The sequence below is a fragment of the Nannospalax galili genome, unplaced genomic scaffold (genome assembly GCF_000622305.1).
Source record: "Nannospalax galili isolate Female #2095 unplaced genomic scaffold, S.galili_v1.0 scaffold451, whole genome shotgun sequence".
NCBI lineage: Eukaryota > Metazoa > Chordata > Mammalia > Rodentia > Spalacidae > Nannospalax > Nannospalax galili.
In genome coordinates this window covers 2339051-2403909 of record NW_008331662.1, presented here as the reverse complement: position 1 = coordinate 2403909, position 64859 = coordinate 2339051, and the positions used below count along the sequence as shown (strand labels likewise).

The window sequence follows — 64859 nt, the reverse complement described above, 5'->3', positions numbered from 1 at the left end:
TTTTTAATTGGGTTACTTCTTGTCTTGATTCTCTGTTTGTTGAGTTCATTATACATTCTGGATGTTAAACCTCTGTCAGAAGTGTTGCTGGTGAAGATTTTCTCCCATTCTGTGGGCTTTCTCTTCACTTCCTTGGTTGCTTCTTTTGATGTACAGAAACTTTTTAGTTTAATGAGGTCCCATTTGTTGATTTTTTGACCTTGTTTCCTGAGCAATTGGTGCCTGATTTAGAAAATCCTTTCCTACACCTATATCTTGGAGGTTATTGCCAATGTTTTCTTCTAACAGCTTCAGAGTTTCAGGTTTACATTGAGGTCTTTGATCCATTTGGAGTTGACTTTTGTGCAAGGTGAAAGATAGGGGTTTAGTTTCATTTTTCTACAGGTGGAGATCCAGGTTTGCCAGCACCATTTGCTGAACATGCTCTTTCCTTCAGTGAATGTTCTTGGCCCCTTTGTCAAATATCAGGTGGTGAAATTGCATGTACTCATATTTGGGTCTTTAATTTTTTCCCATTTATCTATAGGTCTATTTTTGTGCCAGTACAATGATTTTATGACTATAGCTCTATAACACAGTTTAAAATCTGGTATAGTAATACCCCCAGCATTGCTCTTAGTGCTCAGGGTTGCTTTGGCTATCTGAGGTCTTTTGTGCTTCCATATGAATCTTAGGATGTTTTTTCCCAATTCTGTGAAGAATATCATGGTGATTTTGATTGGCAATGCATTGAATCTATAAATAGGATGGTAATTTTCACAATATTAATTCTTCCAATCCATGAGCATGGGAGGTCCTTCCATCTTCTGATGTCTTCCTCAATCTCTTTCTTTAAAGATTTAAAATTTTCATTGTAGAGGTCTTTAATGTCTTTGGTCAGGTTTATTCCAAGATATTTTATTTTATTTTATTGCAGCTATTGTGAGGGGAATGTCTCCATGTACTTTCTCTGATTGCTTGTTATTGGTATATAGAAAGGCTACAGGCTTTTGTAAGTTACTTTTGTAACCTGCCACTTTATTGAACGTGTTAATAATTTCTAAGAGTTTTCTGGTGGAATTTTTGGCGTCTCTTAGATATATCATATCATCTACAAAAGGGGTAATTTGATCTCTTCTTTTCCAATTGTTACTCCTTTAATTTCCTAATTTTAAAAAATATTTTTTGTGTATGAATGTATTGCCTGCATGTACGTGAGTGCACCCATGTCGTGCAATGCCATGGAGATCAGAAGAGGGCTTCAGATTCCCCTGGAACTGGAGTTAAGGATGTTTTGTAGTTGCCATGTGGGTACTGGGAATCAAACCTGGGTCCTTTGCAAGAGCAGTCAGTGCTCTTAACTGCTGAGCCATTTCTCCAGCCCCCTATTTCCTAATTTTTAAAAATCAAAATTACCGAAAGCTAGAGTCAAAAGTGACCTCTCTAGAGGAAGAGGTATTGAACTAGGAGTTTTAAGGCAGGTTGAGTCTATAAAAATAATTCCTTCAAAAAGGATTCGTGTACCCAAATGTGACATATTAAAATGCTATTGTTTTTTTTTTTTTAAATTGCAACTGAAGACTGTAAGACCTCAAGTCTGTTTTACAGGTGCTGGAAATGGAACCCTGCCTGTGTGCTTCCACTGAGCTTCCATCAGCAGAAGAGTACTGTGGAAAGATCAGTGGACTGCAGGTCTTGTCAGGATCTGAGAATTGTAGTCAGGAGCCTATACTAGGTAAGCTAGAAAAAAAAAATAGTGAAAGAATAAGATATTTGAGGCTGAGCTGAAAGGATCGTTTTTTAGTCACTAGTAATAGGAAAAGGGTGTAGCTGGAGGTGATCTCATTAATCAAGATCATTAGCAAGCAGAGAACTCTCCATTGGAGGGAAAAAGGAGGCAGGAACTAAAATCTCTGGGAACAGAGTGATGGGAAAAATTAACCTAATGTGGAACTAATGAACTATGACCTTAGTATAACTGTGGTCTTTATGGTGGATGAGTAAGTACTAACAAATGTATTTGACAAGAATCTTATGTAGTACTAATAAGCATGCTTGTTGATACAGAACAGGACTCTGGGAGCTTCCTTGTACTCAAATCATAAAGGCCATTCTGAGCTCAGTCTCAGTCTGAGATAAGACAAGGCAGACAATCTCAGAAACTGCAGGCTGTGAACACCTTAGAAATTGCTGCCTCTTGCAGTGAACTTTCAGGAAGCACCTGCTACCATGTGTCTTGTTTGTTAAAATAGCTAAGATGGTACTGGCATCAGCATATTGCTGGGAAATATCACAACCCCACACTTGTCCAAAATATCTACTGCTTTATAAAATGCTGTTTAAATTTCCTATAATAGCTTAAGGGGCATGTACCCTTCTATGCTGAAAGTCTCAAATCCACCGATATGATTATTGCCAAGGGATGATGGACAAATTCTATAACAACCTGTATGTACTTCTGGTCTGTACCTCAGTTTCCTCAGCAGAAGCTCAGACTGGGCCTGCGTGTAACAAAGATTAACTTCCTCTGCATCCTGAGGATGGTTTGAGTCTTCTCAATGGTCTAAGTCAGTCTTGGGTTAATTCCAGCAACAAAAGGAATGAACTGGGAATGGAAAGTGACTCTGAGTGGCATAGTTTAATGACATAAGAATTAAAAGCTGTGCATTTTTAGAGAGGAAGAAAGGAGAGAATGGTCTGCAAGTGGCACTACAAAAAGCTCTCTAGAAACAAGCTAGTGAATCAATTGCTGGATCCCACCTCCAGAGCTGCTGATTCAGGGAGTCTCAGGACCTGCACAAGACTGGGCCTCAACATTAATCATGGTGCGGGGAGGGGCTTGCTAGACCCCACCCTCTGAGGATCTATAGGCAGTTAATGGTTGCTGAGGGACAGAGAGATGATTCTTCAGTGTAGCCACTAATCTGGGAGGGGTTGAGGGAGGGAGGGAATATGATCAAAATACATTGTATGAAACCAAATAATTAAAAATGCAGAAAGGGGACTAGTTGGGAAAAGGAAAGGGATCAGTGGGAGGGGGCAAGAGATGGCAATAGTGTAGATATGGTGGAAATATATTATAAATATGCATGGAAATATCATAATAAAACTCACTATTGTATATATCTAATCTATGCTAATAAACAACTTAAAAGCAAAACAAAAACTTCCCAGCTGAAGCAGATGTAGCTGGCTGAGGGGGAATCACACTTTCTCAACCACTTAGAACAACACACACACACACACACACACACACACACACACACGGTTGACCTATGTAAAGAAGCCAGGCTTTACCTGAAGACAGTCATGTGTATGAAGATAAGAGAACCAAAATGGTCTGTGTGTGTGTGTGTGTGTGTGTGTGTGCATGTGCCTCTGTGTGTGTGTGTGTGTGTGTGTGTGTGTGTGTGTGTGTACATTTCTATGTATGCAGGCATGTGCATGCCATGGCATACATGCTGGGGTCAGAGAACAATCTCACTGTGTGTCAGTCCTAGCCTTGGACTTTCTTTGAGATAAACTTTCTTTCCTGTTTTCCACTGCATATGTCCAGATTAGCTGGCCCACACAGAAGCACTGGGATTTACAGATGTTGTAAAATGTATGTCTGATGTTTTACATAGGTTTTGGGAATTTGAATTCAAGTTCTTTTTGGCAAGCACTTTTATTCACTGAACCATCTCTCCAAACAATCTTTTATTTTATTTTATTTTTTAAGTATATAGAAAGGATCAGGTATAAACCAGTATTTTTCTTTCTTTAATTTCAACCAATCTACCCAAAGATTTAAATATAGTACATGAAATTGGCCAGGTGTGTAAGGAGGGGTGCAGATAAGGGAGAGGATTTAAATGGGATCAAAATATATTGTATGAAATTCAATAAAAAATACAAGCTGGACATTGTGGTACACACCTTTAACCCCTGCAGTACTTGGGAGCCAGAGGCAGGTGGATCTCTGTGAGCTCAAGGCCAGCCTGGTCTACATTGGGAGTTCCAGGCCAGCTGGGGCTACAGGGAGACCCTGTCTCAAAAACCCAATATAAATAAATAAACAAAAGTAAAAACTCAGCTGGTCGTGGTGGCAGTGGTGGCATACTCCAGGAATCCAGTACCTGGGATATAGAGACAGGAGACTCTGGAGTTCAAGGTCATCCTTGGCTACATAGAGAGTTCAAGGTCAGCCTGAGCTTCGTAGACTTTGTCTCAAACAAACAAGCAAAAACATACAAATAAAAAATAAAAATGACAGAAACTGTTTTTATATATACTTTTACATATTCATTTTTCCAACCATCAGAGACAATCTCTTTTAGATTTGCTTAGATCAGAGCTATAATACATAGCTGAAAATCCTCTGTAGAATACAATTTATTCACTTTTAGAGATCCAAATTGTAAAATTTCTTTAAAATTATTTCACTAAAAATGAACATATATCTATTAAAAATGTAAGTGAAAATTGTTTAATTATTTTAGGGCAGTCAAAATACAATATACAGTTGATATCTTGGTATGTGAAAGCAATCATTTTACCATAAGCATTGTAAACATTTATACCATTCATTTAAAGTTGATAGTTACTTTACAAACTGAGTTTTAATAGAAGTTATTTTCAAACATTGTCATAATGTCTCTTTGAAGAGTGATATCAATGGTACCCGCCATCTGCAGAAAAGAGAAGACTTGAATTAGTTTAAAATGTATGCCTTTATTACAGCTTTACACAAATAATCATGTACATATGGAAAAAATACAAAATATCTATTTAATGTAATGACTTTGTATATGCTTTAAATTTTTTGTTAAAACACCTCTGGTTCTTTTACATATGTTATTTATATGATAAATATCCTCAAGAACATGAAGAATAAGTTAGATTATTTCTGGAAGCCAAGAATCTCTCAATATTGACAGAGTTTGAGTAAGGTAAGAATGTGAACTGAGAGCTCATGGTTTTATTTCTGTATCCAACATAGTGCTAGACACATAACATCATCCTAATAAACCAAGACACTCCCTATGTGGGAGAATTATAACATATGAGAGCTATGAGCTTTCTTTGATTCTATCACTATGTAACCTAAGGCTAATTCTACTTAAGTTCATTCTCTGTGTAACTATGAAGATTGTGTTGGATAGCTTTAGTGTCAACTTAACACACCTGGGTTGAGGGGGCCTCAATCGGGGAATTGCCTCTATTGGACTGGCCTGTGGCCATGTCTGAAGGGCATCTTCTTGATGAGTGATGCGGGAGGGCCCAGCCCACTGTGGGTGGTGCCACCCCTGGGCAGGTGGGCCTGTGTTGTATAGGAAAGCAGGCTGAGTAGGGGCCAAGGGAGCAAGCCAGTAAGCAGCGTTCCTCCATGGCCTGTGCTCCAGCTCCTGCTTCCAGGAGTTCCTACCTTGGGCTCCCTGATGAACTACGACCTGGGAGGTGTAAGCTGAATAAACCCTTTCCTCCCCAAGTTGGTAGTGGTCAGAGTGTTTTGTCATAGCAATGAAGAAACAAACTAGGACAAAGATCAATACTGATTTTTTTTTTAATTTTTGTCTTTTTGAGACAGGGTCTCCCTGTAGCCTCAGCTGGCCTGGAACTCACTATGTAGACCAGGCTGGCCTTGAACTCACAGAGACCCACCTGCCTCTGCCTCCCCAGTGCTGGGATTAAAGGCATGTACCACACACTTGGCTCTAAGTCTTTTTTTACATGCTCCAAATCTTTTAGAAATGAGCTCAATTAGAGGAAAAGCTAAGACAACAGAGACTTGTTTATTCTGAAGCTTTTTAAAACTTTTTATTTTGTGTATGTGTGTATTGCTTTCATGTGCATAAGTGCACCCATGTCATGCAGTGCCCACAGGGGTCAGAAGAAGGTGTCAGATCCCCTGGAACTGGAGTTACAGATGGTTGTTAGCCACCATCTGGGTGCTGGGATTCAAACCTAGGTTTTCTGCACAAACAGCCAGTGTTCTTAACCACTGAGCCATCTCTCCAGCCCCTTGAAGTACTTTTACAAAGCCAAGTTGGAGTTTATCATGAAAGGTTTTAACATTGAATGTTAGCATGATCATTCTGAGAAGGGGTGAGTGGCATGTGTGAGAACAGTGTGCACCTAGAGTGGGCTGAGCTGTAAAGAAAGCCCCCCAAGTTTCCCCCAAAGCTCTTGTTATATATGTTAGCTGTTTCTTGCCATCTGAAATGATAGCAAAACTAAAATTTAAAGGAGTCCCTCCCCCTGGGAACAGCAACAGACAAGTGAAAGTTTTGTAAAAATACCAGTCTGTAGCCAGTTGGCAGTAAACTGGGTTTTTCATGGCTATGTCATACAAACAGAGTTGTGGCCTTCCTACCAAAAGAGTAATAAATATAAGTACAAAAAGAATAGTGAAATTATGTGTTCGAAGGAAAATGGATAGAATTGGAGATGATAATGTCCAGCAAAATAAGCCAGACTCAAAAGAAAAGTAGTGGAATATGTGGAATCTGGATTTTTTTTAAGTTATGAAAATATAAGGGGACTATTTGGGAAAGAGACCAGTGCAGGGGGTGAGGAAGTGTTGGGCAAAAGTGTGTTACAGGGTGTGAATCTGACCAATGCATATTATGTACATTAATGAAGATATAATGAATACATTAGAAGAAAATTTAAAAACACAGAAGGCACAACAGAGTGAATACTAACATAAACTGTGGACTTATTTTTTATGTGTATATGTGTGTGTGTGTGTGTGTGTGTGGTGTGCACACATGTATGTGAAAGCTGGAGGTTGACACTGAGTATCTTCCCTGATTGCCCTCCACCTTATTACTAAGGCCAAGTCTCTCACTTGAACCCAGAACTCACTGATTCAGCTAGTCTAGCAGCCAGCTTGCTCTGGCAATTCCGTCTCTATCTCCTGTCTCCATGCTTGCCTGGTATGCATGTGGAGGGGAAGGGTCTTATTCATCTTATGAGGCCTTTCCCCTTCCAGGAGGGAGTACCTAATCTTGGGGATCTGAACTTTGGTTCTCATCCTTGTACAGCAAGCACTTTACCAACTGAGCCATCTCTCTAACCTCCAACTATGGACTTATTAAACAAAGGCTTATTATGTGTTGATGTTGGTGGCAGGGACAGTGTTGTGAAATTCTGTCCTCTGGATATGACAAGACTATATCACTGTTTGAAATCAGAGCAGCAGTCGTTACACACAAGACCCTGACAAGATTGGGTACTCCCAATCTCGAGCTCATTTCGAGCTTATCTTTGAACATGAAGACAGTGGTGTGTTAACTCATCCCTTTTGTAGTCTCGTTTCGCAAAGGGAATTAATTCACTTACTGCCTCTCTCCTTCTCCGTTCCTGCTCCTTCTCCCTCGCTAGGTTTCGGTCCTGGAGAAGCTGGAGCATGCTTTTATCCTGACCTTCCTGTTCTTTCTGTTCTTCTCCGAGACACTTGCTTTGTATTTTGTTTGAAAGAGATTCAAGAGTCAATCCATTTCTAAGCTCCCTAAAAGAAATAGTAAAGCTTAAAGTAGGTTTCAAGGTCTTTGGAATTTTTTATTACAAAGACACATGATTAAATAACAAATACAAAGTACCAAATACTTGCTTTCCCATGTTGCGACATTATTTTTCAACTTACTTTATTAATTTATTTATAGACAGGATCTTATGTAGGCTGGCCTCAAACTCACTAGGTAACTAAGGATGACCTTGAACTTGTGAAGCTTCTGCTTCTACCTTCCCTGATGCTAAGATGACAGGTGTGCACCACCACACCAGATTTATGTGTGCTGGGGATCAAATCCAGGGCTTCACCCATGATAGGAAATCTCTGTACAAACTGAGACACCCCCGGTCCTTAAACTTTACTTTTGATCTGATACATTTTAAATAGGATAGGCTCTTTTAACAACCTAAAGAAGAAGGGTTTTGGAAAATTGTGACCAAGGCATACACCACTATCTTCCTATGTTAGAATGGAAAAACTTGGAAGACATTTCTAAGAAATAGTATCATTACAATTCAGTAATATTTGTATCTTTGCTAGCTGAATTTCTTGGCTATTTCTATCTTCTTCAAAATAGATTCAATCATTTAAAGAATATTAATAAAAATATACCTTTTATAATTATCATTTGCTGTGTGTTCAACTAGATAAGTGACTCACAGTGACTTAACAGTTAAAACACATTTCTAAACCTCCCAACATCTTCTCTAACCCAATAAGTCACAGACCTCTGACTTTCTTCTGATGCTTTTGGTTCCTTTGAGTTTTGTTCCAGATGTTTCTGTATTTGTTCTTGTGTTCGAGCTTTTACTTCTTTTTCTATTGCAGCTTTTCTAAACTGGTTGAAAAGCTCATCTGAGGACTTTAGTACATTTGATGATTTTACTGGTTTGCCTAAACGTTTCCAAGAGTCTGCATTCTTAATCTTTATATCCTAAAATAAATAAATACATGAATCAGTTTATGCTTACAGATGTCAACTGAAGTTTGGGAGGAAGACAGTGATTCCACTATAGCATTAGATCAAATTAAGACTCGAAAGGCCTTCATATACTTTGACTAAAGTTGAGGAGAAACAAATCATTTACATTCAATTACATATCTAATACCAAACTAAAGTAATATAGTCACAAAATTTCAATTTAAGGCATATATGTTAACTGCATAATTTGTATGAAGTGTAAAAACAAGCAGACCATTCACTGTAATCAAGACATTTATGAACCTATAGGGAAAATAAAGCAAATACACAAATAATTAATAAGACATAACACACCGTTAATCCCAGCACTCAGGAGGCAGAGGCAGGTCGATCTCACAGAGATCAAGCTAGCCTGGTCTGCAAAGTGAGTTCCAGGTCAGCTGGGGCTACAGGGAGACCCTGTCTCAAAAACAAAAAACAAAAATTATAATCCTTCCCCCCACCAAAAAAAAAACAAAAGAAAAAATATATGATTTTACTGAGAGTGAAATGTCATGGAATTTGTTGAGAAGCCTGATATAACTGTGTCTCTCATTTTTGAGGTAAGAACAACTGATGTGATCACCAGGTCTAAGAAACACCATGGCAAAGGTCAATATTGCCCAATAGAAATATATGAAATTTAGCATTTTCTAGTAGACACATCTAAAGTTTCGAATTAAAAATTTAATAATGTCCAATTGTAACTGAGTATGCTTACAACATTGTTATATCAACATGTAATTGATATAAAATATACTTTGCAGTTTTCATATTTGGTCCTCTAATAGTCATGATTATAGTTTAAAAGTATGATTAAAAGCAATTGAGCATTACCATTAATTAAAAAAACTTACAAAGTAGTTATATGTAACCAAGCTGCTCCAAATATATTTGAGCTTTCCAGACACTTAGTTGTGTCAGTTTAAAAATTCAAATTAGTTTTAAATTTTTAATGCTTTGTTTCTTGGGTCTAGCCACATTCCAGTGCTCAGTGACTAGAGCCCACCACATTATATAGGATATTACAATTCTAGATGCCCTAAGAGTTATTCTGATTCTATGGTAGGGAAAGGAGACCATGCAATATTCTATTGAAATTTCTATACTTGTCTCCATAATTATGCTTGGTTGTTCTTTTGATATACTTCTATGAAGTATTAGGGGAAATTTCTGCCTAGGGTACTCTTCTATAAGTCCCCCCCATCAATGATTAGTATATATTTATATCCATAGATCTTCAATTTCTGTCTTAAAGGATCAAGTCAGAGCATCCCTCCTCACACTGGCCACATATACAGAGACCTCTGCAAATGGTTACCCAGCAACCAGATTCAGGTTAGTGGTAAGCACCCCGCAACACCCACACCCTCCTAATGTGTCAATAGTGCTGAGGGTTAGGGTTAGGGTTAGGGTTATAAACAGGTGGTGTGAAAATAAGACAGAAAGGAACTATGGGCAGCACTTATACAGACGGCAGGAGAGTTCACAATACAAGCACTGAATGAGAGAAATTAACGAAGTTGGAAGAGTTAGTTCATGCAAGAAGAGATACATTGTCCCAAGGCAGAAGAAAGAGAAGAAAGGCAAAGCTGTAGATTCTGAGAAGGAAGAAAAGTGAAGAACTTATTGAAATGATTTATTTCATCCCTTCTTTGGGCAATATTTGAACCAGCTGGGGTGTTATTTGTAAAGACTGTTCTAGGGATTTTTATTGAATCATCATTCTGGATCCTCTCTTTTCAATGCATGCTAACACTGCTGGCCCTGAGAAAACAAGACTGGGAGTGAGTGATGTTGACCTGGAAACAGCGTGCTTCAGCATTTCAGGTGAAGAGGCCAGGCTACACAGTCCCATTTCTTCTTAAGCCTTCCTTCCCACACTTCAGTTATTACTGTGAGTGAGGACTTGGGAATTAAAAATAAAAGAGTACACATGCTCTTTCAGCTGTGGCATAAACGTCAATGCTATGACATATTTGGATGCTCTGGTGGTTATTTTTGCTCTAATATCTTCATCCTTTTGAAAATTTTCTTATTCTTTTCAAACTTTATTTTGGATCAAAATTATAGTTTATTAAATTATAAATAAAAATGTTATAGTACATAGAAAACCAAATATTATATTTAATAAACTCTCTAGCACTCTTTTTCTGGATTAGATGACACTCTATTAATTAAAACAAAAAATAAAATAGAAAATTAATGTTGCTTTTTAGATCCACACAAAGTTTTAAAAACCACTTACATTAAATATAGCCCTTAATAACAACTGGTAGAATCCCATTAAACAAATCAAAAATAGGGCTGGAGAGATGGCTCAGCAGTTAAGAGAACTGGATGCTCCTGCAGAAGACCTGGGTTCAATTCCCAGTACCCACATGGCAGCTAACAACCATCTATTACTCCAGTTCCAGGGGAATCCAGCTCCCTCTTCTGATATCTGTGGGCATTGCATGACATAGGTATACTTACACACATGTAGGCAATACACTCATTCACATAAAACAAAAACAATAAAATATTTTAAAATTAAAAAAATCAAAGATAGTAACAAAACACAACAGAAAAATCAGTGCTTTGTTCCTCAAGGTGAAATGTTAGATTTCCTAAGTACTCAGTCAATGACCTTAAACAGTAAGAAACATCAAGACTGAGATTTGTCCCCTGTAGTTCTTGTAAAGAGGGAAAGAATCTCTATATCCCCTTTGTGGTTTGAGAATTCATCCCAGTGTCTAGAATAGTACCTTATATTTTTAATGTATCCTAAATGTCTGGAAGATATGTTGAAAGAATAATGTCAGTGTGTGCTTGAAGACTCTATTAGGAAATCCTCCAGAGATTCCAAAAGACGCTTTTATGACATGTTTTTAAAAACTGGGACAGGGGGTTGGGGGCATATAGCTTAGTGAAAGGCCTAGGGCCCAATTCTTAGTGCACGTGTGTACAGACACTACACATTTAAAAACTAAAGAATAAAAAGTAAAAATAAAAAGGAGCAAGGTGTGGTGACACACACCTTTATTCCCTGCACTCAGGAGACAGAAGCAGGCAGGTCTCTGTGAGATCAAGGCCAGCCAGGTCTACATAGTGAGTTCCAGGCCAGCTGGGGCTACAGGGAGACTCTGTCTCAAAAAGACCCAAAATAAAAGAATAAAAATAAATTAAAATAAAAAGGAAAGAAATGAAAAAAATTTAAAAATGGAGACACCAGCAAATACCAACATTATAGAATTCACAGTTGAACTAGCTATGAGTGCTGATTCTAGTGGGAGGGAGATGGATGTGGCTTACATGACTTTGCTTTTTTTTTCATGACATAAGTGAAAAATTAGGCTCATGGATAAAAAAAGAACTCATTAGAGTTAGTACTCAACATCTTTCACATAATTCGTACTAAGTTTTAAGCCCTTTCAAGATGCATAAGAAAGAACAGCATCAGTTTACCTTCTGCAGAGGAACTTGACACTCAGGTTCCAGCCTTATCATGTCATTGTCCCCAGATGGACACATCACACTGAGGCCATTCAGGCCTTGTTTGGAATCACCTAAAAGCAACATTTTTAGAAAGCTATAATAGAAATATTTCATAGTACTTATCCACACTTTAATTTTCTTTTTTTCTTTCATGTCAGGTACCATGAAAATAAAATGGCCAGATGTGGTGGCACATGCCTATAATCACAGCACTCAAGAGGCTGAGGCAGGAGGGTGATGAGTTCAAGGCCAGCCTATACTACTTAGTAAGATACTGGTTAAGGAGAGATAACCCACCAAAACCCCCACAAAAACAAACACCCACCAAAATAATAAAATGCTGCCATATAAAATCAAATGACTAATTTTTCTATGCATCTTAACTTTGGTGTATTATTCATGGGGGACAGGTTATATTGTAAAAATGGGCATTTCTCACTTAAAGGTAACCGTTGTTTTCTTCTTATTACTTTCTGTTTTTGTTTTGGGGAAGATGAAGGGTAGATGACATCATGGCTGACATACCATGATGTACAACAGCCCTGTTCTCATGCCATGAAGCCCTCCAATTTATAGACAGGCTTCAACTCCAGAAGTGGGTCTTGATTCAGCTAAACTAGTCATGACAATTCTGTGCTCCCCCCAGTAGCTCAGAAAGAGCAGACCAACATAAGTCTTCCAGGAAAAGACACTGCCTGAAAAGCCAATGTGAGAATGAATAAAACACAGCCAACAGGATGCTGTGTGCTATAATACTAACCAATCAAGCACAACATGCCCACTGGTGCAATAGTGGCATGACTATTACAGGGATAAACAACTGCTTTCTGATTGGATTCGGGGCCTCATCCACAGGAGGGAATTCACACCTGGCACCATATACCTGTTCAAAAAGCCCATGGCTGGGAGGTCCTAGGTCCTAGGGAGAGACCCTACTATTGTTTTGCTAAATGGTCATGTTATCAAACTGCTTTCTAAATATTTCTTTATACCTAGACTTGTTCTGCTCTCAACCTTGGCCAGAAAAGCTTCTTTTTGCAGTGGACAGCAAAGCAGAGACTCATAACTGGTCAAAGTGCCGAGGAGTCCTCAGCTCTAAATGGAATATCTCTATCAAACTCTTCTCTCCCCCAGGCTCAGGGAACATAGTAGAAGAGGTGGTTGAAAGAAATATAAGGACCAGAGAGGATGGGAAGGAGTACTGTGAAATGTCTTCTGGAGATGACAAAGGTGTTGCACTCATGAATACACAGTGGCTGCTTGCACAAGATCAAGCCAGTCAACATTCCAGCATGGATGGGAGAGGGGCTCACAGGGCTCCACTCCTAACTGATAAGTGATTGGTAAATGATGGCAGCTAGGGCAGAGTCATTTTTCTTTGGTAATGTGGCCACTGATGGATTGTCCATGCTTTACCTCACACTCATGTGCATATGATCAGCACTAACTGGATTCAGTGGATTATGCACGAGGAGGAGGAAGAGTTGGAGTTGGTAGGAAGACATGTTGGGCAAAGGTCTAGGTGGAGTTGGAGGATAATATTGAGATGGTGGAAGGGTTAGGAATGCTAAAACTTTTACTCTCTCATGTAAAGGGAGCCTGGGGGAGAGAAGAGTTTGATAGAGATATTCCATTTAGAGCTGAGGACTCCTCGGCACTTTGACGAGTTATGAGTCTCTGCTTTGCTGTCCACTGCAAAAAGAAGCTTTTCTGGCCAAGGTTGAGAGCAGAACAAGTCTAGGTATAAAGAAATATTTAGAAAGCAGTTTGATAACATGACCATTTAGCAAAACAATAGTAGGGTCTCTCCCTAGGACCTAGGACCTCCCAGCCATGGGCTTTTTGAACAGATATATGGTGCCTGTTATTTCTTTACCTTCCTGGGTTTTTTCTTTCTTTGCTTTGTTTGTTTTAGGTGCTGGGCACTGCACCTAGGACCTTTCATATTAAAGCTTAAACTTTCATATAAATATTTCACTTATTGTAGGTAAAGATAAATTACAGAAATTTTGAACTCTGATCTAACCAGGCATAAAGAACTGATCTACCATTGGACTTCTGAGTATGTATGCCAGCAAAGTCCTTACTGCTTTCTTCAGTTTGAGTGGAACTTTCTGTAATTTGCAACCAACAACATCCTGATACAGGAGACAAAGCTGGCCACTTCTGTTCCAACTTTCTCTAGTCCATGTCTTAGATCCTAGTTAATGGCAAAAGCATAGAGAAAGAAAAAGAAAAAAAAAAAAAGAACCCTACAAAACTGACTCATTGTTTTTGTTAACTGACTCAAGTTCACAAAATTCCGGCCATTTATATGCTGTGGGTACTTATATCTAGGCTTTTGCTGTGAATCAGTCCCTTGACTAATTCTCTGGCTAAATCACATCTGTCTTCAAGGTGAGGCTAGAAGAGAGCAGGAAACCTGGGCATGGGAAGACTAAAGCATGGGCAAAGCAGGCCTGCACTGAAGAGAGATTTAGATTCGTACCTATTCAGCTCAACAGCTCAGTGAGGAATGGAAAAATAGGGAGAAAAGCTGTAAGTACAGATACATCTCTTCTCTGATTGGGGTCATATATTATCTAGGAAGTAGAGTGTATATGAAAAGTGAAGAAAATTCTAGACCGATTCTCAATTGTTGATAGGCGGCAACAGTACCATAATTATGCATTAAATGGAAAGGATTAAAATCTGGGGATTGAAAAGTGGGAAATTTGTTTTTACATGATATTATATGATATGCAAATAAAGATGCTCCCTGGAGATGTAGAATTGTGCCTGGAGCCAGATACATCTGAGTTGTAAAACTATCACAAATCACAAAGATTACCCAGAAGCAACATACAGTGCACTATCTCTCAACCTTTTTCATGTTCTGATATCTAGAGAATAGTCAAGAGTAATGGAAAAGTTGCTCTAAGCCCATTGTTCTGAGAGCTGAGGGCAATGCTAGTTCAGTCAGGCTGGCTGACTTTGGTAGGAGGATCATGAATTGAAAGCAATGTGGGCTACACACATAGCACACCGTCTCAAAAAAAAGTTAAGGATGCAACTCAGAATGTTGCCAGCATCTAAAGGCAGTCAGATATAAAGATAAGTGTAAAAAAGTTTCAGAGAAATAGTTCAAGAGCTAATAAGGTCACAGAAGTGTAGGAAGGGTGTCAAGGGCCCAACTCTGAGAAATATTTTTATGTAAATGGACACTTCAAAAACCTACAAAACTCACTTTCCTCTAGAAACCCCGTCATCCCTGTTCCAGATCTGCTGCCCTGAACCCACCTCCAGCCCAACCTCATTCATCTCCATGCTACTAACCCGGGTTCCACATTTGTAGAGTTCAGTTTACTTGTGAAGTTTCTTTCAACTTTCTCCTTTTTCTTCTTTCTATTACTTCATTTCTCTCCTATAATTGTAACAGCCCAGCTGTCTCCCTCCTCCTCTGTTCTCCCAACCTACCCCCCATCAGCCTACATAATACTGGCTGTTTGATCACCGGCTCCCCTGACTGTATTCTCATCACTGGCCTCAGTTCCAAGGCTCTTTGTGATGAACACCCCGTCTACCTTTTCATATTTATTTTCCCACATTCCTGATGCTCAAACAAGAGTTTTAATCACATAATCATATTTAATCATATAAAGAATCTTCACACAGATTCTGTTCTTCCATTTGGAATGCCCGTCAGTCCTAGGCACACAGGAAATCTTTTATCTCCAACGCCCAGCTCGAATGACATTTATTTTGTAAAATCCACATCTGCCAAAGCCATCAGGTACTTCTGCCTTCCTCATCCCCTTAAAATTCACTTTTGTTTCTTTTTGGTCATATTACTTTTACCTGATTTGTTTTCTGTTTATAAGTTGTTCACTTTTCTACAAGTTGGCAAAATTCCTGACTCTCCTTATATTTGCCATATGGATTGACACAGATATGACAGTTTAGTACTTTTTTTTTAAAACAATTCAGCACAATTCAGGGAAGATTTTTATGAGAATGGGAAAGGGTTAATCTATAATGATAATTTTATTAATATTTTATGAATAAAAATTTCAACTTAAGGAAAAAAATTCCATTTCATGTAGAGAGAGGGTTGAAAACATTAATTTACCTTTTCAGTAAGAGATTTTGGCATAAAAATGTATTAAGCACTGAAATTTAAGGTTTAACCAAAAATTGGTTTCCATTGAAATTAGACACCAGAATAAAGTAAGCCTTTATAATGTCTATACATTTATAATTTCGCTTGGATACACTGCCACCTGCAGTTGGAAAATATTATAGTAAAATGAATAGCAAAATTCAAGCATCATCCAAATGCCCTTTTCATAATATATTACCCACAGGGAATGTATAATCTGATATGATAAAGTAGATTTACCCTTTCTGAAGGTTAGGTATTAAAAGCTGTCTTTTCAGTACAGAGTGTTTTTTGGTGTTCTTCAAGGACGGTTGCCCTTACTATTTGTCTACAATACACTCTAAGAAAACATACACTCTAACAAAACATCCATATCTTCCTACTCTGGTCTCTGTTTTAGTTGTTGTTATTGTTGTTGGTTTTTTTGTTTTAACTGATATTTTCAAATTTCTCAAATTTAAAAACTCAAAAAACTGCTTAAAAGAAAACCTTGCATTTGTGTTAAAGATCGCAGCCATCTCCCTGTCTGCCATACCGGCAAGTTTTTACACAGATCCCATTGCTTCTCAATTTGTAGGCATTGGTGCCTACAAAAGTTTTGCAACAGCAAAACATCTCCTTGCCAGTGTAGCTCTTCATCCTCATCCTACAAATGCTCTGCAGCCAGTGATCCTGGCGGTGATTTTCTCATAAACCCATCTTCCTGGCCTTCTATCACACAATCCCCCTTTTCTCCTATCTTTGATTATCTCTTCTTTTTTTTCTTCTTTCTCTATATTTTCCTTTTCTCTTTTGATATAGGGCTGGCCTAAAACTTCTAAGTTCAAGCAATCCTCCTGCCTCAGCTTTCTGGATAGCTGGGACTGCAGACACACACCACAACAAATTTAAACAACTTCTTTTAATTAGTTGATTTCCTTTGCTGAGATTTTCTTTCCTAGAATCTTGTCTTTAAACCTTTCTTTTATTAATTTTTACATTTTCCTATGCATTTTCTTTCATTCCAATGGCTCTGAGGATCTTCCTAAATTACATCCATTTATATTTAATTATTTATCGTGATGCCTAAATTACATTTGCTGTGACTTCTGTTAGTTCCAAATACCCATTTCTGTTTATATTTCCAGTTAGATATTCTATATCATCTCACACATGTTGCAAACAAGCTCTACCTCTGACTTCCCATCAAACCATTAATCTCCCGACATGTTAATCATTCTACCAAAGTCTGTAAATTCTGTTACAAAAATATTGAATTCACCTCCTTTTCATGCTCACTGCATTAGTTTGAGAGATCTGAGTTACTCCATCTTAGATAAAACCTCCATGGAACTGACCCAGCCCTGAGCCCTGTTCCAGGAAAAACCACAAAAAAAAAAAAGTATACTTGAAATGGATAGAGAACAACTGCCCTGCTAATGGTCAATTAACCAGGGACAGGAAAGTACTAAAAGTCCAAATATCTTTTCAGATTTCCTGAAGCCAGCAGTTTATGGTTTGGCACTGGGCTGCAACCAATCAGATGCTTTCCAGGCTGGAGACCCCCTACTCCCCTACTTGCTGAAATAAACCTATAAAAACCTCTGTCTCCCAAAGCAAGGGGTCTCACATCTGAGATCCGCTGGGTCGGTGACAGAGTGGGCCCAAGCTTAAGCTTGTAACAATAAAAAACCTTTGTGTGTTTGCATCAGTTGGCTCCTTGGTGGTCTTTGGGGTCTCGTGAATGTGGCACAACATCTTGGGGGCTCGTCTGGGATCCCCAAGACCTCCCCCCAGGATCCCCGAACTGGAGGGTTCCTGGCCGGCCAGTAAGTGTCTGTTTGTTTCTAGTTGTGCCTGTCTGTGTCTGTCCTAGTTTTTATTCTGAGCCTCGAGGCAAACTTGTGAACAGTGTGGTCAGGAATGGTTGGAGTGGACACGCTGGATGACTGTGACCACAGAGGTCTGGAAGATGTTCCAGACCCTGGCAGAGGGGATGGAGGGCCCTGGACTCTGTTGATTTCTGTGAAAGGACAAGGTGGGTCACTCCTGCGGTGCGGCAGTTCGCCGCTGTCCTACTTTCAGTTTTTCTTCCACACGAGCGGGGGAATTTGCTACTTGGCCTTCTGTGTGTCTTTCTGGCTCTGTTTTGTCTTTGGCTGTCTATTTCTCTGTGACTGAGATGGACACAATGGGACAGAGTCCCTCTATACCCCTGGACCTGGTTGTTGCACATTTTGGAGAGGTTAAGACTTGAGCCCATAACCTCTCTGTTGTTGTCAGAAAGAATAAACTAACTACTTTCTGCAGGTCTGAATGGCCCACTTTCAATGTGGGATGGCCCTTGGAGGGGACCTTTGATCCCGCTGTCATTAACACAGTTGAGAGAATTATTCTTTAACCACGTGTGGGACACTTGGATCAAATATCATCCATAGTGGTCTGGGGAGATTTAGTTAATAGCCCCCCTCCTTGGGTCAAGTCTTTTCTTCCTTTACAGAAAACTGAGGTGCTGACAGCTGCAGAATGGAAAACAACAACCCAGAAAATACCTAAACCTGAAACCAAACCATCAGTACCATCACTGTACCCTGTCTTACAGGGCAGCACAGAAGAAAATCTAATTTTTCCTCCCCCTCCTCATCCACCTCCTCCACAGGGTTACCCTCTCCGGAACTGGCACCCCGGTACCAGATTCTTCACAGGCATGGGGGGACTGGCTCAGGGGGCTAGGAGTAGAAGGGCAGCAACACCGGAGGGTCCAGACTCTACTGTTCTACCCCTCAGAGTCGCTGGCCCCATGGATGAGGCTGGAAACGAGCCCCATCACTATTGGCCATTGCCCCTAGTGACCTTTACAACTGGAGAACCCAGAATGCTCCCTTTTCTGAAAATCCTAAGGAGCTTATTAATTTATTAGAAACTGTCTTATTCACACACCAACCCACTTGGGATGATTGTCATCAATTATTACAGGTCCTGTTTACCACAGAGGAAAGAGAACATACCCAAACAGAAGACAGGAAATTAATTCCTGGCAATACTGGTGTCCCTACTACTGACCCGACACTGATTGATGCTGCCTATCCACTGACCCGGCCTGATTGGGATTATAATACTGCAGAAGGTAAGGGGAGGCTTCTGGTTTACTGCCAGGCTCTGTTGACAGGTCTCAAAGCGGCTGCTCGTAGGCCAACTAATTTGGTAAAGGTATACGATATTAGTCAGGAACTAAATGAAAGCCCTACTGTGTTCTTGGAGTCAGCTGCATTCTTGGAGCGAATAACAGATGCCTTCCGCAGGTACACTCCATTAGCCCCAGAGGCCAAAGATAATATAGCAGCAATGGCCATGGCTTTTGTTAACCAGTCACCTCCGAATATAAAAAAGCTCCAAAGAGTAGAGAGACTGGGTAAAAGAGCTTACAGGATTTAATAACTGTGGCTGAGAAAGTGTACAATAATAGGGATAGTGCAAAGGAAAAAACAGATAAAGGCAGAAAGAAGGCATAACAAGGACCTAGGAAGGATCCTGCTGGCTGCCACTGCGGATCCAGAGGACCAGCAGGCAGAACAAGGACCTGGCAAGGATCCTGCTGGCTGCCACTGCGGATCCAGAAGACTGGCAGAGGCATCTGAGACAGATAGCGTTGGGGAAGGGAGTCTCTTGGAGTATGTGGATGACCTACTTGTGGCAGCAGACAGCCAAGAGGCTTGCATGGACAGCACAGAATGCCTGTTGCAGACGTTGGGAAGCCTGGGCTATCGGGCCTCTGCTAAAAAGGCCCAACTATGCAAACAACAGGTCCAATACTTGGGCTATATACTCAAAGAAGCACTACTGGTAAAAGATGCTTACAAACTAACTTTGGGCCAGAACTCGACAATCACTACACCACATGCAATTGAAGGAGTTTTAAAGCATCCCCCGGACAGATGGCTAAGTAACGCCCGTATAACTCATTATCAGGCATTACTTCTTAATCCAGGTACCAGTTGCCCTGAATCCAGCCACACTCTTGCCGGACCCAGACTTGGATGCCCCCCTGCATGATTATGCCAGAATCCTGGCCCATGTCCACGGTACCTGATCAGATCTGAGAGATACCCTGTTATCTGATGCTGAAGTACATCAAGAGAATGCAGGACTTAATTCAACATGCCGAAGTCAATGGCTGTAAAGCTTTCCAACTCACTAATGTGGTGCCAAATATTAGAAACCCAGAAATCGAGGGGGAAAACCTGGAGCCTATTGGAAAACAGATTTCACTGAGGTAAAACCTGGCAGGTATGGATACTGTTATTTGCTAGTCTTTGTAGATACTTTTTGGGGATGGACTGAAGCCTTCCTTACTAAACATGAAACGGCTCAAATGGTGGCAAAGAAACTGTTGGAAGACATCCTCCCTAGGTACAGCTTTCCACAGATGATAGGGTCAGATAATGGACCGGCTTTTGTGTCCAAGGTAAGTCAGAGTCTGGCCACAGTTCTGGGGATTGATTGGAAATGACATTGTGCTTATAGACCCCAGAGTTCAGGACAGGTAGAGAGAATGAATAGAACTCTGAAAGAGACCTTAACTAAATTGACCTTAAAGACTGGTGGTGACTGGGTGACTCTCCTTCCATTTGCACTCTATCGAGTGCATAACTCCCCTTACCAGATGGGATTAACCCCCTTTGAGATCATGTTTGGAATGCCCCCTCCCATTATCCGTAACCTCCTTGGCAGAAATGGTTCTTCAGAATAGGAGAGGCCTAGACCTGTGGTTCTTGCAGCAGGGAGGCCTCTTTGCTGCCCTTAAGGAAGAGTGTTGTTTTTATGTAGATCATTCTGGGGTCATCAAAGAATCCCTGGACAAGGTTAGAGAAAGTCTGGCTCGAAGAGAGAATGAATATAGAGCTAAACAAGGATGGTTTGAATCCTGGTTCAATAGCTCCCCTTGGTTGACCACTTTGATTTCAACCTTACTCAGACCCCTCCTCATTCTGATTATGCTCTTGACTTTTGGGCCTTGCATTTTAAATAAATTGGTAGCTTTTATAAAAGAGTGGCTGGGAGCTATACAGCTAATGGTGATGCGAACCCACTATCAGTCCCTCCAGAGTCTGGGTGATGAAGAACATGAGATGAGGGAGAACCCATGATTGGGCCCCCAAGGTACTAGTCAGAGGGGGGAATGAGAGACCTGAGTGACTCCATCTTGGATAAAACCTCCATAGGACTGACCCAGCCCTGGGCCCTGTTCACACACACACACACACACACACACACACACACACACATGCACACACAAAAGTATTCTTGGAACGGATAGAGAACAACTCCCCTGCTAACAGTCAATTAACCAGGGACAGGAAAGTACTAAAAGTCCAGATGTCTTTTCAGATTTCCTGAAGCCAGCAGTTTATGGTTTGGCACTGGGCTGCAACCAGATTCTTGCCAGTCTGGAGACCCCCTACTCCCCTACTTGCTGAACTTGCTGAAATAAACCTATAAAAACCTCTGTCTCCCAAAGCAAGGGGTCTCATATCTGAGATCTGCTGGGTCGGTGACAGGGTGGGCCCAAGCTTAAGCTTGTAAAAATAAAAAACCCTTGTGTGTTTGCATCAGTCAGCTCCTTGGTGGTCTTTGGGGTCTTGTGAACTGGGCACAACAAGTTTTGTTGCAGTACCTTCTGTCCTAGACTACAACTGCAACACCCAGCTTCCTTACAAACTAATCAGGGCATCCTCATCTTAATCTACTCTCTATTTAGTAAGTAGCAACTATCTCCTTCATCAAATCTTTATTGTCTATTTTCTTTTTCAGTGGTGCGTGTTGACCTCAGGCCTCATGTATGCTAGGTAAGTGGTCAACCTCTAAAGTCTTGTTCAAAGTTCCATGTTACATACAAAATTAAAAGGCTCAAATGTGTTGGTATTAGTAACAAGCTTTGGCCTAAAACTGCCATACCTTCACTCTTCTCTAAGTATCTCACACATGGACTCGGGCGTTTCTTAGTCACAGCTCTGTACTTATGAATGTCTTACCTGAAGGAGGCTGAGTCTGCGTAGGTGTACCATTCTCCACACACAACATGTATTCAGATGCAAGGTAGCCCAGGGAGGGCTGGGGGTGACTGGCTGCTGCTGTGCATGGTGATGCAATCTGCTGAATGAAGGAAGGTTCTACAGAGGCTATGTCTTGCACAGAAGATGGTATCTGCTAAAGAATGAGAAATAAAGGTGCCTTTCCGAGTTTTAACCACATAAGAGACATAACTAAGAGACTAGAAATACAAGCAACAAATCAGCAATGATTCAATGATACCTTTTGAATATATATTACAGAAGTCTCACAGACCTATGAGAGATAGTGATTTCTGCCTCACAGATGAGGAAACCAAAAGTAAAAAGATTGAGTAAGCAACCTGGTAAAAGCCTGAGATTCTAAGTAGTTTGTTCTCTTAGCTTTTGTTTGGAAATGTCACCTCATGGTACACACAGGACTCTGCACATCCTACTTTGTATTCACATTATCAAGACTAGGAGGCTTCTAGACCTTACTTATCTGTTTGACTTACAGAACAGTTATAGCTTATCAGAAAAAGTCAAATCACTTCTGTAGCCAATATTTTTTTTTCATTTTTTTTAAGACAGGGTCTCCCTGTAGCTCCAGCTGTCCTGGAACTCACTATGTAGACCAGGCTGGCCTTGAACTCACAGAGATCTGCCTGCCTCTGCCTCCCGAGTGCTGGGATTAAAGGCGTGCACCACCAAGCCCAGCTGCCAATATTTTCTAAATCTTTGACTACTTAGTTGATGAGTTGAATGCAGTGACTTTATGTAAATAAAATAAAAATATGTGATATTTATTTCTTTTTGAGACTCTTATTGTGTAACCGAGGCTAACCCTAAACCTGTCATCTTCCTTCCTCTGCCTCCCAGATGCTGAGATTATATATGTACTATTCCCCAATAAAACATTTTAGAGACAGTTACTAGTATGCCAGTGAGTTATAGCATATATACTGTTTTAAATTATGAGATTACAGATTAACTTACCTTTATATTATCTTCTGGAGGAACATCATTCTGTTTTACTCCAGCAAAATTAGCAAGTATTTCTGAAAATGAATACAGATAATTATTTCAACATGTATAAGCTTAAAAAAAACCTAAGTTACAACTTTTTCATATTTTAGAAACCAAGTGGCTTGAGAGTTAAGAATCTGACAAAGTGAACTCAACTCTCTGGACTTAGGATGTCAGTCAGAGGGCATGAACTTTCAGTCAGACAAAGATTAAGTTCAGATTACAATGTGAATAAAACTGATAATATATTGCATTTTTAAAAATGCTGAGTAGGTTTTTAATCTTTTTACCACATAAAATGTGCATCAATAGATATGTTAATATTATGTGTTCATATTAGAAAACATGTCAGACACCATAAATATGTTATTATTATTTGTCAAGAAAAGAGATAAAATAGTATTGTTGGGTTTCACAAATAAAGAAAAAGAGACCACTTCAAAAGAGTGCCTTTAATACTAATCTCTTACACCAAGAAATTTGTATAGCCACGGGCTTTGCCCTATTTTAGTCCAATTTTATTTAAATGGGAAAAGATATTTTCCCCAAAGATATTTTCTATGTCCGTAATGGAATAAACATCCACTCAGAAATTCCACCTTGGATTATGATCAGGCAAATTACAACTGTGCAACTTCACTGAAAAGAACTTCAGTGAGAGTTTAAAAAGAGTTACAGGGCTGGAGAGCTGGCTCGGAGGTTAAGAGTGCTGGCTGCCTTTGCAGAGAACCCAGGTTCAATTCCCAGCACCCACAAGGCAGCTAGCACCTGTCCATAACTACAGTTCCAGGAGAATCCAACACCCTCTCTGACCTTTGTGGGCACTGCACGACATGGGTGCACTTACATACATGCAGGCAATACACTCATAACATATAAAAATAAAATTAAAAGGGAATTACAAACAGAGCAAATAGGCTTGCAAACAGCAGTACCAATTACACAGCTAACTACCTAGAAACACAGCTGTAAGTGGCATAATGAAAATAAGTGAGAATTTATCGTAAGAGAAAGGGAAGTTCTTTATTTGTCTGAGAGGACACAGAGGATACCTTTATTATAAGTGAAATATTTGAGGGGCTGAAGAGGTGGCCCAGTGGTTAAGAGAGCACACTACCCCAGCAGAGCTTGGTTCCCATTTCCCACTTCAGCTGGCTCACAGTCACCTGCAACTCCAGCTCAGGGAATCTGAAGCCCACTTCTAGTCTCTGAACACTTGAATTCACAGGCACATACATTTTTGATATCCTTGGTAGTCTTTTCTGCTTCCTAAGCACTGCACTTGCAGTTTCAACTAGATAGTGGCAAAAGGTTTTTTGTGGCTTTTGGAGGGTTCGTAGGGTGGGTAGGACCTCATGTAGCCCCTGATGACCTAAAACTCACTATGTAGTTGAGTCACCTTGAATTCCTCATTCACCCGCCTCTACCTCTCAAGTGCTTGAATTGCAGATGTATGCTACCTCATCTGGTTTGTGTGGTGCTTGGGATGGTACCCAGGGCTGTGAGCATGCTTAGGTAAGCACTCTATAAGCAGATGGTTTTTAAATTTTAAATTTTTAACTTATTTTGGAGACAGGGGCTCCTGTAGCCCCAGCCCACCTGGAACTCATTATGTGGACCCAGCTGGCCTCAATCTCACATAGATCCTCTTGCCTTTGCCTCCTCAGTACTGGGATTAAAGGCATGTGCCACCACACCCAGTGTAGCAAATGGGTTTTATAGGACCTCCTTTATCCTTAGAAATATGTGTGTGGCAGTGCTGTGAACGTAAAAAGCTCTACCTGTCTGTCAGGGCATGACTAGGTTCCTTTTTGTTTATCCTACAATGATTTCTGGTGCCATCCTCCCCTTCATAGCCTTGCCGTATGGTGAAGCAACCAACTGGTAGTTACTGCCTTGATCCAGCTCTCCAAGCCAGTTGTCATGAACCACCTGAGTGTTACTCAGTTCAGGTTCCAGGGTACCAAGGCTAAATAACACCAGATAGTCAAACTTAAAACATTCTAATTACCTTCTGCCTCCTGAAATGCCATCAGTCTCCACTGGATGTGTTACTGCTCTTTCCTCTCTTAAAATATTTGATGCTGGACACTGTTAAAATTGCTAAATGCCACTCAGAGGTATGCTTTAATTTAAAGAATTCAAGTGTTTAAAATGACATGAATCATCTTAATATCACTCAGGCAAGACTGACTTTAGTGTTGGGGTTAGGTGGAGGGGAAGATTCAGGGAAAGCATGGAGGATCTAGATCCAGGTTTCCTTCACTTTTGAAGGAAAACTCAGTTTCAGTTTTGAACAAAAAACAAAACACACTTCATTAATATAATATACACACATCTGTGAGTCTATCTTAATTATTCACCTAAACTACACTATCCTACAGTATAAACTCCTTAAGAGTAATAAAAATATGACATACCACATTAGTGTTCTGTTAAGAAAAAATTGAAGAACATCTCCTTAGTTTTGTAACATAAAACTAAAGTTAAGAATTATGAAAATTAGTACCTCAAAATCTAGAGATACTAGCAAAAGGCATCAAAGAATTTTAATTAAAATTTCAAAATCACCTAGTGAGAGGTTGAATAAGAATACCATAATGCCAAAAAAGTCAGAAAAATAGTCACTAAGGATTTTAAATTAGAGAAACAAATCACACTTACGTTAAAAAGAATAAATTGTAAAAAATGATTGAAGTCATTACATGGTAATTTATTTCTTATTCTAGAGAAATGAAAGCAAGTCCCAAGATGGGAAATGATTTGCTCAAATTTATCACCCAACTATGTTCTACTGATTTGAAAAAGAGCAATTTGTTCTACATAAAAAAAATTCATTCCCTTTAAAGAACGTTTTGGTTACTTTCATTGTAGTGCTTGGTGGCTACTTTAATATTAAGAATGAATCAATCATAAGCACTTGTTCCTTTTACTAAGAGTCTTTCAATTAGAGGCAGAAAAAGAAAGCAACATACAAACAATGAAAAAACAAAACAAAACAAAAAAACTAGAGCAATCATTCTTAAACATGGTAGAAGCCTTGGAAATAGTTTTTAGAGTGTGCATACCCAGCTCCCCTGTCCACTCCTGTTCAGACTCAGAGACAGTATTGGACAGGAAATTCTGATGTGCTTCCAGGGTTGAGAAGCACTCTTCCTAACAGCCTGTTTATCCAGGAAGATCAGTTTACATAGAAATCCCTTTTAGTGCATGGGACAGAAATGACTATTCTTAGATCCAACATACACTCAGTATATGAACAGGACTTTTTTTTTTGTTGTGGTGGTGGTGGCGTTTTGCTTGTTTTTGTTTCTTGAGACTAAATCTCACTGTAGGACACCAGGCTGGCTTGGAACTCACAAGAGATCTGCCTGCCCCTGCCTCCACCTACATCCCAACTCTGGCTATGAAGAGGGTTTTTATTTCATTGTAGCCAGCCTAGTTCCTTGACTTTTTTATCCCTCTAAGATCCTTCCAGTCCTCTGAATAAAGACTTTAACTGATGATAAATTTAATCATATTCTTACTTCTGTAGAAGACCTTAACAGCACTAAAATGACTTCATTCCTACTTTGAAGTCAGTGACTTAGAGTGAAAAATAAATAAAAGTGAATTGATGTTATTGAGTTTGTGTTTAGTTGTATAACAATTAATTTAACTCTGTGAGATTGAGGCCAGTCTGGTCTACATAGCGAGTTCCAGGCCACTTGGGGCTACAGGGAGACCTTGTCTCCAAAAAAATTACTAAAGATAGATCTGTCAGAAAAGGATATTTCACCAAGGCTTTCAGAAAAGTTACCTCTCTTAAGACTTTGAAGAAATGAAATTATATTATCTCCTACATTAAGTAAAAAATAAAAAACCTATTACCTAGAATTCTCAGAATCATAATATTTATGTCAGCTCTAAACAAATCATAGTCAATTATGACACAAAATTCTGCTGACATTGTCACTTAATTTTTTGTTCTTTTGAGACAAAGTTTTATTCTTTATTATTCCATACTGGCCTCAAATTTGCAATCCTCCTGCCTCAGACTCCTGAGAGCTGGGATTATAGGTGTATGCCATTACACCTGGCTTGATTTTTATTAGATGAGACAGCAGGTAAATTTTGTTACTATACCTAATTTTCACAAATTTTATTTTCTCAGTAAATAACCCCATTTCCTTCAAACTTTGAAACTTGTCAAAGCATATGTCACCTAGTTTTGAGAATGCCATGTGTGCATAATTAAGAGCAGTAGGTGCTTTGATTAGTTTTACAAGGAGTGTTGCATTGATGTGATCTGATTTATTATTTTTTTCTCTACATTTTACAATTCTGTTAAAAATTTTTATTCTTATTTTCAGGGAAATGAAATTGGTTTTAGTTTACACACTAGAAATGTAAGAGCCTTAAAGTATTTTAAAGTATTTAGGACAAAAGTTCTTATTGCTTCCTTTACTTATATTAACCTAAGATACAACTTTTCCCATTTTAGACTTTGGATTTGCAATTTATAATACACATAAACAGTAATTTTTCAATAAAGTACATAGACTGATAAAACTATAGTTAAAATTTCAAGCATAAGTGACAAGCCAGGCAGCAACACGTGCCTGCAATCTCAGCACTCAGGAGGCTGAGGTAGGAAGACCAAGAGTTTGAGTACAGCCTGGGCTACATAGTGCTATCCTGTTTCAAGCAACAACAAAAGGTAATTCACAGTACCAAATGAAAGACAAACTGATCTTAGTGTAACAAATTTCATATTATACATAATATAGTTTGAAAGTTTGAAATAAGAAAAATTAGGGTTGAGGGTATAGCTCAGTAGTTAGATTGCTTGCCTGTTATTTATTTGTAAGGTCCTGGGTTCAATTTCTAGTGCTGGAAGAGGGGAGTAAATTTGTTACTTGATGGACTGGAAAGATGGCTCAGTGGTTGAGTATTGGCTTGCTCTTGCAGAAGACCCAGATTTGGTTCCCAGCATCCACATGGTAGCTAACAACTGTCAGTAACTACAGTTCGAGGGGATCTGATGCCCTCTTCTGGCCTCCATGGGCATTGCACAAATAGGTGCACCTACATACATTCAGACAAAACATTCATACACATAAAATAAAAATAAATTGGGGCCGGAGAGATGGCTCAGTGGCTAAGAACACTGGTTGTTCTTGCAGAAGACCCGGGTTTGAATCCCAGAACCCACATGGCAGCTAACAACTGTCTGTAACTCCAGCCCCAGGGGATCCGACAACCTTTTCTGACCTCCATGGGCACTGCACCACACGGGTGCACTTACCTACATGCATACAGGCAATACATGCATACACATAAAATAAAATAATAAATAAAATAAAAAATAAAAAATTTTTACTCTGATAATACACATTTGAAAACAAGTCTTAGGTCAGCTGAGTGGTATGCAGCTAAATTCTAGCGGCTCGAGAGGTAGAGGCACAAGGATTGAAAGTTGAAGGATTGCCTGGGCTACACAGTAAGTTCAAAACCAGCCTGGACAATTTAGTGAGACCCTCCTCAAAATAAAAAGAAAACTGGTCTGAGGATGTAGCTCAGTGGCAGAATACTTGCCTTGTATGCACAAGAACTTAGGTTCCGTCTCAGCACTGCAGAACAAAAACTCCTTTGAGAAATATGACACTGACCAAGAATATAGGCCACAAAATAAAAATCCTGAGGATGAGCTGTTCTGATAAAAAGTTAGGAAATTAAAAACCAGATGCACCATTTTAAGACTATATTGCTGGTGATAAAGATTTTCCCATCAATCAGCATCCTAGAGGATTTTATCAAGAGCTGGGTATGGTGCAGCATGCCTACAATCACAGATTTGGGAGGCAGAGGAGGACTGCTACAAGTTCAAGTCCAGCCCTGTTTATATAGTAAGACACTGTCTCAAAAAAGTAGAGGAGGGGCTGGAGAGACGGCTCATGCATCCACATGGTGGCTAACAACAGTTCATAACTCCAGTTCCAGGGAAATACAACACCCTCTTCTGACCTTCATGGGCATGTAGGCAATATGCTCATACACATAAAATAATAAGTAAAATATTTTGGAAGGTATAATAATATCCTAACAAATAAGGTACATTTATAAATTGAAAACTGCATGTAGTATTTTTCTTCTAACCCTCAAAGTATTTATCGAATTATTTAACTTAAATAATTCACACTAACAGTTACAAAATGAGCTTTATCCTACAAATAAACTGTAATTTATTAGGCCATAAATGTTTTATTAGATGAAATTACAATTGCTAATTACAATGTAAAATACTAAATGGGACTTGGTCTCTTCCCAGTATTGTAAGATATGAAAATACTGTATAATAGAGCTCTAAATGATTTTTAAATGTGTTAGTAAAAATTCTGTTGTTTTATAAAATTGTTTACCACTGTGTACTTTAGAACCATGAGGGGAAAAATGCAGCAATCAGCTCCACAGAAAAGCAAATGAAATAGAACCAAAAGGAAAACAGAATCCCTGCAAGCCAGCAGAGCCTGACTGCAAAAAGAAGGATGTTCTTACAATGGATAGCAACTCTTAATATCTGGATGGGCTCAGTGGGATTAACAAGGAGGACCGAACTTTTCAAGATACATCCCATTTACAACAAAGCAAATTGTAGGCATAAGAACACTTTAATTTGCATTTGGTTAGGTTCATCATATGAATACCACTGCAAAGTCAGCATTTTGGGGGCAGTGATCACATGCCAGCTACATTAAGCAGTAAGGGAAAGCAAGAAGACTAATATAGCCCATAACTCTGCAAGAGAACATGGTACTTCTGTCTCTTTTTATGTAAGTGGAAGATAATATTCTATAGGAAAAAAACTGATTAAAGTGAAAAAATGTTCTACAAATTCTAGAAGGACCTGCTTAATTTTTTTAAAAAAAGTGACAGTTCGACTTAGAGCTCAGCATCTTAATAGGGCATACATACTATGTGTCATTAGAGTGATCTCACATACATTGATGACCACATTGAAAAGCATCCCCAATCTAAAAAGAAGTAAAAATCAACACTTTCTTATATGATATTTTCTGCTTTTAAAACCCGATATTATTTCCTAAGACACTATTCCAGTAGGAGTAAACTTATCCTCAACGTTACAGATCTACAAGCCATATTGTAGAATATGAAACTTCATTTTATAAGTACCTCTTTTAAGGAAAAAAACAAAACAAAACAAGACGTCTCCATGCAGTTTAATAACAAGTGTGGCATCTAAACCATAGGATCTGGGAACAGATCCTTCTAAATATGAATTCTCAGCATAACAAGAAAGTCCATTCCCTAGCAGAAGGAGCTCAGGGGACAGCTAACCTGGTTCCGCATCGCTGCTGTCTGAGCTCGAATCGCTGCTGCTGCTGCTGCTGCTGCTGCTGCTGCTGCTGCTGCTGCTGCTGCTGCTGCTGCTGCTGCTGCTGTTGCTCGCGGACCCAGAGCTGGAGCTGCTGTCGCTCAAGCGGGATACCCTCACCAGCTCTGTGGGTACCTGCGATGCTTGAGGTGGCTGAGCTGCCCCTGGCGGCGGCTTCTCACCTGCAAAACAGGGAAACGTGTTAATACACTTTAACCGGCCTGCAGAATTTGGAGAGAACACTTAAAAACGGCCACCTACGTTTCGCTGGCTGCTTGGTCTGTCGCTTTCTGCAATTCAGTTGATTGTTGACATCCAGTAACCGCAGTTCCAGTTCCTGCTTTTTCTGTGTATGGAGTTCTTCTTTGGACTTGGCCGTTTTCTTGGCTGTGGGATTTAGGGGTAGAAGAGTGTGAGCATGAGCACAAATGAACGTGTCGGGCTGTGTTCTTAGCTCTGTGCAGAGGGACCTACCCTGGGTCTTCAGTGGTCTTTTCCTCAGACAAGCCACGACGTATTTTTCCAGTTCCCGTAGTGTGGATGACTTCAGTGTCTCAAAGTCTATCTCGAGCTCATCGGGATTGGAATTTCTCAATGAAGGTTCTCTTGATTGTATTATATGAACTATTCGCCCAAGTTTCTCTCCCGGAAGTTTGTTTATATCCAAACTTAGCTGCCTTTTCTCATCGTAGTTCATAGGCTTAGCTGTTTCTTCATCATCAGACTTCGGAAGCGGTTTCTTCTTTGGTTGACTGTAACAATAATTATGTTTAGTTACATCTATTTCATTTTAGATCATTAATTTAGCTACTAGGGATAGAACCCAAGTCCTTGCATACACTAAGTACATGGTCTATCACCAAACTAAACCTGTACCCAAATTTATTTCACATAGTGCTTAATAAGTCATCATAAATGATACTTACTTGCTCTTGGACTTTTCCTTTGGTTTCATTTCCTTAAACTTTTTCTTTGGATTTTCGTCTCTGTTACTAGTCGGTTTTCTTTTTGGTGCCCTTTTAGGCTTCTCCTTCCTTGTTCTTAGCTTATGGAAAGGAACTTGAGTTAGAACCTGTAGCTGCTGATGGACAGTATTAAGCTAGGAAAGGAAAAACAACAGAAACAAAACAGTCTTTAAGCATTCACAGCTCTAAATAATTAAAGACAGTCGAAAAAATGACATTCCAAGGAGCACCCTTTGTGAAATTCGTTCATGTTATATTTTCACTTCATTTTAGACACTATTTTGAAGGGCATGCAAAAAATTTCAAACACCACATGTTAAACCTATAAGCTTAAATATTCATCTAAAATTGGTCCAGAGGGCTGAGAATATAGGCCAATAGTAGAGCATTTGCCTAGCCTATGCAAGGTCCTAGATTTGAATCCCAGCATCACAAATAAATGATATAGCAATAAAAAACAGGTCTTTAAGGGTTTTTTTTAAAAGATTTAAAAAATTATGTATATGCCAGTCTCTCTGTGTGTGCCAGTCAGTGCACATATGTGCAGGTGGCAGTGGAGGCTAGTGGCATCAGATCCATGTGAAGGTTGAATTCCAGGCAACTGTGAGCACCTGACATCATTGCTGGGAACCAAACTTGAGTCTTCTGGAAGAATAGCAAGTGCTCTGAACCACCAAGGTATCTCTCCAGTCTTGGTCTTAAGTTTTTAAATTATTAACTTTTCAGGTATAAGCTCAGAAATAGTTAATATTTTATCACAGAAAGTAGCAAATGTTGAGGCTGGAATGATGGCTCAGCGGTTAAGAACACTGGTTGTTCTTGCAGAAGACCCAGGTTCAAATGCCAGCACCCACATGGCAGCTAACAACTGTCCATAATTCCAGTTCCAGGGAATCTGACAGCCTCTTCTGTCCTTTGCAGGCATTGCACGACACAGGTGCACTTACCTACATGCAGGCAATACATGCATACACATAAAATAAAAATAATAAATAAAAAAATTTAAAAAAGAAAGTAGGCCAGGTGTGGTGGTGCACGCCTTTAATCCCAGCACTTGGGAGGCAGAGGCAGACAGATCTTTATGAGTTCGAGGCCAGCCTGGTCTACATAGTGAGTTCCAGGACAGCTGGGGCTACAAGGAGATCCTGTCTCAAAAAAGACAAAAAAATAGCAAATGTTAAATAAGATCCCATCTATAAAATATCTCACATTATATCACAAATCATTTCAATCAACCACTCATTGTGATTAGGAATGTAACAGAATTTTTTAAAAATTTAGCTGGGCGTAGGGTTCATGCCTTTGATCCCGGCACTTGGGAGGCTCTATAGGCAGGCTGCTCTCTGTGCCATCAAGTCATCCTGCTCTACATAGTGAGTTCCAGACCATCTGGTGCTGCAGGGAGACCCTGCTTTAAAAAACAAAAGATTTGCCAGGCTTTGTGGTGTACACTGATAATCCTAGCACTTAAGTGGTGGAGACAGGAGGGTCAGGAGTTCTAGGTATCCTTGGCTATAAAGTGAATTCACAGTGAGAGAAAAAGAGAGGAGGAGGAGGAGGAGAAAGAGGAAGAGGAGAAGTGGGAGAAGCAAGAGGAGGAGGAGCCCTCTAGGATTACGTGGCATATAGATACTCAAGTAGGAAAGATCACTAAACATGAAAAATGTGCCCCAAAGTAATTAAAGCTATAGACATTAAGTGATCTAAATATAACAGCTTTAAACCTACAAAGACTTTGTCACTGATCAGCAGCTCACAGCAGGCACATCAACACTCATGCCATATAAAAAACCACCTGCTCCTGAAGTTTTGCAAGACGCTGGACTCGATCTTCAGAATCATCAGAAGAGCTCTCTTCTGAGGAAGCATCACTGCTGCTCTCTCTGCAGAGAGTTTTTGTGTGGTCGGTTGTAAAGTGACATGTAGGCATATTTTCAGCAGGTTCATCAGGGATTCTGGCAAAACAGATCTCAAAAATATCCTATAATGGAAAATTAGTCTGTTCAAGTTTTTTTGGTGTGTTTTAAGACAGTCTTCCTGTGTTTTAGTCTGGCCTGGAACTCACTATGTAGCCCTTGAACTTGCAATCTTCCTGCCTGCCTCCAGGGTTTCTGGGATTATAGGCCTGTGCCAGAACACTTGGTTTGGTCTTCTGCATTTCTGATTTAATGCAGCAAGAACGCCATTTAAGAAAAAGTACTTGCATTGACATATTTGGGGCAGAATTCTTTAAGATACCAGAGAAGAAATGTAAGATCCATGCTTCTCTGCCTGCCAACCTCAGCAACTTTTCTCTAATTTTCTAAGCGACATGAACTTTTCCAGTTACACAGTGGATTTTAAAAGATATTTTATGAATTACTTTTATTTATTTTCTATGTGTATGAGTGTATTGCCTGCATATATGTAAGTGCACCTGTGTTGTACAATGCCCACAAAGGTTGGAATAGGGTATTGGATCCCCTGCAACTGGAGTTACAGACAGTTGTCAGCCACCATATGGGTGCTGGGAATTGAACCTGAATCTTCTACAAGAGCAGCCAGTGCTCTTAACCACTGAGCCAACTTTTTTAAAGGTCTGATGATTTGAGGTAAGGCATGTTCTGTTCTATCTTTCAGTGAATCAAGACTGGGCAGTATTGGACCCTCCCTTGTGTGGAGCACAAGCTCCCACCAGCTCTATCATTTTCACTGAAGATTCACCAATTTCTTCTGAAGAATAGGCACCTTTAAATATTTGCTACTAAAGGATAAGTAACTCCATAATTGATCCCCTCCAGTTTAATCAATATAATTTATAAATTTTTTCATAGTATTCAGGGATAGAGGCATTTGTTATTCATCTCTTGAGTTATAGTTCTGAATATTTTATGCCATGTTTAGAGGGAAACCACTTTTAGACCGTAAGTGAAAACTCACCTGCAGGCTTTGAGCCATTGTGACTACTTGGTGATCTGGAGGATTATATTTGTAGCAGTTCATGAACATTAATCTCATATCTGCAGCAAATTCATAGGCGTCCTTATATTCTTGGCTATCCATTTTCCTCTAAGTTAAGGAAAAGTTAGATGAATTCACAAATAGAAAAATTCAATTCACATGAAATAATTCAGGCAATTATACAGAAAATGACACAGAGAAAAAAAGCCTTCCACTTTGGGGTAAGATGGTGGACTGGAAGCTGAGGCTTTGTGACCCAGTGAGGAAGTGTAAGGATAAGAAAAAACAAACTCTACTACAAAGAGAGGAGGTGCTTTGGAAATTCAAAAGTGGAAATGTATAGAGAAACAGACAAAAGGACCCAAAGCAGCTTAGTCACTCATGGGCAGGCTGCGTGGTTCCTTGTGCAGGAAGCAGAAGCCACACCCGGAAGGCAAGCAGAACCACACCCAGGTGAAGAGAGACTGGCGTTCTGCTGGTGGGACAGAGCCACAGCTCTGACAAGCCTCTAATCTAGTTGTGGGCCTTGCTGAGACAGCGACTGTTGAGGTGGGATGGATCAGCAATGGGCAAGAATCCCCTGGCTCAACAGACTGTGGCCAGGTCCCATCTTGGGAGGGAATGTAGAGTTTAAAACTGAGCAACCCCCCCCCCCCACTCAACATGCCACAGTTCACACAAAACACAGGCCTGGAAATCAGCTGTGGACAACAGGAGGGCAAGACACTGACAAGCTGAGACATGCAAGTGACAGGAGGCTTGACCCAGGCAGTGAAGTGTACAGTTAGCCCCACCCTCGGCACCTGGGAGAAGCCCTCCTCAAGTATGAGTGTCTTTGGAGCATGACAGCCCTGAGCCTGAGGTCAATGGGCATATCAACGCGTGGTGCCACCTTATCCATCATCAGGCTCATGTTACCTGGTCCAAGAATTCTGCAGCTCCACTGAGCCACTTGATATCTACGGCCACATTCCTCCAACAGGCGATGAGTGCTTAGTGGATTCTGAAACTATGAAGACAGGTCTGCCTTTACAGATCTATCTCAGGACTCTGGTAGCTTTGCCTGCTCCCAATGCACTTGAAAGAAACCACAAGCTAAGAACCCCAGGGTCCAGGAATTAGGGAGTCTGCGGAGACTAGGAGAACCTGCCCAGCCCACAGACTACAAAGCTAAGTCTGGCAAGCAGACACTTTCGGTGTGCAAAGAAGGGAAGCTATAAAGTAAAGACAGCTCTGGTAGATATAAGTTGTTTGTCCAATACAGGTTTGGTGCCAGCATAATTCACAAGAAAGCCAAGAATCCACAAGTTCAGCTGACCTGTCCCTCACTGTATATAGCTAGAAGGCTCCAATTTTCAAGGACTGAAGAAGTCACTTCAATGTTTCATTTTTTTCTTATTGTTTTGTTCCCCCACCACAATCCCCCACTTTTTGTTACTTTGAGAGAGATAGAGTGCGTGTGTGTGTGTGTGTGTGTGTGTGTGTGTGTGTGTGTGTGATGGATGTCAGGACATACAGTGGCCATGGATCTCATGTGGAGGTCAGTGGACAGTTATCTGAGAGTCAGCTCTCTTCCTCTCTCATGTGGGTACCAGGAATTGAACTCAGGTTGTCAGACTCAAAGGCAAGCTCTTTTATCCACTGAGCCATCCTGCTGGCCCCAAGATTTTTCTATTTTTCAGAAAAGCTTTTGTTTTTTATTCACTTGCATATAATTATCTAATTTTGCTACCTCTTTTTAAAATTGCTAGGCAGCCTTTCCCCCTCATTTTCTGTGTCTCTTTTTTTCTATTATGCTGTCAGTAGTATTTTGATTTTATCTAATTTTTTAACGCTTTCATGGCCAGGTGTGGTGACCCATACGTTTAATTCCAGCACTTGGTAGGCAGAGATAGGTAGATCCCTGAAACCATAGAAAGATCCCTGGTCTACATAGAAAGTTCAGGACAGCTAGGGCTACATAGTGAGACCCTGTCTGAGAAAAAAAAGTTGGATGTTCTTTATATACTCCTTACATTTATGTAACTATGGTTGTTGATTTTCTTGTTATTGGGTAATCTTTTCTCAATTATTTTTAATTTTTTAAAAATTAAAATTTTTTCATAGCATTTGCCTCCACTTCCTTTTCTTTTTTTGAGACACCGTCTCCCTGTAGTCCCAGCTGGCCTCAAACTCATAGAGATCCGCCTGCCTCTGCCTCCCAGCACCTGACCTTTTTTCCTTACTCTTGCTTCTGTCCATCCTCTTTCCCTAGCCCCCACCATTATCTTACTCATTGACTACTTCCATATTTAATCATAATTTGTAACTCTGCAGCACACTCTACATTAGTTTAGCTATTTTCTGTTTTATGGTTGCTCCTGATATACAGTGGTTTTTAATCAATTTCAATTGCCCATGTAACCTTCATATGGTTTGATGTGGTTGCTGTTGAAAGCAGTTTGCTTTTTCCTCTTTTAGTAGTACTGTGATTGAGTCCTCAAAGGCAGAACATTTGCTAAGAAAATCTCCAAATAAGACTACAAGAGATACCAAACAAACAAATGCACATCACAACACATAGAAACACATACACACAAACACCCCAAAACAAAAACCCAAAATAAAAACCCAAAACAAGGGCTGAAGAGATAGCTCAGCTGTTAAGAGCACTGACTGCTCTTGCAGAGGACTCAGGTTCAATTCACAGCACCCACATGGCAGCTAACAACTGTCTTTAATTTCATTTCCAAGAGAATCCAATGCCCTCTTCTGACCTCAGAGGGCACTGCGTGACACCGGAGCACTTACACAAATGCAGGCAATACACTCATATACATAATAAAATAATAAATAAAATATTTTAAAAACACACAAAACAAAGCCAGGTGAATAAAGGAAATTAGTCACAGACCTGGGCCTGCAACACAGAGAAAAACGTCAAACATCTCAAAGACATAGAAAATGCCTTGGAAAAGCTTCAACATTGTTTTGTGGTAAAAGCCCTGAAGAAACTGACTAGAGGGATCATAATGCAACATAATAAAAGGTCATATATAACAAACCTATAGTCAACTTTATACTAAATGGGGAAAAACTGAAAGTCTTTTTTCTAAAATCCTGAGTGAAACAAAGGCACCCTCTTCAGGAATTAAAACAAGAACAAACAATATAAGGTATTATATGGAATTAAAAATCTTCTGTGGAGTAAAGGAAACCATTAGTAGAGTGAAGAGATTTGACAGAATGGAAGAAAAGCTTGGCCAACTCTACATTGGACAGAGAGGATTAATGCTATAATCTATATAGACCCCCCCAAATAAAACCTTCACGTCATCTAACCAATAAATGGGCTAATGAATGTAATATACAGTTCTCAAAGAAAGAAGTACAAATGGCCAGTAAAACTACATTGATGTTCTATCTTAGCCCAGTCAGAATGGCTGTCATCCAGAAAACAACAGATCCTGGAGAAGATACAGGAAAAGAGGAACTCTAATACATTGCTGGTGAGATGTAAACTGGTACAGTCTTTCTGGAAATCAGTACGGAGTTTCCTCAAGAACTAAACATGGAATTGCCACATATGATCTAGTTGCTGAGTGTGTACTCAAAGGATTCTAAGTCAGTACACCACAGAGATACTTCCATAGCCATCATTATTGCTGCCCTATTCACAATAAAGAAAATGTTTAACAGGCATATCTAGTTTCTTTACAATGGCCTTTCTTAAGACTGAGGTTCCTCTTCCGGCCACATTTTCTTCCAGGTTTCCTTTAGTTCAATGACCTGAGTTCAATCCCCTATTCACAAAGATAGTATTTTGACTGTTTTCTTTACCTTGTGGCCATTGGAGAAGTCATTTTCCCTGCCTGAAATACCCTATAACTAAAAACTCCTATTTACCTCTTAAGATTTGACTCAGGTTTATCTATTTCATATAGCATTCCATAACCTTGGCATCTGAGTTGGCATGTAGGGGAAGAAGAAAAGCAATATTTTGACAAGATAATGGCTAAACTTAGTTTTAGAACTTATGACATGAATCTTCAGACTCAAAGTGCTAATGTCCAGTCCAAGATGGACAAAGTCCAATGTAGAACTAGAGAGAGAAAGACAAGTCATCTGCAAAGGGCCAACAAGTTAAAAGCAGAGAGACACCAGAATGTCCTTTAAGCATTGAGAGAAAATGATTGTAGTTTCAGGATTCCATACTGTTAGAGTCATTCAAGAACAGGATAAAATGCAGATACTTTTAGACTTAAACTGGGTTTACTACCTATAAACCCTCATAGAAGGACCACTAATTTGAACTTCAACAAACACAATAAACTCAGAGGGGGACAAAGAATGCAAGCAATGAGGGCAAACACAAAGTTTAGTAACACATTAGTAAACTTTACTATATTGATAAAAATAACGAAATAAAACTGGGCTTTAAAAAGAAACTGTCTGAGGAGATGGCTCAGTCCTAAAGTACTTGCTGTGCAAGAGGAGCTGAGTTACATCCCCAGCATCCACGTAAAAGGAATGTGTTGACATGAAAATGAAAAGGCATATTTAAAAAGGTCCCAATGATTCTCTTTGGGGGACATGATTCTGGTGCTGTAATTTTCTTCATAAGTTTCTGGAATTTAAATTTCTTTGTAATGATGAAATATTTTTATAATCAAGAAGAAGAAACTCTTCCTATTCAGGCAATATTTACCTTTATAGTTCCAAGATCCATTGGATTTTTGACAACTTCATAGTAGTTACGGAGTTCCAAAGCATTAGTGTCAACGGGGTTGTAAAAGGGCCACGAGTATGATAAATGCTTCTTTGCAAGCATCTCTTTAAGAATTTCACTACAGTACTTTAATTGTTTGGTTACTTTGACAGGCTTTCCAGCTCTATGTTGTTGCTGAGAATCTGTCAAAATGTTCTTCAGTGTGCCCTCTTTCATTGACATATTTGTTGATTTTTCTTCTCTCACTGTTGGAGGAGATTCACTACTTGCTTTAACTGTAGAAGTTGTAGGAGTTGTTGCATCTGTGCTCCTCTTTACCCCCTTTGTAATCTAAAGTAAAACACATCAACAAGAAGCTACCATTAAGGACATGCTCATCCATTAATAATATTTATTTATTCTCTCTTTCTTTGGTATTTTTGAGACAGGGTCTCCCTGAAGCCCCAGCTGGCCTGGAACTCGCTATGTAGACCAGGCTGGCCTTGAACTCACAGAGATCCGACTGCCTCTGCCTCCCAAGAACTAGGATCAAAGGTGTGTGCCACCATGCCCAGCCATTAATAATTTATAAGGAATAATTACCAGCACCAAGTTTTCACAGAATTTACACATAAGTTGTCAATGCATGCATTAAGTATTAATTAGTTTTGTCCTCTTTTACAGGAAAAACCAATAGGTGTAATATTTTCTTCCCACATCCCAAAGAACAATCTTGTATAAACACAAATGAAAGATAGAAAATAAAAGTCATGGTTATACCAAAAATGTTTTTGAATACGTGGAACTAGTTAGGGTGTTTAATTCCTAAGAGTGAAGTATATGCCAAGTCTGGTGGCACATCACCATAATCTCAGCTCTTGGGAGGCGTGAGGGTTCCGGGAATGGGTCTCCTTAGTGAGACTTCATCTCAAAGCAAAGCAAAACAAAACAATTGTGGACAATTCCTTTCTGTTGGCTGTTTTTTAAAGTTTTCTTTCTTTCTTTCTTTCTTTCTTTCTTTCTTTCTTTCTTTCTTTCTTTCTTCTTTCCTCCCTCCCTCCCTCCCTTCCTTCCTTTCTTTTTTTATGTAGTCCAGGCTGTCCTAAAGCTCACAGTCTATCTCAAACTGGTCTCAACCTTGTGATACCTCTGCCACAGCTTCTTGAGTGCTTAAATTACAGGAATGTACCATCTACATGGTTAGAGTAGACAATTCTTAATAGCATTACTAGCAAAATACTAAAGTAGTTCAAATTCTACCTAAGAAATCTCTGAAATCTGTGTAATACTCTAAGTCTGTGAAATAGTGTGACTTAAGATTACTCTGTGCTGGGACCAGAGAAAGGATGGTTCCACAGTTAAGAGTTTGCTGCTCTGCCAGAGAACCCAACTTCAGTTCCCAGCAACCATGTCAAGTGGCTCACAACTTCAGATCCAGGAGACCCAATGCTCTCTCCTGCCTCTGGGGACATGGACAGACATGTGGCATACATTTACATAGACACACATATACAAATAAATAATTTTAAAAACATAAAAATATTAATCTATACTGCTGGATGTGGTGGCACCTTTAATCCCAGCACTGGGCAGGCAGAGGCAGGCAGATCTCTGTGAGTTCAAGGCCAGCCTGGTCTACATAGTGAGTTCCAGGCCAGCTGGGGCTACAGTAAGACCCTGTCTCAAAGAAGACCAAAAAAAAATTATACTGAAGACCAATTTTCGTATCAATTTTTAAAAAGTATAAACAACCTAACATCCTACCTTACATGGAAATCATTCTTGAAATAGTGATTTAACAATACAATAAGGCTAAGGAGACAGTTCAGTGCTTGCTGCACATGCACGAAGACCTGATTTCAGATCCCAGCATCCATGTAACAAGCTAGGGGTGGTCACACCTGTAACCTCAGCATTGTGGGGTGGGGGTTGGGGGTGGAGACAGGATGATTATTGAGGTTTGCTTGCTGGGTCATCAGGAAGCCCAAAGTAGGAGCTCAGGGTAGGAACCTGGAGGCAGGAGCTAAAGCACAGACCATGGAAGATAGCTGCTTACTGGCTTGATCCTTTGGCCCATGTTCAGACTGCTTGCTTATACAATAGAGAACAATCTGCCCAGAGTGCCACTGCCTACAGTGGGCCTTCCCACATCACTCAAAAATCAAGAAAATACTCTACAGACGTGGCCACAGGCCAGCCCAATGGAGGCAATTCCCCAATTGAGGCTTCCTCAACCCAGGTGTGTCAAGTTGACAACTAAGGCTATCCAGCACACTTACTTGGAGTACAGTTTTTGAGTCAGAAGTGGAGGGAGCTTCTTGTGCCTTGTTTAGGTGAGAGAGTGGTGTCTCAGGAAATCCAGATGGAATCTCTTGCTGCTTAAACACATCTTCTGTTGCCTTGGAGGAAATCTGTTCTTTAACAGAGGAGACCGGCATCTTTGGTTGAGTAGCCACTGAATATGAACCAGAATCAAACACATGAGTATAAAATACCATTTTCTCATCTCATTGTCTAGTCTATTTTAATTCAGTCAGTTCAGTTTTTTTTTAGCAAAATAAGTACAGTACATTTCCATTCTTTGAAATTCTCCCAAATAGATTGTTGCCAACAATTTGGCCAACATAGTCCCAGATGCTGAAATCCTGAAAGATCAGAATCCTTAAAGTCTAAAACCTATGAATATCACAAGTTCTAGAGTATAATTCTGGAAAAGTTATAAAGTTCTTTAACATACATGTATTTACTGATTTTTTTTCTCCTTTTGGCAGTACTGGGAATTGAACCCAAGATTCCTGCATGACAAGAAGGTACTCTACCCTGAGCTACAACTGCAAACCCTTATTTATATCATTCAAAGGAGGTATGAGAAACACAAAAACCCAGTCACATACTTCATAGGCCACTTTACACAATAAAATAGGTGATCATAACATACTTATTTTTGCAAACATAGTCAATTTACTATCAAGCAGCTACATGGTTATGGCACTTATGAGCTATAGTCATATAGAAATCGATCAAAAAGCAAAATGTATAAATACATATCATAGTTGGTAACTGTATGCACCTAGCTTTATTAATGCACTCATCTGAAATACAATGATGACAACAAAGATCTTATCATGAGCTCCATTCAAATGCTCCATTCACCACTGCATCTGCTTCCCTATTAACTAAACTTTGGAATCAAATAAATGCAGATAATCCATTATCCCGATGCCTTCTATTCCTGGTCTTTGAATCCAGGATCTATGTAGTGAATACATAATTCCAGAATGTCTGTAAGAGTTCAGATTCTGAACACCTCCCAAAGGCACATGTGCTAAAGACTAATTTATGCTGCTAGTGGGAGATGGTGGGAACTTTAGGAAGTTAAGTCATGGGGTCATGCCCTTGCAGAGTATATCAGACCCCAGTCCCTTCCTATATATCTCTTGCTTACTGATTACCATGAGGCAAACAGGCTTCTTTTGCCATTTACTCCCACTATGATGTTCTATAAATCCACAGGCCCCCTAACAGGGCCAACCAACCATGGACTAGAGCTTCTGAAATCATGAACCCAACTAAACCTTTCTTCCTTTTAAGGTGATTGAGGTATTTTGTCACAGTGATGCAGTGCTGACTAACACATTATTTATACTCCCAGCTGAAACAGAAAGCTTTGGGGATAAGGGGCTTTATTTTGATCACCCTTATGCTTAACTTTGGGCTCAAGAGGAATATAATAGATATATGTTACATCCTTTTATATGGTGGACACTAGTCTAGATCCTAGATTACAATAATGAATAGGACTTGTGAAGAACACTGTTTAGTTAAAGAAGCAGGCAGAGCTGGGGTGCAGCTTAGTGATAGAGAACAAGCTTAGTATGTGTAAGGCCATGGATCCAATCACCAGCACCAACAAGAAAAGGGGAAAGAGTGAGGAAAAGTAGGAAAAAAAGAGAAAAGAAACATAGAAAACAAGTCACGTTGCTTACAAGTGATGCCAACAGTTAAGAAGGAAATAGATATGGTGCTGAGGACTTCAAGGCAGAGACTTTACAAGAGACCAGCATGAGAACATCATGTGACTGTTAGTGGTTGTCCCAGTGGTTTCCCCAGCAGGGGAAATCAGCGAGTGTCAGAGTCCATTTTCTGTTGTTGTACCTGAACACTACTGGGTAATTTATGAAGAACAGAGATGGTTGGAGAAGTCCAAGTGTGGACCTGGCATCTGCTGGCATTCAGGTGAGAGTTTCATACTATATCCTAACACAGCAGAAGGCACCACATGACAAGATGAAGCAAGCATGGTGGAACTTGCTTTTAGAACCACGTTATTCCTATAATAAGCCACTAACCTGTGAATGAATTCATTCATGAGAACTCTCTCTTTCCCACTCACCTCTCAAAGGCCCCTTAACACTATTGCACTGGGGACCAAATTTCCACACATAAAATTTGGAGGACACTTTCCTTCAAACAATAGCATTGAATGAGAGGTGGGTAACTTAAAATGTGAATGGAAAATTGGGCAAGGATCAGATTACAAAGAGCCATGTGATAGAATTTATATTTTATCCTTCCACAGGAAACCAAAGATAGGTTTTAAACATATGAATGATTTGGTCTAGCTTGCTTTTTATTTGATTTATTTTTATCTTAATTAATTTTTGAGATGGGGCTCATGTATCCCAGATTGGTCTTGAACTCACTTTGAAGTCCAGGATGGCCTTTGAGTTCTGATTCTGTTGTCGCTAATTCTCAAGTTTATGTGGTGCTACTAGTGGCTTAAAGATAAGGTTTGTAGGGCCAGCAAGATGACTTAACAGATAAAGGTGCTTACACCAAGCCTGATGACCTGAGATTGATACCCAGAACCCACATGATGGAAGAAAAGGACTGACCTCCATGTGTCACTCCCACAATAAATAAGTGTAATTTTAAACCTTTTTAAATATAAGGGTTAGTTGCTCAGAGAAGGTGACTATGTCAGAGATATTAAATTGGGAATTAATAGCACAAAAGTGGAACTTAAGAAAAGAGGCCCTCACCCTCACCACATGGACCTGGTTTCCAGCCCTTGCTGACTGAGTAGAGTTTTAACACAACTGACATTCATAGAAACCATGAATAAGGACACTCCTGTTATAAACATGATCATTAAAATGGCTAGAGAAGCTGGGCATGGTGGCGCACCCCTAATCCCAGCACTCAGGAGGCAGAGGCAGGCGGATCTCTGTGAGTTCAAGGCCAGCCTGGTCTACATAGTGAGTTCCAGGACAGCTGGGGTTACAGGGAGACCCTGTCTCCAAAAGTCAAAAAAAAAAAAATGGCTAGAGAACCACACATGGGATAAATACATGTCTTCATCATTTTTTCTGTTACCCATGTGTAGCAAAATGGCTTTGATTCTTTTGGTTAAATTTGATCTGTGGGTTTCATCTTAACCACATTTCATCTTCATATGTAAGCCTGCCCAGTAACCTCATAAAGTACTTCACAATTCCATTTATAAAATTTCTTTCAGACTGGGTAGAAGGCTCTGTGGTTAAGAGCAGGGACCACTGTAGTAGAAGACCCAAGTTTGGTTCCCAGCACCCACATCCAGTAGCTTACAACCACCTAGAAGTCCAGCTCCAAGGGATCAGATATCCTCTTCTGGCCTCTATGGGCACCTGCACACACATTTGCACCTATTCATATACACACATACACAATTAAAAATAATAAAATAGGGGTTGGAGAGATGGCTCAGTGGTTAAGAGCACTGGTTGCTCTTGCAGAGGACCAGGGTTCAAATCCCAGCACCCACACGGTGGCTAATAACCCTCTGTAACTCCAGTTCCAGGGGATCCAACACCCTCTTCTGACCTTCACAGGCATTGCACAACATGGGTGCACTTGCATTCATGCAGGCAATATACTCCTACACATAAAATAAAAATAATATACAAAATATAAAAATAATATATACTAAATCTTAAAAACTTCTTTTAGTAAGAAAAATAAGCATATTGCTACAACTTTTACATCTTTATTTTTGCCTTCAACTTCATAATTATGTCCACTAAACAATCTAATTCCCAAAGCCAAATCATTTATATAGCCACTGCTGAAGTATTGCTGTCCTAACACTGCACTTGATTCTTTGCAAGTGCATCTATTTAATCAATAAACTCACTAATTTTGATTCACTTAAAAATTATTTTTTATTTTATTTGTTTGAGTGTTTGCTTGCATGTGTGTACATGTACCATGTGTGTGCAATGCCTGTGGAGGACAGAAGAGGGTGCTGGATTCCCCAGAACTGGAGTTACAGTTGTTAGCAGCTATGTGGGGCTTCAGAAGTGAATCTAGGTCTTCTGCAAGAGCAGCCAATGCTCCTAACCAGTAAGCCACCTCTCCAGTCCTCCTTTGTTTTATTTGACTCATCCTGAAACTTTCTTGTGGCTCCTAACAATGCCGAGGTGTCCCAATATCTCATTTTAAATTATACTATAGAGCCATATTTAAAAAAGAAAAACAGTATGGTATTAGTGTAAACACAAACAAATGGATGAATGCAATGGAATAAAGAATTCAAAAAGAAAGAGAACAAAAGAAAAGAGAAAACAATAATAACAAAAATAGAAGAGAGGATTCAGAAATAAACCCATACAGCTATAGCCATCTGCTTATCAACAAAGATGCTAAAGACACTGGAAAAAAGACAACCTCTTTAACAAATGGTGCTGGGAAATCTGGAGAGCCACAAGCAGAAGAAATTGAATTCTTATCTCTCATCTTGTATAAAAAAAATCAACTCAAAATAAAAGACCTTAATATTCTAAGACTTTGAACTTTGCAACATCAGAGGAAGACATGGGGAAGAGCTCAAGATCCAGGCAGACAATGATCTTCTACATAGGATTCCAATAGCTCAAGAGATAATAGTAAAAGCTGGCAAATTAGGTTGTTTTCAATTGAAAACCTTCTACATATTGAGGGAAATAACAGAGTGAAGCAGCTGTTTATTGTATTATAATATCCATGATTAAACTTTTTTTAAAAAAAGAACATTCAAGGGTCTGGAAAGATGGCTTAGTGGTTGAGAGCACTTCCTACTCTGCCAGAGAACCTGACTCTGATTCCAGCACCCACAGTTGGTTCACAACTGCTTGCAACTCGAATTCCAAGGGATTCAATGCCATCTTCTGGCCTCGGAAGGTGCCTGCACACACATGCTACCATGCATACACACATACACATGAATAAAAATAAATTTAAAAAAGAACACCCCAGAACTGGGCATGGTGGTACATGACTGTAAGTCTAGCACTTGAGAAATGGAGGTGGGAGGATCAGGAGCTCAAGGCCACTTTCCTCTACATAAGGAGTGCCAGTTGAGGCTAGTCTGGGCTACATGACATCCTGTCTCAAAAAAAAATAAGATCTGTGGCAAGATTTCTGAGTGAGTAAAGGCTCTTGCCATCAAGCCTGCTGACCTAAGTTCAATGTCCGGAAGCCACATGGTAGAAAGAAAGAAAGAAAGAAAGAAAGAAAGAAAGAAGGAAGGAAAGGAGGGAAAAGGGGAAGAAAAGAAAAAATTCAAGAAATATGTAATTATTATTTTGGTAGAGATTATAATTTAAATCAGTGATCGTTAGCATCTTGCGTTAAAGCAAAACCCCTCACTCATCTATGTGCTTTCTCTATCTCAAGAAAGGGCTTGTTTTAACCCTCATGGAGAAGCCTCCAACTTATACTGTTAGACTTAGGGTCCACATCTTCCAAAATCAAAATAGGAAGAACTTTAATGATCAGTGTATTTTGCAAGATTGACCAAGGAAACCTTTAAAAGTCAAACTATCTTAAAGATCAGTAATAAGGGCCAGGTGTGGTGGCACATGACTTTAATCCCAGCACTTGGGAGGCAGAGGCAGGCAGATCTCTGTGAGTTCAAGGCCAGCCTGGTCTACATAGTGAGTTCCAGGACATAGTGAGTCCCTGTAGCTGGGGCTACAGGGAGACCCTGTCTCAAAAAGATCAGTAATAAGGAAAAAAGTACACATTACTATTAATAGAAATTATCTCCACAACAAACCCACTATAAACCTTCTATGTCCCAGCCACTTAATTATAAATTGAACATTTACAATGAAAGACAAATCTTTTCCTATTTAGGATGAAGATATTAACATGGACTGATCAAAAACTTGACTAAGATTAAACATTTTGAGTGATCCAAAAATTAAATCAACATTTGATCCATAATTCTCTATAATAAATCCAATTAAATACTAAGATTAATTTCATAACAGTACATGTATGTATTCCCAGGTATGGTGGTGTAGGCCTATAACCCCAACTACCCAGAAGAGACAGAAGGTCTACAAGTTCAAGGTCAGCCTGAGCAACTTAGTGTCAAAATATAAATTAAGAAAGTGGGAATAAGCAGCTCAGTCAGCAAAGTGCCTATCATGGCAAGAATAAAGACCTAGGCTCATGCCCCAGAACCCACTTTTAAAAGGTCAGCATGGCGTGCCTGCCTGCAAGCACAGTGCTTGGGAGGCAGAGACAGGTGGATCCCTGGGATTCACTATCCAGTCAGCCTAGCCTACTTGGTGAACTCTAGGCTAGTGATAAAAGACACTGTCTCATAAAACAGGAGCTGGGGAGATGGCTCAGTCAGTAAAGTGCTTTCTGTGCAAGCATGAGGACCTGAGTATGATCCCCACATCTATGTAAAATCTGAGTGTAGCAGTGTGAGCCTGTAATCCCAGAACTCGGGAAAAGGAGATGGGAAGATCCCTGGGTCTGGCTGGCCAGGCAGTCTAGCAGAATTGGTGAGATCCAGGCTCACTGAGACCCTGACTCAAAGAATAAGGTGGAGAGCAATTGAGAGAAATGCATATGAACTTCTGGCCTCTACAGACACAGACACAGGCAAAGACAGGGAGACACACACACACACACACACACACGGCTAGGGAGATGGGTTAGTCAGTAAAGTACTTGTCCAACAAACATGAAGACTGAATTAGATCTCCAGAAGCCATGTGAGAAAACCAGGCTTGTGATGTGCTCTCTAGCACTTGGGAGGCGGACACAGGCAGATCCCTGGGCCTAAGTGTCCAACTGGCCTAGTCACTACATGCTCCAATAAGAGAACTTACCTCACAAAACAAGGCAGGTAGATGGCTCTTGGAGAACTAAACCCAGGGTTGTCCTCCTGCCTCCATGTGCATTTACATGCACACACATGCACACATGAACATGCACAACAACAAAAAAATGTCTAGGGGAATAGTTCAGTGGTAGAGTGCTTGCCTGGCATATGTGAGGATCTGTGTTCAAGCCTTTATACCATACACAAAAGTGCTGCTCTGTAATAACTCTGAATAATCCTATAATAACATTTCATTCTTACATATAGGGCCTTTTGGCAATGGGCCATCTTATCTGTAGAGCACAGATATGTGACCCGCTATGACTGGCTAGGTACCAATCAGATGAATGTCACTATGGGACAGGAAACCTGACTTCAAGGCCATGGTCAACACAGTCTTCACCACCCTTATATTCAGCCATCTCAGGATTAAGGTGTAGGACACTGTTTAAATGGCATTTTTTTTTACAATAATTGGATATAAAGAGACCTCTATATGTCTGTCTGAGAGAGAGAGAGAGAGAGAGAGAGAGAGAGAAAGGGTTTACTCCCAGCTTACCTTTCTTTATCCTTTCCTTACCAACCACAACTTGCTCATCTTTTGGCATTTGAGATAATTTCTGCATAAATAACTTCTCTAGAGCTTGAGCCATAAGAACAATGTCATCTCCAGGCTAAAAAACACATTAAACATACCATGAGGATACACAGGATGGTCATTGTACTGAATTTCTTTATAGAAGGTGGTACAGTAGTCTTAGGGATTTATCGCCTCTAAATTTAGAAAATAGTGTAGCAGCTCAAAGTTGAAATTCTAGCATCCTGCCCCTTCAACTTGTAAGGATCAGAATGCTTTTCTGAACACAAAGGAGTAAAATCTAACCAATCCCAGAGTATAAAAGGGCATTAGGAATTCTAATCTCTATCCCTTGAATAGGTTAAAGCAAAACCTGGTCCTTGCTGAACAAAGCACTTTATGATCTGTGGTGATATTTACATTAACTTGATTAAAGTGACAGTTTAGGACTAATTAAGTTTGAAAATGTCACTACCTGTTTCCAGGTCTTCCTCTTGTATTACCTCATTGCTGAGCAAAAAACTACTAAGTGAAATTAAAAAGCAGAAGCCTAGTGCTGAAAATATTTCTAAGACAGCAGCACAGGAAAACTAAACTTTATTGGGTTCAAACCCCAGCACTGCAAAGTGGGCAGTTTATTCACTACTTAGGTGATGGCTAGGAATTGGTACCACGAAATGTAATCAAGATTAATGCACTGTCAAGCTTATTCATCTTATACCTAAAACAACAGGAGGGCAGAGGGACACATTAGAACATAATCATAGAAACCAGCTACCAGTGTTTCTTTTTATTTCTTTCTGAGACAGGGTCTCATACTGTAGCCCAAGCTGGCCTTGAACTCATAAAATCTTCCTGCCTAAGCCTTCCAAGTACAGACATCACAGGAGTGCTGAGCTACCAGCACAGGTATGAGCTACCATATCTGGCTTTGGTATTTCATCTTTTAAAAGCATAAGCCATTCCAGCTATTCAGGCAAAAATAGAGCCAATAGGTTGAACAACACAAGTTGAACAAAAAGATTGAAAAATGAAAATTATGAAATCTAGTAAGAAAATATTTTACTTAAAAGATACATAAGCTGGGGCTGGTAAGATGGCTCAGGGCTTGGTAAAAGCACTTTCTATATAAGCTTAATGGCCTGACTTTGATCCCTAGGACCCATGGTGGAAGGAGAAAACTGACCTCTGAAAGTCACCTACTGATCTCTACAAATGCACTTACGCTACGAGTATGCCTGTGCTCCCCTCACCCACATTATACACACATACAGTAATAATAAACTAAAATTATAAAATATTGCAAATACAGCATATCTGAAAAATTACGTATGCCGAGTATGACAACACATGTCTATATAATCCTAGTACTCTGGAGGCTGAGGCCTTAAGAGGACCCCAAGTTGGAGGCAAGCCTGGGCTACATATTGAAACCTGTCTCAAGCTGCACCTCCCGTTCAAAGCAATATAGAAGTTATCCCAAATCAGGATTTGGAACCTGAAATCACAGCATTTGTCATCCACTCTTTTCTACATATAATAGCGAAGACTCAGCAGTGCAATACAAGCGTACATACCTTGTTGTATAGATAACAGTTTGAGAACATTGTGTTGAAGTCTTCTATACATTCTGAAGCCTTCACATAATATTTATTCTCCAGTCGCTTCTTAATTGTTTTTAAATCCATTGGGGCTTTTATAATGGTGTAATAATCCTATAGTTTTAGAGAAATCATAAATAGTATTAGGAGCTGGAATGTAGTTCGGTGGCAGAGAACTTGCATAGCATGCACGAGGTCCTGGGTTCCAGCCTCAGCGCCCCAATCAATGAAAAAAAAAAAATAGGTTGGGGATGTAGATAAGTTGTAGGACAGCTTGCCTAGTATGTTTGAGACCTTAGGTTCAGTCCTCAATACAGACACACAGACAGACATACAGACAGACACACATACACAAACACTTTTTAAAACTGTGGACCATAAGAGACAGGTATTAGCAAGGGTGAAATGGAGAAAATGGAGGTACTTTAACTGGGGAGGGAGGAGGGAGAGTTAGACAAGGAGAGGAGAGATAATGCTTAGTGTTGTGAAAAAAAGTGGAAAATGTATTACTTCCAAAGTCTACTGAAAAATTACACATACAGTATCTCTACATGAGCCCATGTGTATAGCTAAAGGCTATATAACAAGAAGCAGTGCCAGACAGGAGAAACTTCCCTTCAAGTTGTTGGCCAGGGTAGTCCAAGAGACTCCCCAAACTGCACAGGCTATTGCCACAGCCCTTGATTTTACCTCCTAGAATTTGAAAGTAAGACCCTATTGCTGAAGATAGGACATGCTTTGGACACAGGACTTGGAGCAATGGAGCTGGAAATGACCTGGACACCTTCTTCTTGAAGACTAGTTCTCATAGTTTTAGAGGATACTATGCAAGCTGTTAAGGAAGAACATCAGTCAATGGTCCAACCCCAGCTTTATGGCCTAATAACCACAACCATGACTGGCACAGCAAACTACATTGGAGCAGTAGTGGCACTTTTATCTTGGGAGTAATCAACAACTACCTAATTGGACTTATAGGTTATTCAATAGGAGGGAACTCATGTGTGGTACTGTAAACATAGCTAAATACACAAGGCTGGAGAGGTCATAAATCTTAGAGAAAACCCTAAGGCTGTCACATCCCTAGACAAACATAATTTCTTATTATGCACTAAATATGGATCCTTATATTTACAGACAGGTACGCCAGTCACCACTCATTGAAAAAGCTTCTTTTGCAACAGATGGAGACTATTACAGTCACACACTGAGAGTAAGTGTCTTTGAAATGTGTGGTCACACACAGAGAATAAGTGTCTGTGAGATGCCCAACTCTAAGTGATACATCTACAGTGGAACCTCTATACCTAAGGATCACAGAACATCCTGGAACAAAGGATAGAGAGAACACTAATGCACCTCTCAACTCTCATCAATGAAGCTCCCTCATGCAACAGAAGGCAATGAACACAAAAAGTCACAAATAACCAAAGCATAGAGAACAGGAATCTGCAGAGTGTGGTACTTGAACAGGACTCATACGTTAAGCTTCACCACCCAGGGTTCAGGAACCATTGTAGAAGAGGGGGCAGAAAGATTTAAGAGCCAGGGGAGGAGGTGCATGACTATATGGAAACAGAGGCTTATAGGCTTATACCTTGCTCATATGAATCTACAGCAATGGTGTCAGTATGCACAAGACCTATGCAAGCAGACAAAAACACAGCATAGAACTGTGGAAATGGGTAGCAGGCTCCAATCTTAGCTGAAGAACTATTGGTAGCTGATTACTGCTAGGTTAGGGGGAGTTGATCTTCTTTAAGGAGTGACTCTAGATAGGCTGATTAGACCCCAGTGGATGAACTTGCACTGAGGGATGTTCGGGAACACTGGCTCAACTCAATAGGCCTTAATATAAACAACAGAATGCATGAAATCTGGTGGTGGTGGGGGCTATGAGAGGGTGTGGATGGGGGAGGGGGTATAAAGATGATTAAGAAGTTGTGTATTAGATAAACAAAAATTCAATAAAAATATACAAAAAATTTAAAATGCTTCCTCTCAAAGCTTGCCTATAAATAGAAGTAATTACAACCTGGATTTCCCAGGCTCAGAGAGGGGTTTGAATGGGGCTAGAAGTTTCCATCATAGAAAAGTGATCAGGTTACCTGCAGGAGAAGGAGCATCTACCATCCTCCTCCCACATGAGACCCCACGCAGCTAGGCCAGGGAAAGGATTCTGGCCATGGTAGGCGCGGGACCTGAGTTATGGCTGTTAAGCTGCTTAGTGACAATTCTCTCCTCCACACATTTCATCTTATGCTTTCTTGGGAAGGTAGTTTATGCAAAAATACAATCCAAAATTTCTACAGACCATATCTTGATATTAGTTTCTGAGTCTACCTCTCAATTTTTAAAAGTTTATTTATTTATTTATCTTTATGTGTATGGGTGTTTTGCCTACCTGTGTATTAGTGCATTGAGAACACAGTGCCTGTAGAGGCCAGAAGAGGGTATCAGATCCCCTGGAACTGGAGTTAAGGATGGCTGTTAGCTGCTGTGTGGGTGCTGGGAACCGAACCCAGGTCCTTTGCAAGAGCAGTCAGTGCTCTTAACCGCTGAATCATGAGCCCATCTGCCTCTTTCTGATCCATTGCTTCTGCTTATCCTCATGACTTGTAGAAAGTTCCTCTCCTGTTTAGATTTCTAGCACCTAGAATCTGGGCTGGTGAGATGGCTCAGCCAGTACAAGTACTATTTTGTGGGTCTGACAACATGAGTTCCCTCCCTAGATGGAGGGTCTCCAGGAAGTTGTCTTGTGACCTCCACACACTCACTGTGGCACACATGTACACACACACACACACACACACACACAATGAATAAAATAAAAGCTAAGAACTAAAATAAAATAATTTAAATTTAACATGTTATACTTACAGGCAACTTTAGTTTCACAGCATCCACAGGCTGTTGAAAAGGCCATGAAAAATTATGCTTCCATAAAGCCGTCAGGACAACTCTCTGCAGGTACTGCAGCTGATTTGTCACTCGCCCATTTTTCTTAGTGTTTATGTATTCTGGTGGAGGAGGGTTGACAATAGCTGTTTGTCGAGTTGGAAGAGACATTCTTTACCACTTCAAATCCTGGTACTCTAATGTTGTCTACAAGTACATGTCCTGAAAAATAAGAAATGGAGTGCCTTATAAATTGTTTTTGAGAACCAAAAAAGTTTACTGAAGAGAAAGTCTTGTTGTTTATTTTCTGGGGTTTTGAGACAAGGTCTCACTATGTTTCTGAGGCTGGTCTGGAACTCACTATGTACTACAAAACCATGCCTGGCTTTTGGTTGTCGCTGCTGTTGTTTTTGAGACAGGGTCTCAAATCTATGTATGTAGTTCAAGCCAGCCTCAAACTTGAGATTCTCCTGCCTCAGCCTCCAGGGTATTAAGAGTACAGGCATACAACCAGCATACAAAGCTAAGATACTGTATTTTAAAATACATTTTAGGACAGAAAAGGAAAGCCAAATGACAACTTTTTCACAAACACTGACCTTATTTATATTAGTATAAATCGTTTCACTATATATGCCTTAGTCTTAGGTGGTTTAAATTATTTCCACACATCACAGAATTTCTTTATGTTTTTCAAAAACACAAATGAGGTCTTATCAGGAAAAGCCTGAAAATTCCTAATAAAAAGGAGCAGTAAGGAATGTTAAACATAGCACTACCGCATAGGTATCCTGCACCTGTTATTTGAACAAAGGGAGCAAAATAAAGCATTTTCTGGTTAATTTAAATAGTTTGTTTTAAACTTCAATTCACCAACTCCCACAAGTTGTTCTCCGACTTCTGCATAAATGCACAAGCATGCGCACACACATGCTCACACTAAATAAATAGACATCAAAAGCACTGGTTGGCAAAATTGTTCAGCAGGTAAAGGTGCTTGTTGCCAAGTCTAACCTGAGCAAGTAAAAGCACTTGCTGTCAAGCCTAATGACCAGAGTTCAATCCCCAAGTCCCACATGATAGGAATGAAATGACTTCTGAAAGTTGTCCTCTGATCTCCACAGATGCTCCATGGTGTGTGCACGCATTCATACTAAAATGTCTTTAAAAAATAAGTCAATGTGCAGAGAACAAGAGGCTATAGAGTGCTTATCCCTGAATAGGACACCTATATCAAACTTCTGCCTCCCAAGGCTCAGGAATCATTGTGGAAGAAGGGGCAGAAAGATTGTAAAAGCCAGAGGTGGTGGATGACCTACACGGAAACAGAGTTTTCCAGACAGCTAGGAAGTTACTCATATGAACTCATAGCAATGGCGACAGCATATATAAGTCCCATGTAAGCTCAAACCAGAAAAAATCCCAGCATAGACAGAGGGAAGTAGGTAAGAGGCCACAACTCAACATAAGGAAATCTTGATAACTTATTGCTGTTGGGAAGGGGAGAGACAGTCTTTCAAGGATGGAACTCTTGGTAGGTTAACCAGGCTCCAGTGGATGGACCGACACTGAAGAACATTTGGGGACACAAATTAGACTCTATAGGCCTTATTGTATATAAAATACAGTACATTAAATTGGGCAGGGGGCAGTAAGGGGAGGTGTTGATAGGGGAGGGGATCTAAGTTCCATCAAATTATATTGTATGAAAAACCATAAAAATTCAATAAAAATAAAACTCCATAGGGAATGGGAGATCTATTCAGTGGCAGAGCATGGACACAGGCAAAGCCCTGGTTTCAAGCTTTAACACCAAAAAAAGTAATGAATAAAATAAAAATATGTAGGGCTGGAGAGATGGCTCAGTGGTTAAGAGCATTGGCTGCTCTTGTAGAGGACCTGGGTTCAATTCCCAGTACCCACGTGGTGACTAACAATCATCTATAACTCCCGTTCCTGGGGATCTGATGTCCCCTTCTGGCCTCTGCAGCAATTGCACATATGGGTATACTTACATACATGCACACAAAGCACTCATACACTTAAAATAAAATTTAAAAATATGTATGTAAATGGAAAGCATATGTATTAGAAAGAGAAACGCCAAGTGTTAAAATGCTGTTCTTTGTTGTATATTGTTACATCTAAAATAATGACTGGTGTTACATCACCAGTAGTTCAGGACAGTGTACCTGGACAGCATTATGCTTTCTGGATAAGGAGTAAAATGCTAAGATAGGCACACAGCACCTCAAGTCAGTCAGCAAAATGAGAGATGTGGCTGCCAAACTGTTCACTTTTAAAATCTGGGTTGAAACGAAGTCAGTATATCATTGTTAGCAATTACTTACTAATCCTTTATATTTCATTTCTGCTTCCATCCATAACAAATTTATGATCGTCACCATTTTTAAGCCTGTAGTTCAATGCTACTGCTTATGTTCATTTTTTTTTCTAAAACCAGTCTCTAAAATGTCTTCATCTTACAAAACTGAAATTCTATATCCATTAAACAAACTTCACCCCCCCACCCCCCACCCCCAGGCAGGGCCTGATGACACAGGCCTGCAATCTCAGCTATTTGAGAGTCTGAAGCAGGATTGTAAATTCAAGTCCTATCTGGACTAGAGAGCAAGTTCCAGTACAGTCTGGGCAAATTAGTGAGATCCTGTCCCCAAAAGGAAAGAGGGCTAGGGTTCTATTTCAGTGGCATTTACCTAGCATGTGTGAGGCCTTCCTATGTTTAACTTTTTTGTTTCTGTTGTTGTTGTTACTGGTGTGGAAACAAGGTCTTACTAAGTTTCCCAGGCTGTCCTTGAACTTTTGAATTTCCTGCATTGATCTCTGGAGTAGCTGGGATTACAAACTTGCCCCACCAGGCACAACTCTCTTCTCTGCCTCTATGAATTTGACTACTCTAAATATGTTATACAAGGAATCATGAAGTATTTATTTTTTAAAGTTTTTTATATTTATTTATTTATTTGTATGTTTCAGGGGCTGGGGACATGCATGTGCCACAGAGTATGCATGGAAGTCAGAGGATGACTTTTTGGAGTCAGTTTTCTTGTGTGTTCCACATGGACTCCATGTTGTCAGATCTGGCAGCAAAAGCCTTTAGCTGCCCACCCAGTATTTATCTTTTTTATGAGAGGTTTATTTTACTTGGTTCAAAATCCTTAAGGTTCATCCATGTTTACAGTATGTGTAGGATTTTCTTTCCCTCCCTCTCCTTCCTTGGGATTACAGGAGTATGCCAACTTCTCTAGTTCCCCCACCCCATTTTGTGGTTCTGTGATTGAACTTGGGGCAGTGTTCACGCCAGGCAAGGGTTCTACTGCTGAGCTACATATGGCCCCAGCCTCCATCCCCTTCCTTTGTAAAGCTGAGTGGCATTCCATTGTGGACACTGCGTTTTTGCTTGCATTTATCCATCAGAGTCACACAGCCTGTTTCCACCTTTGGGCGACTGTGCCCAATGCTTCATGAACTCCTGTGGAGAGGGCTGTTATGAGCAGAGACACGCAAATATTTCAAGACTCTGCTTTGGATAGATATAACCAGAGTGCAGATGTAGAATTGTTACATCATGTGGCAGTTGTATCTTTTTTAAATCCGGGGTCTTTGTTTGGTACTAGGGATCAAACCAACCCCAAAGCCCCTCATACTAGACCAGCACTCTGCCACCAAGCTGTACCCCTGCCCTATATTTCTCATTTTTTGAAGAGTCCTATTCTGTTTTTCACAGTAACTCTTTCATTTTATAGTTCCGGCAATAGTGCATAAACGTTCTGCTTTCCCTACATTTTTGCCAACAGTCATTTTCTGTTTCTGGTTTGCTTTAACAGTAGCCATCCTAGTGGGTTTGAGATGTGGATCTTTAAAAAAAAAAAAAATTGCCAGGCGTGGAGGCACATGCCTTTAATCCCAGCACTCAGGAAGCAGAGGCAGGAGGATCTCTGTGAGTTCAAGGCCAGCCTGGTCTGCATAGTAAGTTCCAGGACACCTGGGGCTACAGGGAGACCCTGTCTCAAAAAAGACCAAAAACAAAAATGATATGTATGTTTTGCCTGTGTGTATGTATGTGCACCACATGCATGCAATGTCTGCTGAGGGTGTTGGGGACCTGGGAACTGGAGTTATGGACAATTGTTACCCACTATGTGGGGGCTAGGAACCAAAACCAGGTCCTCTGCAAGAGTAGCCAGTTCTCTTAACTGCTGGGCTGTCTCTACAGCCTGGGTCTTTTAAAGTGCCGATGTCCAGGCTTCAACATATAAAATTAGGGTGTGGGAATCAGTTTTATTTTTTAAAGTTCCCTTGTGTACAGCCAACATTGAATTAAAATGAATTCATTAAAGTCATTATCAATCTTATTATTTACTTCATCTCAAGGCTGGAGAGATGGCTCAGCAGGTAAGTGCACTTGCTACTCTTCCAGCAGATCCAATTTGGTCCCCGGCAACCACATCAGGTGGCTCATAACCACATTTAACTCCAGCTCCAGGGACCTGAAGCCCTCCTTCTGGCCTCCATAGGCATCCCCCGACACACACATGTACATATACTCACACAGACACACATACTCATTAAAAAAAAAAAATCTTAAGTGTGGTGGTGCAAGCCTTTCATCCCAGCACTCTAGAGGCAGAGGCAGGTAGATCTCTGAGAGATCAAGGCCTGATCTACTTAGCAAGTTCCAGCTGGGGCCACAGGGAGACGCTGTCTCAAAAAGAAAAAAATATCTATTAATTTTACTTTTCTCGTGTTTTATGTACGGAACTGTTGACTTCAAGCCTGACATGAGTTTCACATTATTTTCCATGTATTTTACTTCATTTGACTTCTTTGCCTCAATATTATGTGAATGAGCTTAGTCAGTATTGCTTTGTTCATTTTCATTGCTGTTGAGCAACATACTCTAGAACTGTGGCAAAGATTTTTTCTCTTTCCTTTGTGTTTTCTGGAGGCGGGGTCTCTCTCTGAAGCCTGGCTGGCCTGCAACCCACAAGGTAGAACAGACTGGCTTCAGGCTTCCTGCCTCAGCTTTCCAAGTGTGGGGGATATGGGCACCATGCCCAGCTTATCTTTTTTATTCCTTTATTTTTTTAATTTCTTTTTTAAATTTTTATTTAATAACCACATGATTAGAAGAAACATTCCATTACAGCTTTAACATATTCAGTAACAATTTCCAGAGCAAGAATACATCTCTTTCAAAAGTGGCTGTAAGCTTATTTTTTTTAAACTTGGGGGGTTTTCTTGCTTTATTTTGACAATGTTATTATGAGCATGTGAATAGTATACATATGCACGTGTTTTTGCCATGTATAAATCCAGGAGTGAAATGACATAGGTCATAGGAACATGCTCAATTTAACATGACAGTATCAGCATTTTCCACTTCAGCCATCTGCTGGGTGGACAGGAGAATCTCACTGTGACTTTAAGTGGGATTCCTCTGATGGTGATTCATGATATAAAGCACCTTTTTATGTCTACAGGCCACGTGGGACCTTCCTTGCCAAGCACGTATTGAAGTGTCATAACCACATTTGTATTGGGCTGTCTGCCACTATCTTGATTTGTAGTTCTTCATACATCTTAAACATAAAACTGTTATTTGAATTTCTAATGCCTCCACCTCTCAAGTACCAGTTAAGTTTTGCTTTTGTTTTTGGTTTGAGACATCTTGTCATATAGCCCAGGCTGGACTCAAAGTCATGGCAATCCTCCTCCTTCAACTTCCTGAGCACTGGGATTATAGGTGGGTACCAACATGCCTAGTTTAGTTTCTCACAAGTCTCTTTAGATGAAATGAAATTATTAAACAAGTCAATTTATCTACTTATAATACAGAGTCAACAGAAGAGGGCTCTTTGAATAAGGTTTTTTTATTTCTAAGTATTGTCTGAAAAATTCACATTTTATTTAAATTATCAGTAAGTAGGAAACCTAGAGACTCTTCTTTTTTTAAAAAAAAAAATGTTTATAGCTGGGTGTGGTGGCACACGCCTTTAATCCCAGCACTTGGGAGGCAGAGGCAGGTGGATCTCTATGAGTTCAAGACCAGCCTGGTCTACATAGTGAGTTCCAGGACAGCTGGGGCTACAGGGAGACCCTGTCTCAAAAAGACCAAAAAAATAAATAAAAAAGGCAGAGATGTAGGGAGCTGTAGGGAACAAAAGGAGATACTGTTCAAAGGATACAATAATATACCTCAAGGGTAGTGATGGATGTTAATTTGTGATCATAATTATACAATGTATATTTATTTAAAACCATCACATTGTAAACCTTAAATATAGAGTCTTTGTCAATTAATTTGGTTTGTTTGTTTTTCTGAGACAAGTTCTCACTAAGTAGCCCTGGTTGGCCTGGAACTCACAGAGATCCTCTTGTCTCTGCCTCCCAAATTCTGAGATTAAAGGCATGCACCCCCATGCCCAGCTGGTATCTCTGCATATAGACATGCTGTATTCGGATCCTTAAATTTTTATTTTAACTTTAAAAATGCCTTTCTAGGATCTGGAGTGATGGCTCAGAGATTAAGAGCACTGATTGCTCTTGTAGAGGACCTGGGTTTTGTTCCCAGCACCCACATGGCTAACAATCATGTGTAACTTCAGTTCTGGGGGAATTCGATGCTCTCTTCTGACCTCCAAGGGCATTGCACAACATGGGTGTACTTACACACATGCAGGCAATGCATGCATACACACATAAAAAAAGCCTTTCTATGGGCTAGGAGTGTAGCTCAGTGGCACAAGACCCTGGGCCAAAAACTTAGCACTACAAAAAGATTCATCTAATTTTCAAGCTTGATATGTTAGTATAAAACTGGAATCCCAGCACTTAGGGAGGTGGAGGCAGGAAGATCAGGAAGTCATCCCCAGATACACAGCAATTTTGAGGCCAGTCTGGGCTATATGAGACTCTGTCACAAACAAATTTTCCATACAAAACCTGCACATGGATGTTTACAGAAGATTTATTCAATTTTCAAACCTCGGAAGCAATAAAGAGCACCTTATGGATGTGAATGGATAAACTGCAGTATCCATTCATACAATAGAGCATTATTTAGTGCTGTCAATAAATGAGCTATCAAGCCATTGAAAGATGGAAGGGCTGTGGCCACAGCTTGGTGGTAGAGCATTGCCTAGCATACATGAGGCCCTGGGTTGAATACGCGATTCTGAAAACAAAACGAAAACAAAAAGAAAAGGGCTGGAGAGATGGCTTAGGGGTTAAAAGCATACAGTGGGACCCAATGTCCAGTATCGGCTGGTGGTTCATAACTTCCAGTTAACTCCAGTTCTGAGGAATCTCATACTTCAGGCCTTCTTGGGCACCTGCACTTGTGCACATACTCCCATACACATACACACACACACACATACACATAATTTAAAAAATAATAATAAAAATAAATCTTAAAAACATGTTGGAGAAACTTTTACTGACTATCACAAAGTGAAAGAAATCCACCATCATGGTACAAGCCTATAATCTAGTACTTGGGAAGCAGAGACAGAATGAATAAGAATGCAAGGTCATCCTCAGCAAGTTCAAGATCAGACTGGGTTACCTAGACCCTGTCTCCAAAATGTTCTGGGCCAGTGTTTTTAAGTTTTGCTAGATGCTTGCTTTCAGAAGTCTTACATTTTTACCAACAATATACAAGAGTAAAAATATAAACTTTTAAAGCAGAGAGCCTTCAAGGTGGTTGTGGAGATTTCAGTCATCTCTAACAACTACATATTATTGTCTAAAATACACACATAGGAGAAGAAAAGTTTCCAAAATCTAACAAACAATGGAAAAGTTCACCACTATTTGGAGTGGTTCACAGGAACCCTAAGAAGAGTCCCTGTTTCTTTGGTAAAGTTTTTCTTATTTCAAACAAAATTCAAAGCTTGGTGTGGTGGTGGCCTGCAAGTCTAGCTACTTAGGAAACTGGAGTCAGAAGATCACTGTGGCCCAAGAGTTTGCAGCAAACATATTAAGACTCTGTCTCCTTTAAAAGAAAAGGGGATGGGGAGGGCTAAGGATAGCTCAGTGGTAAAATACTTGCCTGACATGTATAAGGCTCTGGATTTGATCATCAACCCTGGGAAAAAAAAAAAGAAAAAGAAAAAAGAAAAACAAAACTGAATGATCCAATTTCTTGAGTTTGCAACAATTATTTTTTAATTCTTAAAGGATTACAAACCATGGTTTGCAGGTTTGTACAGTCCTATATGCAAACCACCGTCTCAGAGAATTAAGCCTGCTAAACAATGAAAACATTTACCAGGTCTTAAGCCTGGAGGGCCCAATTTTAAATTAGTTAATTTATTGAGGTTTTGACGATCATTTAAAGAACAATTTCTACGCATCTTAATGAATGACAGAGGGTAAATTATTCTGCTGGGTAGCAGTTTTGGTTGAATTTCATATATCTTATGCATGTAAAAATCAGTACAGTCTAGAATGGAAGAACTTGCATTTCGGATATTGGGCAGCTTTATGGCTCTGAAATACCTTGTGATGAACTCTTATCCAACACTGAATTTTACACCCTCAAAAGAGCAACCTCCAACAGGCCCAAGCCCTGCTTCCAGTCTCCAGTGCCTGGGGAGTAGAACAAGAGCACTCTCAAAGAGAGAAAACAGTTTCTCCAAAATTGCATCAGGTTTCAGTTAAGGACAAACAAGTATTCTTCATAATGATGCAATCTCATTGTCCAATCTGCCCTTCATCCCTTTCATCCAGTGTGAGGAGGAACTGTCCTGTCTATACAATTCTTAAGTCTCTACCAGGCATGTCCAATGTGTAGCCAAGGATAGTTATGAATGAAACTCCAAACAAAATTGTAAACTTAATTAAAACATGAAAACTTTTTTGCATTTTTGTAACTTGATTGCACTTTAACTGTATAGATGACAATGTCACACCCCAACATCAAAAGGTTAAGCATGCCTGTGAGATGCTAAGATAACATCCCTCCCTTGAGCAGGTTTAGTGGCACACATTTATAATCCTAGCATTCTGGAGGCAGAGGCAGGCAGACCTCTGAGAGACTGAGGCCAGCCTGATCTACATAGTGAGCTCCAGACCAGCTGAGGCTACAGGAAGACAACAAAACCAACCAACCAAACAAAAAAAACAAAAGATAACACCTCGTCCAATGATCCCGATCTCTGCTCCCTCTCTTCTGTATCTTCAACATCTCTATACTAGTTTCCACATAAACTCTGTTGTGAAGTCTTAAAATGTCTGTCCAGTGTAATGGCATAGACCTATAATTTCAGCACTGGGAGGCTGAAGCAGGAGGAGCCCAAGTTCAAGGCCAGGTTAGACAGCACAGCAGACTTGTCTCAAAACAATACAAAACAGGGGACTGGAGAGATGGCTCAGTGATTAAGAGCACTGGCTACTCTCGAAGAGGAGAGGACCTGGGTTCAATTCCCAGCACCCATATGACAGCTATCAATGGTCCATAGAACTCCAGTTCCAGGGGATCCAAGAGGGCACTGTTCTTAACTCTGGGCACTGCACAATATGGGTGCACTTACATACATGTGGGCAAAACACTCATACGCATAAAATAAAATGTAAAAAACCCCAAAAGTACAAAACAAAATAAGATAAAAATTCTTCCCTTAAGGATACAATGATTGGAGCTTGTGTGGTATCATTAATGTCTCCTCTTACCCAGGACTGGAAATTCCCTGAATATTCTTGATTCTTTCTTAAATTCTTCTCTAATCCTAACCTGTCTTTGCTTATGTATCTCACCCCAGGGCATTTCACTGTATCTCACACCAGGGCATTTCAAAAAAAAAAAAACAAAAAACAAAAAACTACATTGTCTTTACTGCCCTCTTCACACTTAGCTTTTCCTCCCCATTCCTCTAAAACTTCCCCTACTTAGACTAACACCATATTCAGTTGTTAAGTCCAATGGATTCCTGCTGAATCTTACCTAACTAGGCTTCTCAGCATCATGAGTTGCTAGACTATTATTCTGATGTTCTAAAAACTCTCCTCTGGTTTCCAGGATACTGTTTTCCAAATTCTATTTGTTCATTTAATAAATATTTATAAAGCACCTACAAGGATGTCAAGCCCAGCGTTAGGAATTGGGGATGCAGATTCCTTACAGATACTTATAAATAAACAATTATAATTTGACAAATATAATTAGGGCTATGACAGAGGTAAGAGCCAGCTACCTGGGGGATCAGAAAGAAAGGTTGAGTGACTTTCAGAGTAAGTCATCCTCTTCATAATATAATCTATTGCTAACCAACTAATGTATCCTTGATTTTTCCTCTCTTCCATTTTTTAAAAAGTCAGGGTTTCCTGTAACCTAGGTTATACTCAAACTCACTACATAGCCTAGGATGACCTTGAACTCCTAATCCTTTTAGCTCTACCTCCCAAGTGCTGGGATTACAGGTGTTGGACACCATCCATACATTTACTTGATGCCAACCCTCAACCACTCCAAGTTACCAATACCCTCATACAAAGACTAAAAAATATAAATTGACATATTATGGGTATTTAATGTGTTTCCATCCTGTATCCTCCAAAACACTAGGTTCTGTTTGGTCACTTGTCTTCCCGAATGAACTAATGAAATGGCAATGCTCTCATTTTTGTTCAACAATTTACTTAAGAACCTCTTCAACAAACCATCCTTCAGGATACATACATCCCTACATAAAATGCACCCCCTTACTTAGCACAGAAGTTATCTCTTGCTACTTCATTAACCCAGCATAATACCAGCCACTCAAAAATTTGCATTCTTGGGCTGGAGAGATGGCACACTGGGTTGGGAACATTTGCTTGGCAAACATGAGGCCCTAACTTAACCTAACAAGCCAGGCATCACACACACAAATGTGCTTATACTCACAGAGACAGACATATATATTTTTGATGGCTATTCTTGCCAGGCAAACAAGGCCACTCTGGACCACAGGCTGAGATTTGTGTCACATAAACCCAAACCATAGGCCTTTGCTGTCTTACCTACTCTGACACACATCCCTGTTTTTGAAAATGACCAGAGCTTCTCTGATCACTCTTTAGCCTAGCTTCCGCCTCTTCAAGATCTAATAGATCTTCTGTGAGAAGCCTCCTCAGTCCTTTCTACCCACCCCATCCTTCCCATCCCCCCCACACACACACGAGCTCTCAGGCACACCTCCGATTCTGCCACACCAAGCAGAGGGTCTCAGTAAAGCTAGCAGAATCAATCAATCAATCAATCAATCAATCAATCAATCAATCAAAAGAAAGGACCAAGATCTCCGTCCCAAAAGCCCACACACAGAATAGACCACAACAAAAGTGCCACCTGAAGTTAAAACTCTGCATTTTCTCCTGCCTTCTCCAAACTACAGTACAGAAAATGACCCTACCACTCCAACTGCAAAGACCACATCTTTTTCAAAATGGAAGAGGACCATTCCACTCAACCCCAACTGCCTTCCGGGATCTCTGTAGGAAAATGTATGCGGAAGCAACGGAAGCAGGGTAAGTGGTCCATTGGGGCCACAAACTTGGTCTA

General features: G+C 40.0%; 1 protein-coding gene across 1 annotated transcript; it reads right to left on the bottom strand.

Annotated features, from left to right (window-relative positions):
- Nucleotides 1-4573: 4573 nt before the first annotated feature.
- Nucleotides 4574-53461, bottom strand: Brdt (bromodomain testis associated). Its single transcript, XM_029560495.1, has 17 exons — nucleotides 53273-53461; nucleotides 50369-50506; nucleotides 48774-48888; nucleotides 41355-41530; nucleotides 39076-39426; nucleotides 34368-34496; nucleotides 33244-33429; nucleotides 31410-31582; nucleotides 30958-31235; nucleotides 30745-30870; nucleotides 30447-30665; nucleotides 23079-23140; nucleotides 22065-22239; nucleotides 11886-11986; nucleotides 8206-8411; nucleotides 7306-7474; nucleotides 4574-4649 (listed from the first exon to the last, which is right to left on the bottom strand). Exons 1-17 carry the CDS (start codon nucleotides 53459-53461, stop codon nucleotides 4581-4583), a joined length of 2862 nt encoding a protein of 953 aa, XP_029416355.1. The 3' UTR covers nucleotides 4574-4580.
- Nucleotides 53462-64859: the final 11398 nt, after the last annotated feature.

What these genes read in the sequence shown, in the direction of transcription:
- Brdt (XM_029560495.1), bottom strand. Translation starts at nt 53,461, where the DNA reads ATGTCTCTTCCAACTCGACAAACAGCTATTGTCAACCCTCCTCCACCA. An exon ending in ACTGTTATCTATACAACAAG is followed by an intron (nt 48,889 to 50,368) that starts GTATGTACGCTT and finishes TGTGTTTTTTAG; the next exon opens with CCTGGAGATGACATTGTTCT. An exon ending in CTCCAGAAGATAATATAAAG is followed by an intron (nt 22,240 to 23,078) that starts GTAAGTTAATCT and finishes CTCATTCTTTAG; the next exon opens with CAGATACCATCTTCTGTGCA.